Genomic DNA, 72089 nt, shown 5'->3' on the forward strand with positions numbered 1-72089 from the left:
CTCTTCACATGAGGTGGCCAAAGTACTGGAGTTTCAGCTTTAGCATCATTCCTTCCAAAGAACACCCAGGACTGATCTCCTTTAGAATGGACTGGTTGGATCTCCTTGCAGTCCAAGGGACTCTCAAGAGTCTTCTCCAACACCACAGTTCAAAAGCATCAATTCTTCAGTGCTCAGCTTTCTTCACAGTCCAACTCTCACATTCATACATGACCACTGGAAAAACCATAGCCTGGACTAGACGGACCTTTGTTGGTAAACTATTGTCTCTGCTTTTGAATATGCTATCTAGGTTAGTCATAACTTTCCTTCCAAGGAGTAAGCGTCTTTTAATTTCATGGCTGCGATCACCATCTGCAGTGATTTTGGAGCCCAAAAATATAAAGTCTGATACTGTTTCCTCATCTATTTCGCATGAAGTGATGGGACCAGATGCCATGATCTTCGTTTTCTGAATGTTGAGCTTTAAGCCAACTTTTTCACTCTCCTTTTCACTTTCATCAAGAGGCTTTTCAGTTCCTCTTCACTTTCTGCCATAAGGGTGGTGTCATCTGCATATCTGAGCTTATTGATATTTCTCCCGGCAATCTTGATTCCAGCTTGTGTTTCTTCCAGCCCAGCGTTTCTCATGAGGTACTCTGCATATAAGTTAAGTAAGCAGGGTGACAATATACAGCCTTGACGTACTGAAGAGTAAAGGATATTAAAATAATACTCACTAAACTATTAATGGTTAATTTGTGGACTGTAGAGGTAAGGAATAAACTTTGATTTTTTTTTTTACTTCCTACTTTTGACTGATTATTTCCCAGTGAAGATGTACTTCTTTTGTAACAGAAAAAATTTTAAACACTCCTTCCACACTAAAATTCTTTCAGTTGCTCAAACGTTCCATTCTCTTTCACATTTTCAAGATTTTATCCATGATTTCCTTCTGCCTAAAACACTATTTCTCTCAATAGCTTTGCCTGCCTATTCATCTTGCAAGTTTTGATTTCTCCATCATTTTCTCCTGGAAGCCTGCGCTAAGTACCCTTCCCCTGAACTGAACTAAACCTCCCTGTAACCTTGCAGAGCAGGCTTTCCTCTGCATTCCAAAGCACCCCATACTGCCTGAAGATAGCACTTAGCACACACTGGGCTGTGATAGTTGCATTCCCTGTCTTCACCATTATACTGTTTTATGTACTACAGCATTCTCAATAGATATTCAATATTTATTGAATTGATTTATTGATTTTTGGACTGGACATTACTGAAAATCCCATTCTTTTTTATTCCAAAAAATAAAGAAATATAGAAGACATTGACCATCTGGTCAAAGCTATGGTTTTTCCAGGAGTCATGTATAGATGTGAGAGTTGGACCATAAAAAAGACTGAGCACCAAAGAATTGATGATTTTGAACTGTGGTGTTGGAGAAGACTCTTGAGTGTCCCTTGGACCACAAGGAGATCAAAGCAGTTAATCCTAAAGGAAATCAATCCCGAATAATCATAATGGGGACTGATGCTGAAGCTGAAGCTCCAATATTTTGGCCACCTGATGCGAAGAGCTAACTCATTGAAAAAGACCCTAATGCTGGGAAAGTGGAAAAGACTGAAGGCAGGAAGAGAAGGGAATGATAGCAGATGAGACAGTTGAATGGCATCACCGATTCAATGGACATGAGTTTGAGCAAGCTCCAGGAGATGGTGAAGGACAGGGATGCCTAGTGTGCTGCAGTCCATGGGGTTGCAATGAGTCGGACAAGACTGAGCAATGGAAAAACAACAAATGGAAAACAACAATGGAAAAACAACAAAAAAAGACACTAAAGAAGGGAGCAAGAGAAAGCTAACTCAGATATCTTTCTTTAATCCAGATGAAGAGCTAGGTGGACAGGCAGAAGGAAAAAAAAACAAAGTGGCCTGATAGAAAAAGAGATCTGGGCAACATGGTCTGTCATAACTTCATCTTTCCCCTGAAATCAATTTTCCACCCACAATGGACTACTCAGTACTCCCACAATCCAAACACATACTTATACACCTATAAAATTTTCATTTATTATTGCAGCCCAAAATGCTCTTCCACATTCTCTGTATCCACCCAATCCTATTTTTAACAGGCTTTTGACCTTGTAGAGGCTTCTGACAGAATTCACTACTGCCATCTTTGTCAAGCCTAACCTTCTCTTGGCTTTTGTGACACCTCAGTGTTTTCCTCCCTTTTTCTTGGCTACACTATTTCAATCTCATTTGACAGCTCCTCCTCCTCCATCATTTGACTCCTAATGCTGGAATTTCTGCAATGAAATCCATCCAGCCAATGGACGAATGGAAGAGGCCATGATGAAAAGACCAGTGTAGCCCACAGTGCCATAGACAGGGGAGTGATAATCAACAAACTCCCGAGGGAACCAAAGTGTGACCCAAGAATTTTCTATCCTATCAGTTTGCACTTCAACACACAGATATTCTCAAGCCTGCCAAAGTTCAAGAAATGCAACACTCATGAGGGCTGGTTTAAAAAAAAATAACTAGCATCTTATAAAACCTAGAAAACCAAGAGATACATGAAAACAAAGAACTCAGGAATAAAGAAGCTGTAATAAAAGGAGTAGTGTTAAGCACTGAATTCATTTAAACACAGAAGCAGGACCAAACAACTTAGAGAATTTTAGGTGGAGAACAGAATATAAACGTTATAAACTATGAGAAGGTAAAAATAATAATATAGCTAACAAAAACCATGAGATGGAAGGAAAAGTGTATTTCATCACATTATATAATGATAACTCATTTCCTCATATTTATAATAATAGTTCATTATGTACCAGGCACTGTGTCAAGTATTATGTATGTATTAACTCTTTTATTCTTTACAATCCAGTGAAGTAGGAAATTTTTTAACATTTTATTTTATATTGAAATATAGCCAAAATGTTGTGATAGTTTCAGATGGACAGCAAAGGGACTCAGCCATACATACACATGTATCCATTCTCCCCCTTATGAAGTAGGCACTTTTTAGTCTTCGTTCTAAAAACGAGAGAACTGAGGCAAATAGAGATTAAATAATTTGCCTACCTTATAGCTAGTAAGTTGCAGAACTGAGCTTAACCCAAGCAGGCTGTCTTCAGAACCCATATCCTTAATCAACTACCCAGGGAATCAGTCTAACACTATCAAGAACTGAAACATGGAGATAAAAATATAGTAACTATAACTTCTTTGTATTTTCCAAATCTTTAATCTTAACTCTAAAAGTCTTTCAGAGACTACTATTTCTTGAGAGGGAAGAAATATTTATCTGAAATTTGTCAGTTTCTTTACTTTCACTTTAATCTATTAGTCTTTTGTTCAACTTCAGACTTTTTGAAAGAGCATGTATATGATTTCTATTAAAATTTTATATCTATCCATTCCTTAATCCTTTATAATAAAAGTAATGTCCAGAATAATGTTCATTAATCTTAGTAATTAATGTTTATGAACTATTTACTATTTGCCAGATAGCAAAGTAAGCACTTTAAATGGATTATCTTATTATCACAGCAATCTTATAGTTACTATTTTTATCCTCTTTTATTCAGATAAGCAAATTAAGGCACAATACTGATTAGTTTTAGTTCCTGCAGTTTTCTGGAGGTATTTTTTCCCTCCTTTTTGTACTTCTTTATATTGCTGGCTTATTTTATAATGAATACTGCATGCATTTTTTAATAAAACGCAAAAACCATTCTAAAAGTATATTTTTAAATAAATAACTCTTGAAGATTCCCAGTGGTCAGCCTTGAGCCTTTCTCTCCTTCTGTTCTGTACTCATTTTCTAAACCATGTCATCAACTCCCATAGTTTTGAATACCATTCACAGGTAAATGGCTCCCAAATCTCTATTTCTACTCCAGGGCCCGTCTTTTGAATTCCAGACACATATGTTCAACTGCCAACAAGACATCTCCTTTTGTATGCTTCATAAGCACCTCAAATTCAACATGTCCAAAATCATACTCATCACCCCAATATGGTCCTCCATGTTTCATAATCCTAATAGATGATAGCACTCTCCATCCAAATGCATAATCCACAAACACATGAATCATTTTTTTATTCCTCTCCTTCTCTCACCCTGTGGATCCAATTTCTCACCAAAAGCATGGTACCTCTACTTCTCTCTACTGTCTACTTCTCTCCATCTCTACTACCACTTCCTTTATCCAAGACATCATAAGCTCTTGAAATTACCTTCTAACTGGTCAACCTTTAAACCACTCTTGCCCCCCTTACAATTCATCCTTCTCACAACAGCCAAACAGATGCTAATCAACATAAAAGGAACTATGTATCTCCCCTGCTTAAAACCCTTCAATGAATTCCCACTGTTTTTAGAATAAACTAAGAAATCCCACACACTTTGTGGTAGCAACTGCAAATTGCCTACCTAATGTGTTTTCCCCTTTTCTAATAAAACCAGTAGATTTTTTTAGGAGTAGTAATAGACTAAATTGAAAATGAAACCTCCTCATACTCTATTGTAGCTAAGGGTGGCCATCCAACCCAGTTCTATCTAATAGATAAATGGGGCTTCCAGGAAAACTGTTACTTTCCTGATGGAATGAGACAGACTTAGCTGTCACATGTTTGTTTGTTTGTTTGTTTGTCCTTTGCATTCTTTCCTTTTGCTGCCTGGAAGTAGAACAGCAGGAAGCCTGAAGATAGAAGCCATGCTCACTGGATCATAGAACAAAAAGATAGATGCTTGAGTCCTGAAACTTATGAGTCCTGAACTGTTGACATTGAAGCTCCTTTATGTTAGAAAAATAAACTTTTTATTTTGTTAAACCACCATAACTTGGTTTCTATTACATGCAGCCTAAGAGTCCTAATAGATACAATCTTGTATGATATAGTCTCTTCCTACCTCTTCAGACTTATCTCAAGCAACTCTCCTCCACATTCACTATATTACCACCACACTGACTTTCCTTTTATTCTTCAAACACAACCTCTTTTCTGCTTCAAGATATTCGCATTTGCTGACCCCTCTGCCTGGAATAATCTCTTTCCCACTCTTCACAGGCTAATTTCCACTTATTATTTAGATCTGAGCTTAAGGGACTTCTCTTTAGTGTGGGCTTCCCTGACCACCCCCTCCCAATCTAAATTAGGTGTTTTCATAATATACCTTGAACTTTTCCTTCTTAGCCTGTTTTGTTATTTATATATATATATATTTTTTTATTTGCAGGATTTTCTCCCTTTAGTTTAACTTCTGTCTCCCTAAATAGCTTCTGAGCTCTATAATGTCAGGGACTGTGTTTGTCTTGTCCACTACTGAGTATATATCTAGCCCCTACAACAGTGCTTGCCACATAGAGTGCTAGTAAATGAACAACCTACTGAAATTTCAGGTGCTTTGTGTCATTTTCCCTGCTGTCCTGAATCAGAATTAATCATTCCTCTTTCTGTGCTTCCATGGCATATCAATTTGACCTTTATTTTATTTCATGTTTTAAAGGATCTCAAAGTCTACTGAGAAGAAAAACACAGAAACTACTTATAATACAGTGTAACAAGTGCAACATTTGAAGTATGAGCAAGATACAAAAATAGAACAAGGGAAAAGGATATGAACTCAATGAAGTTGTAGAGATGAGATCAGTGAAGTCAGTCAGGAACTGGTAACATCTAGGCAGTATTTTGAAGACTAAATGAGAATTTTCAGGTAGACAAGGGGAAGAAGGGAAACCCAAGCAAAGACTGTAGCCCAGCGATCACACTGCTGGGCATACACACAGAGGAAACCAGAATTGAAAGAGACACATGTACCCCAATGTTCATCGCAGCACTGTTTCTAATAGCCAGGATGTGGAAGCAACCTAGATGTCCATCAGCAGATGAATGGATAAGAAAGCTGTGGTACATATACACAATGGAGTATTACTCAGCCATTAAAAAGAATACATTTGAATCAGTAATAATGAGGTCGATGAAACTGAGCCTATTATACAGAGTGAAGTAAGCCAGAAAGAAAAACACCAATACAGTATACTAACGCATATATATGGACTTTAGAAAGATGGTAACGATAACCCTTTATGCGAGACAGCAAAAGAGACACTGATGTATAGAAGAGTCTTTTGGACTCTGTGGGAGAGGGAGAGGGTGGGATGATTTGGGAGAATGGCATTGAAACATGTATAATATCACATGTGAAACGAATCACCAGTCCAGGTTCGATGCATGATACAGGATGCTCGGGGCTGGTGCACAGGGATGACCCAGAGGGATGGTATGGGGAGGGAGGTGGGAGGGGGGTTCAGATGGGGAACATGTGTATACCCATGGTGGATTCATGTTGATGTATGGCAAAACCAATACAATATTGTAAAGTAAAAAAAAATAAAAAATAAATAAATGAAAAAAAAAAAGAAAATGCATTGCAGAGTAAAAAAGCAAAGAGTGCTCAGAATCAATAAAGCACAAAGTGTAAGGAAGGTATTAGAAGCATAGTGTGAGTAACATTGTTGAGGGGGAAAAAATCTAACACAATAAACATGGATTTCTTCATAAGACTGCTCTCATAGATTCATTTGTTTTAAGTTTGGCCAAAGAATTGTAGAACAAATAGAACCATGATTGATATTTCATAACTTCCATAATCAATTCATGCGTTCTCATCTCTGCAACAATTAGAAAAATATTTTCCTTTGAGACATTAGGATGTGGGTGAAGTCACACATATATGTTCCATAGCTCTGCCCAGCTGAGACACCCAGTTGTCTCCATCTCTACAGAAGAAATTGTCCAAAAGCAAGGCTGGGGGTATTAGGCACAGTCAAGACCTTGAAGTGCCTATGATGTCACCATAATGAGTTTTGATGTTTATAGACAATGAATAAACACAGAAAGGTTTTAATCATGGCAGAGATTATCCTCAAATCTGAGTCCTAGAAAAGACCATTGAAGGTAAGGGGACCAGTAAAGACTCTATTGCAACAATAAAAGTAACTATGAGAACCTCAACTAAGACAGTGGAACTTGAGGATGGAAAGAATAAAATTGAAAAGATAATTCAGAGGCAAAAATGACTGGATTTAATAATTCACTAGTCATGGAGGCCTAATTAGGCAAGAGAGGAAGAAATAAAGGATCATTTGGAGGTTTCCATTCTAGAAACTGATCATCATGCCATTTAGTGAGAGAGGGAATATACAAAGAAAGGTATATTTGGAAGGAGAGATAATTAATTCAGTTTGAGACATGTGGGTCAGGAAGATCCCCTGGAGGAGGAAATGGCAACCCATTCCAGTATTCTTGACTGGGAAAAATCCCATGGATAGAGGAGCCTGGCGGGCTGCAGTCCATAGGGTTGCAACGAGTTGAAGATGACTGAGTGACTGAGCATGACACAGCAGAGGACATGTGGTATTTGAGGCACCTCTGAGATATCCAAGTGGGAATGTCTAGCAGGTTAGAAGGACCCATGAGTCTGGAGCCCTAAACAGACTGGATAAAAGATGTGGATTTGAGATTCATCAGAGAAGAGGACAACCTAAACTAAGGCTTTAGAAGTCAATATAGGGAGAAAAGAATGGCCTTGATAGATTTACAAATTTAGAATAAGAAATACCTAGTCACTGATTGGATAAGGGAATGTGAAGGAGAGGGAAGTCTAAGACAAACCATAGATTTTTGGTTTTAGAGCCTGAGTGAGTAATGGTTCCAGTGTTACAAACTAAATTGTGCCCCCGCCACCATCCAAATTCATATGTTAAAGCCCTAATATCCATTATTTTTTAATGTGATTGTATTTGAAGACAGGGCCTTTAAAGAAGTAATTAAGGAAAAATGAAGTTGGATGGCCTAATCCAATATGACTGGTGTCTTTATAAGAAGAGAAGATTAGGACATATATATGCATAGAAGGGGAGTACCATGTGAACATGAAGGCCATCTACAAGTCAAGGAGGAGGCTTCAGAAGAAGCCAACTTTGCTGAGGCCCTGATCTTGGACTTCTAGCCTTCAGAGCTGTAGAAATATAAGTTTCTGTTGTCTAAGCCACACAGTCTGTGGTACTTTATTATGGCAGCTCTAGCAAACTAACGCAGCCACCAACTGAGATTAACATTATGGGAAAAAATGTAGGTTGGAAGAAAGTGGTGTTGAAAGGTTTTTTTAATTTAAATTTATTTATTTTAATTGGAGGCTAATTACTTTACAATATTGTATTGGTTTTGCCATACATCAACATGAATCCGCCACGGGTATACACGTGTTCCCCATCTGAACCCCCCTCCCACCTCCCTCCCCATACCATCCCTCTGGGTCATCCCAGTGCACCAGCCCCAAGCTTCCTGTATCCTGCATCAAAACTGGACTGGCGATTCGTTTCTTATATGATATTATACATGTTTCAATGCCATTCTCCCAAATCATCCCACCCTCTCCCTCTCCCACAGAGTCCAAAAGACTCTTCTATACATCAGTGTCTCTTTTGCTGTCTCGCATAAAGGGTTATCGTTACCATCTTTCTAAAGTCCATATATATGTGTTAGTATACTGTATTGGTGTTTTCCTTTCTGGCTTACTTCACTCTGTATAATAGGCTCAGTTTCATCCACCTCATTATTACTGATTCAAATGTATTCTTTTTAATGGCTGAGTAATACTCTATTGTGTATATGTACCACAGCTTTCTTATCCATTCGTCTGCTGATGGACATCTAGGTTGCTTCCATGTCCTGGCTATTAGAAACAGTGCTGCGATGAACATTGGGGTACACGCATCTCTTTCAATTCTGGTTTCCTCTGTGTATATGCCCAGCAGTGGGATTGCTGGGTCATAAGGCAATTCTATTTCCAGTTTTTTAAGGAATCTCCACACTGTTCTCCATAGTGGCTGTACTAGTTTGCATTCCCTTTTCTCCACACCCTCTCCAGCATTTATTGCTTGTAGACTTTTGGATTGCAACCATTCTGACTGGCTTGAAGACCAGAAACGATAAAACTCCTAGAGGAGAACATAGGCAAAACACTCTCCGACATAAATCACAGCAGGATCCTCTATAACCCACCTCCCAGAATATTGGAAATAAAAGCAAAATAAACAAATGGGACCTAATTAAAATTAAAAGCTTCTGCACAACAAAAGAAACCATAAGCAAGGTGAAAAGACAGCTTTCAGAATGGGAGAAAATAATAGCAAATGAAGCAACTGACAAATAACTAATCTCAAAAATATGCAAGCAACTCCTGCAGCTCAATTCCAGAAAAATAAACGACCCAATCAAAAAATGGGCCAAAGAACTAAATAGACATTCCTCCAAAGAAGACATACAGATGGCCAACAAACACATGAAAAGATGCTCAACATCACTCATTATCAGAGAAATGAAAGAAGATTTTGATGTGGGACATGTTGCATTTTGAGATTCTTGAGATCCATTGAGGTAGAGATAGTCAAATGACTTTGAAATTCAAAAGACAGATTGAAGTTGTAAGTATAGATTTAGAAATCATTGGTATGTAAGTTATATTTTAAACTGTAGAAGTGGATGAGATCATCTAAGAAGGGTATATATAGAGTGAGAGGATCATCAGTGATAGAATCATAAGGAATATCAACATTAAGGAACAGACTAAGGAAGACAATGTAGGAAAAGAAAATAATCAGAGAGACAGAATGAAAAGAGAGACAGAGAAAACTTGTAATTAACCATTTAAATCTTGTTTTTAATTATAATTTGTTGACTACATATTGATCTTAGTCCTCAAAGAGCTTTAATATAGAGAAGAAGGCACTATCTTATTCATTTCTGAATCTCCTATACTAAGCACAGTGCTTGACATTTAATATCCTTGCAGTAAATATTTGGTAGATCAAATGGAATTGAAATTAGGTCTCCATTCCTTTCTTTGTTTTGTTTGCTTATTTCTGGAGTATGCAGCATGCATTGCCACTGATATTTTAAGTTCATAGTGAAAAATCATTTCGAAGTGTCCTAGGCTTGGTCCCCTTCCAAACCAACCCCCAGGACAATAGTTCTCATTATAACCTTCTGTCTTTGCCATTCTGGATGGAATTCTGTGCACAGAAGTTATATACATATATGGGTATATCGATGCAACAAATCGCAGCACAGGAGCCCCCTGGGCTCCCTCAGGCTCTGGTATGACATATTTGAGTCATATAAATTCAGCTTCTCCTCTGGCATCTGTTAGTCGACTCACTTGCAACTCCACCTCAGCAGTGGTCTCTCAGTCCTCTCAAAGCAGGGAAAGAGTGCTGTGTGCTGAGAGACCATGGCAAAGAATCCTCCAGAGAACTGTGAGGACTGTGACATTCTAAATGTAAGTTGATTCATATTTTTTCCCCTTTTGAGCAAAAGCATGGCTTTACAGAGATATCATTGCTATGTGAACATTAAAAAGTGAAATTAAAAGTGACTGAATTACGGCTTGCATTTTTAAGGGCTATTGTTTATTTTTCTTTGTTCTCTTTGTATTTTGCTTAGGCAGAAGCTTTTAAATCCAAGAAGATATGTAAATTACTTAAGATTTGTGGATTGGTATTTGGTATCCTCGCCTTAACTCTAATTGTCCTGTTTTGGGGGAGTAAGCACTTCTGGCCTGAGACACCCAAAAAAGTAAGTAAATGAACACTATTATCCAAAGATTCTGTTTTGAGTTTATTGAATTTAATTAGTGGTTGACATGTATATTACTCTGAAAATGAAAATCACTGTTTGTTTTGCATTAATTTTTTGGTGACGTGGAAAACTGAACCAAGATTTCGGTTCTCTCTTTTTCTGCCTAATTATTTTGGCAATGGAAAACAAAGTTTTTTCTGTATTTCAGTTAGTAATGATAAGATGTAGAATTATCCATTCTTTTTTAATGCTTGGTTTTAAGGAGTTAAAGTTCCTCCTAGAAGAAAAATTCTTACTGTAAGAAAAAATAGTTTTCATCTTTCTTTCAATTATCTGGGCAGAAACTGATGGAAAAGTAATTATGCTACCACATAAGAAGAAACCACCAGAAATGGCAGCAAAAGATTTTCAGGGATTACGTTTCTGACTTAATGCATCTCCTGTGAGGACAGGCAGCAAACTCCTTTTCAGAAGGAGTAATTCTCGTACCTGAATTCACATTTATTTGTGACTCAAAAAAAAAAAAAAAAAAAAAAACTAGAGCTTTTCAGCTTCTCACCACAGGTTAGTGTTATGTTAGGGTTTAGCCACAGTTGTTGCTGTCCCAGTGAGATAGTAATGCCACAAGGTAGAAAAGTGACACCAAGTCATTAATCACAGATGTCTCAGAATGCTTCTGATATTAGGGTTATTTAGTGAAGCTCAGCAGGCCACTGTAGTTGGTATTAGTGTACCTTAGTGTTATTGTCACCCCTGGGCTCATACACAATGAGCAAGTTTAGCTGTGACTCAAAGAAAATCATAGCCCCTTCATGCCAACAATTTCCATTTGAAAGAGAATTAATAAATTTACAAGCTGTAAAGTGTGAAGATGATTTTCTGGTTTTATCACATTTTTTTTCAGGGTGTAGGATGTTGCTGTTGTTACCACTGTTATTAATTATTTGCTAGCAGACATAGGAAGGAAAGGCACACATCTAGGAGGCAGGATGAAATAATGGGGAAGGGAAGAAGAAAATAATGGGTTGTTATGAACCATTAGGGGGCTTCCCCAATGACTCAGTGATAAAGAATCCACCTGCAATGCAGGAGAAACAGAAGGTGCAGGTTTGATCTCTGGGTCAGGAAGATCCCCTGGAGGAGGGCACAGCAATCCACTCCAGTATTCTTGTCTGAAAAATCCCATGGACAGAGGAGCCTGGCAGACTACAGTCCATGGGGTCACAGAGAGTTGGACACAACTGAAGTGACTGAGCATGAACCATTAGGAGCCAAAGGAGTGATAGGAGCAAAGAGAAAATAATATGGATTAATAAGGAAGGACACTGGGGGTATAGAAAATAGAAAGTCAACTGGAAAGTGAAAAGTGAAAGTGAAAGTCGTTCAGTCGTGTCCGACTCTTTGCGATCCCACTGACTACACATTCCATGGTATTCTCCAGGCCAGAATGCTGGAATGTGTAGCCTTTCCCTTCTCCAAGGGATCCTCCCAACCCAGGGATTGAACCCAGGTCTCCCATATTACAGGCAGATTCTTTACCAGCTGAGCCAGAAGTCAACTGGACAAAAGTCTTAAAAAAAAAAAAAAAAAAAACAGAGAAGTAAGACATAACACCTTTTGGATTCTTCACCTCTGCTGCCATACTGACTTTCATTTAGTCCCAGGGGCTACCTTATCAAGTTTAAACAGGAGAAAGAATAGTGAACTTTCTTTGCTTGTTTTTTTTTATACCTTGCTCCAGAAAGGATTTTTTGCATCATCCATTGCATATAGTTAGCCCTTTCTCTTATCATTCTCACTGTTCTCTGCTTCTCAACTACTTTCTGTTCACGTGTTTTTCTAGAGAAGCCATCTAACATTGAGGCTAGCAAAGTTGGCAAAGTAATTAAGATCAGGAAAGAAATAGTAAATAAATAAGAGTGCCAAGATACATTCTGATCCAATTTTGCTATTACATAACTCATTCCCAAGGTGACACGCTGCCCCACAAATTGAATCTTGGGTCCTCTTGACAATTACAGATGGGCTAGAGAAGAATTGGTCTTCCCCAGTGGCTCAGAGGTAAAGAATCTGGCTGCAATTGCAGAGATGCAGGAGATACAGTTTCAGTCCCTGGGTAGAGAAGATCCCCTGGAGGAGGGCATGGCAACCCACTCCAGAATTCTTGCCTAAAGAATCCCATGGGCAGAGGAGCCTTGTGGGCTACAGTTCCTAGGGTCTCAAAGAGTTGGATACGACTAAAGTGACTGAGCACGAGCACAAGAGGAGAATAAACTGTCCTTCACGACCATAATGTACTTAACTGGGTGTAGTCAGTCACTAGCCCTTTTGGCCACCAATATGTATGTGCCTAAATATGGGGCTATATGACTTTTCTGGTTTTATTGTAGCCATTGTAATTGCAAATCTTATTCTGAAAAAGTTTGTATTTTCCTAAAATTGCAGTGCTATTTGTCTCAGTGTAATTATAAATGACTATTTGGGGACCTTGCTTTTATCTAACAAGGTGTCAAGCTCACTAATAGAGCCCATGGTCACCTCTGCTTTTTTATTATATCATCTTTGCTTCTCACTCCAGTTTGCTTTTTAATGCAATCCTGTGATTTCCTCAAACCAAATGTCAAATCTTGTCACTGTGGGCAAAGAAGAGGTGGGGTATGTTACTAAATAAAGTTTATCAAGAACCAAATCTCTCAAGAAGTAATCCATTTGAGTATGTAACTTTTTAGCAAAGGAATTCTCAGAAATGAACACAAAGCAATCTGGTAAAAGATAATAAATAGGTGTCTCCTGAGGTAACTTTTTCTACCGTGAACAAAGGTTGTTTGTTCTCCATTCCAATAGGGAGTTGTGATTTATTGCCTTTGATATTGAAGTCCAGGCCTTGCCCCAGAAGACCAGGTTAGGTCCACTGCAAACCGAGGAACCAGTTGGAGATGTGGATGCTCCACTAAGTCCACTACCTTCAATTCCCAGACAAAGAGCCCCAGGGAACATCTAGGTTTCCAATGGCTAGGGCTGCTAATAAGGCTGCCTCAGAGAGGACTTAATAAATGCTGGGAAGTGAAGAGAAGTCAGACTAGTCTTGGAAGAAGATTTGCAGAGGAAAATGATCCAGGCATCTTGCACAAATTAAAGAGGCTCCCCTTAAGAGTATGGTCTGGCAAGAATCATCAGTTAGCAGATGAAAACCCAGGATCTTCTGGACTTTCCTTTACAAGACTGTGGGACCTATGGAGACTGTGGGGACCTTGGTGGAGAGAACTGGTGATGCTGATATGCTCATGGATGACAATGATGTGTTTGGCATCCCAGGACTCCCTCCAAGTTTTTAATGTTTGCTCCTCTAGCCTCCAACCACACCTCATTTTTATTTTGCTTTTTGACATTTGCTTATAATAAAGTGTTTATTTAACATTCCACATCTGGTGTTGACATTTCCATGCCAGTAAGTTCTCCCCTCCTCCTCTCATTACCTCCCACCTTGATGTGGACAAAAGATCCAGATTTTTGATCTGAAATGGGAAGTAAGCTATGATGGACTCCTTCTCTCCACACACCTCGGGCATGAGCATATGCACACATAAAAGAGAGAGGAAGGGATGAAAATAAAGTAAAACAAGGAAGACTAACTTTGACAGAACTGCTGCACTCCCTTACAAGCTACAGATCCCCAACCCACAGCCACATATAGAAGCCACTTGAGCTGAATGAAAGCCAGTCCATTGAGTTCTATATGCAGCTTTCTTAAACCGAGCAGAGGGCACCTATTCAATCCCAGAGGTTTCAAGAGGGCATCACAAGGCTCCACTTCCATGCAGTGACTGCCCAGTCATCTTTGAAGCAGATTCCCTAGAGATACATTCTTGCTTAAGGCTCCCTGTATCACACATTGAACTTGAAACAAGGAGAAATCAACTCTCCAGCTAATTCATTCAATATGGAGAAAACAAGGCAGAAAAATCCCAGCTTTTAAACCAACAGTTGATAGATATAGCACAGACCTTGTAGCCTATCCTCCCTCCAATCCTTTGTAGAATGAGGCAGAAGAATAATTAATCAAATAAATGAAAGGCTGCCCTTCCTGCCATATATAGGAACTGCCTGGTGATTTTAGGGCTATTTGGAAAGCCTAAGTCCTAAGACCCACATGGCAACCCGCAGATTCCTGGAGATGTCCCCTCAGCTCCTGCATGTAAACAGGATGAAATGAGAATGGTTAGGATACGTGGGCATCTGTCTGCCCTCCCCCTCACCTCAACTGCAGATGACAATTCAAAGAGTTTCACTCAGGACTGCAAACACAACAGCATTCTAGCCTGAAAATCCTTTGCTCAGAAAAAGCACTTTCCTGATAAGTCAGGATCTGGCTTTTTTGTGCCTATTTCTCTAATACTAATATTGGCCAGGGGCCAACTTTATTCATTCCCCTTGTAGGCACATGGGGGATGCAACTTTCTTCCCTGAGTTCCCCAGGTTTTCCAGTTTGGTGGGTGAAATGTGGGTCTGGAGAAGCATTTCATCCTCTCAAGTGAAAGATGGAGCTGGAATCCATTTAGCAGGGGAACTGAACTTTACCAGATGGTGCCATGTCAGCATTTTAAAATTTTATTTTCCTCCCAAACCATGCAAAAGCGAAGTCCACCGTTGTCTAGAAACTCTCTTGAGTCAGCTCTTGCTCTGTGTTGTTGAGGGTCCGCATCAGTCACATAGGTTAGGACTCTGGCTACTAGGAACGCATTTGTATTCAGTCTCCTTATTCTCCTAAGGCAGCATTGCTGGCAAATCACATGGTACCAGCCAGAAAAACCCTAGGTCTTCAAAGGGAGCTGTCCTTTAGTGGCTAAGAGAGGGGCTGTGGCTACTGTAAGGAAGTAGCTCAGGAATCAACAGGTAGTAGTAGTTCAACAGTTCAACTTGACCTCTGTCTATCAAATCTGAAAAGAATTCATTTTGCCAAACTACTGTATATAAAATAGATTAACAACACGAACCTACTGTATGCATAGGGATATATTCTATATATTCTATATCTTGTATATATATATTCTATATCTTGTAATAATCTATGATGGAAAAGAATCTGAAAAGCTGCATCACTTTCCTGCACACCTGAAACTAACACAACATTGTTAGTCGTAGCTACCAGTCTGTCAGTCGGTGGTTCAGTCGTTGTGTTCGACTCTTTGCGACCCCATGGACTGTAGCCCACCAGACTCCTCTGTCCATGGAATTTTTCAGGCAAAAATAATGGAGCAGGTTGCCATTTCCTACTCTAGAGGATAAAATCAACTATACTTCAATTTAGAAAGACAATTAATTTTGTCAACTATTCAACATTGCATATGGCAAGGGGTGAGAGATAAAGATGGGACCCAAGCCTCCAGAGACATCTGGTGACTTGTCCAAAGTCACACAGCTTATAAGTGGCAGAGTTGGGGCTAGGACTAGAAACTGGTCTAGAGATTTTTCCACTATTCTTCATCTGCATTTAAGAATAAGGAGTGGTAAGGGTAGTGGGTAGGAAAAACTTCCAAGTCAGCTTGAATCTCTAGATGAAAGAAATGTGGGGTTTTTTTTTTTTCTTTTTGAAAAAGAGGAATGTCTGTGCTGCCTAGCCAATTTTTTTTTCCAGGGGTGAGAACTGGTGATTGAAGATACAGAAGTCCAACTTTGCATAAGAAACAATGTGTCTGCTATGTGTTAGTTAAGGAAATACCCAGAGGCCCTTTAATTCCCACAAGCTAGTTCGGTAATAATATGGCACAATACATTCCCTTCCCTTCCTTCCAGCCTAACATCTGCTAGCCAGCTATTCTGAGCATGTATTTCACCTTTGGAGGGTGTACCTCATAAACAGACAGTAAAGAAGGACGGTGGAGAGAAGAACAGCTAGATTAATCACAGGCTTCAAAAAACAAACCTAAGCCAAATGTGCTCAAATACTTTTTCAGGACAAGCTAAAGCTACTTGCCCCCAAACAGATCTATCACACTGAGGTCTCAGGCAGCTTCACTCTTTATAAAAAGCTTTTTTTTTCTTATCTCAGAGATTGTCACAAATGGAGGCCAGAAAACACAGCAAACTGTGAAAGAGGGATGTTAGGGCTCATTTGCTGCCTGAGTGGAGGATTTAACCACACTGGGGAAAGAATTCCTGGGCAAGGAAGAGAAATGAGTCTGTGTTTTCTCCATGTTTTATTAGTGCACTCCTCCTATATCCCTCACTCCTTGGACTTCACCACATATCTATCTCACTTTACTTCTGAGTCATATCCCATCCCATTGGTTTACCTGTCCCACTCCAGTGTTCTGGTCCTTGATATTTGAGATCAGCCTTACCTGTGGATGGAGCTGGAGCCCATTTGAGTGGTGCAGGAAAGATGCCCTTAAAATATCTCTTATTCTTGTTGCCATTGTGTTTAAAATCCACCAGTAATAATTCTTTCCTTTGAGTTAAGTATCAAACTCAATTTTTTAAACAAATGCCCATCACTAATATCTTAGTGTGAGATCATTTGCCAGATAGATTTCTTTGATATAAGGTATCAGAAAAATCACGAAATTCCTAGATGTCTAGACAGGAGACAGAGGAATAGAGGGAGATGGAAAGAGGAGGAAGGCATAGAAAGGCGCAAAAGGAACAGGATATAAAAAGTACAGAAAAGGGAAACTAGAAGCACCAAAGATTAACTTGCCCTAATTTGCCAGTTTGGCAGAAGTGTTCTTATCATACTCTGACCCTGCTCTGTCTTTCCTGGAATAAAGCTGACTTAGAGGCAGTCTGAAATGAGCTATGAGGAGCCCACTCACACTTCTCTCAGACAAGTCATCCTGTCTCTGCTTTAGTTTACACCCAGAGTGGACAAAATCATTTATTCCTTCATCTCCGGAAAGACCCTTAGCCCCTTAGCCAGTGAGCTTAGTAGAAAGAAAAGTACTTCTAAAGCCAAAGGCATGAGCTCAGTCTTCATATGGGCCAGTTAAGCAATGTGCTCCATGGGGACTCGGACAAGACAGTATGTCTGGATTTGCTCAAACTCATCCCTAAGCAGTCCAAAGTGGGCCACCAGCATCATCTTCCTAGACAAAGTTTGTTCCAAAAGGACACCTTTGATAATGGAATTCCATCTGAGTGAATATATAGCCCCCACCTCCCACCCAGAATTCACATATAAATGAAGTCATTCTGATCCCACTATCCTTATTAAGAAAAAGGCAACATGCTGGTTAATAATTACAATCGGAATGGATGCCTCCTCCCCCGACAACAACAACAACAAAACTCTTTGAAAGAATGCTGAAAATAATCAGGATCTGCTGAGCGTGGCAGTTTCCAATAGTTTTCATCTAGCAAGGTGTCCAAGTGAAGTGCATTGCCAACAGTGCAGGAAAATTCATTCCACAGAAGTACACTGAAATCCTAAATGTCACCAGTATGGTTCCATAGTCTTCTCCCAATGATTGAAAATACAGCCTGTATTTTCTCTTTTGCCCAGGTAGGCAGCGTTCCAACATCCCCTAGTCTCTAACCTCATTTTTCCGTGCAATAATCCATCAGTTGTGCTACTGATGAAACAAACACCCCACCCCACCCCCAGTGACTGGTGGTGTCGACATTTGTCTCAGCAATGGATAGTATTTCTAAAGAAATTCCACCCTGTTGAGAGATCTGACAAGGCTGAATCTGTATTAGATGCCTCTCTCCTCTACTTAGGTCAGGCCCACTGAGAGCTCAATTTGTTGCCATAGGTAGAAGTTTCTCAGGCTGGCCGCAGAGCTGCAACTCAGAACAAATTTATAACTAGAAGCAAATAACAAGTCTAAGGGAATTTGCTACCTGTCACAAACCAAGTCAGACTCACTGTGTTAACTCTGCAGTTGCTGGAAAGTTCTAAATAGTGTTTTCCTTCCCCTTTTAAAATGTTGTCTCTTAAAAGACCTTGCCAATGCTCAAATCTCTTTAGGAAGACAAGAATTTGCCATTGGTGAGAAAAATGTATTCAACAATTATTTCAGCTCTGACCATGTCTAAGTTACTGTAGGGCAGCAAAGAGGTCAATATCATTGTCTCTTGCTTTCCTTTTCAGTAACTAAATCAACTTTTCACACTTGAGGTAACAGTGCTTCTACAAGCCCTTCCAACATGTTTTTCTACTTGAGGTGGGGAAAATTTGACCAGGTTAATCTAACATTCAGTCACAGACACTGGCAGACATTAAAAAACAACCCAACCCAGTGCAAGCTCTAAAAGACTGCCACTGGGAACAGAATCATTAGAAAGCAACGTTGGCTCTGTGGATGACTTGCTTTTTTAGGCTTTCAGTTTACCAAATGCTTTTCATAAAGAAAAATGAATATGAAGAAACGTGATAGCAAAAGGCCTCCTAACAACAGGGATAAGATAGACTTCCACATGGCACCATCAGGGCTGGCCTGGTTTGTGATAGCAAATTCCTTCAGGTTTTTCTTATGCTTCTAGCTGTAAACACATCTGGCTTCCCTGGTGGCTCAGCAGTAAAGAATCGGCCTGCAGTGCAGGAGACCCAGGTTTGATCCCAGGGTTGGAAAGATCCCCTGGAAAAGGAAACGACAACCTACTCCAGGATTCATGCTTAGAGGATTCCATGGACAGAGGAGCCTGGCGGGCTACAGTCCACAGGTTCTCACAGAGTCAGACATGACATAGAAACTAAACAACAACAACGTAAACACATCCTCAATTATAAGCAATGGGCTTGTTAATAGACTGGGATATTCTATGGGCCTTAGAAAGAGGACGGTCTCTTTTAGAGGTTAGCAGAGAGTCTGGGGTTTTGTTTCAACCATTCAGGAGTAACCTGATATTTAGCTTTGCCAAGGCGCTCTTCTTGGAAGATACCATATTACATAGTGCATATTACAATTCATGGTTTTTAAATTCTATATGCAGGAGAACCTGAAGACTTAAAGTCAGCTGAATCGAGTTTGGAAAAGAGAATTCAGTAATAAACTGAATAGATTTTGTTAGCCCATAACAGAGAAGGTTAGGGGAAGGCAGTAAATGTTTCCTGGAGTTTAAAGGGCAAAAGGAAGCAGTTGAGGTCAGGGTAAGACTTTTACTTAATATTCGCCAAAGACAATGGTCTTCAGTGCTTAAAGAGGACATATCCAAGACTAGTAAGGCAATATTAAATCTCTTGGTAGATAAGGAGATAAAGAGCAATACCTAAGCATTCTAAATCTGTTCAAATCTCTTTCTCAGCCCTACTGAATTTCACAGGAAGAAAGTGGGTGACCTTTGAGTACTTAGAAAGGGAAGTGGCAGTTTAAAGAAGCAGTAGAGGTCTTTGGCGATACCTTTTCTTACCATAAGGGAAAAACACCTTATAGACTGCTTTGCAAAATATCATTTGCTATTTAGTCAAGGGTGCCAAGAAAAACTGTTGGAATTCTTAGTAATTAGTTCAACAACTTGGCTTGAATACAAAATACTAACTCTGAAGGGATCCCCGTATCAGCTCTAGTGCCAAAAAACACCTCACTTTAATCTCAAGTCTCAGAGAATTCCCAACAGCACGCTGCTGAGACAGCACCTCTCTACAAAGGCTCTGGAAAAAGAATGTGCCCCAGATATTACCCAATTAAAGTGTCTTATGAACGAACATGCTTCCCTAGTGGCTCAGTGGTAAGGAATCTGACTGCAATGCAGGAGACGATCCCTGGATGGGGAAGATACCCTGGAGGAGGAAATGGCCACCCACTCCAGTATTCTTGCCTGGAGAATCCCATTGACAGAGGAGACTGGCAGGCTAGAGTCCATGGGATCGCAAGAGTCAGACACAACTTAGCTACTAAACCACCATCACCATGAACAGACATCTGTGTGTGTGTGCTAAGCTGCTTCAGTTGTGTCTGATTCCTTGTGACCCTGTGGACTGCAGCCTGCCAGGTTCCTCTGTCCATGGGATTCTCCAGGCAAGAATTCTGGAGTGAGTAGCCATTCACTCCTCCAGGGGATCTTCCTGACCCAGGGATCAAACCCAAGTCTCTTTTATCTACCTGCATTGGTGGTCATACTGAGTATCTTACAGCTTGTTTTCCTTTGTTCTCCCAGACATATGACATGGAGCACACTTTCTACAGCAATGGAGAGAAGAAGAAGATTTACATGGAAATTGATCCCATTACCAAAACTGAAATATTCAGAAGTGGAAATGGCACTGATGAAACATTGGAAGTACATGACTTTAAAAATGTAAGTTGTATACCTGTGGCGGATTCATTTTGATATTTGGCAAAACTAATACAGTTATGTAAAGTTTAAAAATAAAATAAAATTAAAAAAAAAATGTAAGTTGGATGTTTTCCCCCTAAGGCTTCCCACTTAAAATATTAGAACACTTGAGTCAAGTTAAAAATAACCTGTAGCCTCCATTTAATTTATAAGAGAAAGCTTTCCTTTTGAATTCAAATTTTGCCAGCCTGGGGCCCTGACAAATCATGACACTCATTAATTGTGGCTACTTCAGAAAGTTTTCTTATTTTTTTGTCTATTTTATAGGGATACACTGGCATTTACTTTGTAGGTCTTCAAAAATGCTTCATCAAAACTCAGATTAAAGTGATTCCTGAATTTTCTGAACCAGAGGAAGAAATAGATGAGGTATGTAAGAATAATAGTAGTAGTAAAAGCAATAATTTGTTGGAGACTAATTATCTGTCAGACTTTGTACTAAATGCTTTACTCTTATTTGATTCTCACAATGATCCTATAGACAGGTACTATTATTGTCCCCATTTTCAGATGTGAACCAAAAAGTAACTTGCCCAGTGTTACACAGTTAGAGAAGAGCAGATTGGGATCTTGAACTCAGACCTTTCAAAAACTAAAGTTTATGCTTTTAGGTCCAACATTGTACTTTTCTTTTTTTTTTAGTTTTAGTTTTTTTTTAACTTTTTATTTTATATTGTAGTACAGTTGATTAACAGTGTTGTGTAGTTTCAGGTGTACAACAAAGTGATTCAGTTATATATATACATATAACTATTCTTTTTCAAATTATTTTCACAATTAGGTTGTTACAGAATATTGAGCAGAGTTCCTTGTGCTATAGAGTAAGTCCTTGTTGGTTTTCCGTTTTAAATATAGCAGTGTGTACATGGCAATCCCAAAGTCCCTAACTGTTCCTTGTCCCCTGGTAAACATAAATTCATTCTCTAAGTCTGAATCTGTTTCTATTTTGAAAATAAGTTTATTTGTATCATTTTTTTAGATTCCTCATATAAGTGATGCCATGATATTTCTCTTTCTCTGTCTGATTTACTTTACTAAGTAAATGCTCTAGGTCCATCCATGTTGCTGCAAATGGCATTATTTCATTTTTAATGACTGAATAATATTCCACTGTATATATGTACCACATCTTCTCCATCCATTCATCTGTTGATGGACATTTAGGTCGCTTCCATGTCTTGGCTATTGTAAATAGTGCTGCTAAGAACATAAGGGTGTATACTCTTATATATCTTATAACAACTTATATATATGTGTGTATATATATATATATATATATATATATCTGAATCACTTTGCTGTACACCTGAAACTAACACAACATTGTAAATCAACTATACTTCAATAAAAATTAAAAATTAACTTAAGGATAGCAGCCATTAACATGGCTTATGTGCATTTGCTTCCAAACCAAAGATTTCTGGTAAGAGTGGTGAGCTAGAAGAACAAAATCAATCCTGCCAAATCAAAAGCCCCAAGGCCACTCGGGATCCTTGCTGCTTTTGTCACACTTTGACATTCACCTATTCTAAAGATTTTAATTCAACACTACTATATACAAAATAGATACCAACAAGGACATACTGTATAGCACATAGAACTCTTCTGAGTATTATATGGCAGCCTGAATGGGAAGGAAGTTTTGGGGAGAATGGATGCATGTATATATGTGGCTGAGTCCCGGTGCTGTTCACCTAAAACTATTATAACATTGTCAATCAACTATACCCCAATGCAAAATATAAAAGTTTAAAATAAGAAATAAAGATTTCAGTTCAACACTACCATATATAAAATAGATAACCAACTGCATAGCACAGAGAACTATACTCAATATCTTGTAATAACTTAAATATATAGCTGAATCACTTTACTGTACACCTGAAAGTAACACAACATTGTAAATCATCTATATTGCTATTGCTTGTGCACTCAGTCATGTCCAACTCTCTGTGACCACATGGACTGTAGCCCTGCCAGGCTCTTCTGTCCATGGGATTTCCCAGGCAAAAATACTGGAGAGGGTTGCCATTGCCTTCTCCAGAGGATCTTCCTGACCCAGGGATTGAACCCACATCTCTTTTGTCTCCTGCATTGGCAGGTGGGTTCTTTATGATTAAGCCACAAGGGAAGCCCAAAATCAACTATACTTCAATTAAAAAAATTAAAATTAAGGGACTTCCCTGGTGGCTTGGATGGTAAAGAATCTGCCTGCAATGTGGGAATCCCAGGTTGAGTCCCTGGGTTGGGAAGATCCCCTGGAGTAGGAAATGGCAACCCACTCCAGTATCCTTGCCTGGAGAATTCCATGGACTGAGGAGCCTGGCGGGCTACAGTCCATGGAGTTGCAAAGAGAGGGACACGACTGAGCAACTAACACTGGTGGTCTAGTGGCTAAGACTCCACACTTCCAATTCAAGGGGCCTGAGTTCCATCCTTGGTCAGGCAGCTAGATCCCACATGCCACTACTAAGACCCAGCACAGCCAGGTAAATAAATATTTTAAAAATTTTAAAAAATATTTCAGTTCATTCATCTTACCATTTTATGCTGGGCTGCTAATGGAATAATCTATCCTTAATATCACTAAGAAAAGAAAAAGCAAAAAAGGTTAAAAGTACAGTGTAATACAAATTCTCTGAAAGCACACCCCTAGGTCAGGGTAAAATAACCTAGTGCATCAGTGCAACAGCTTAGTGGCCCTTGTAGGCCTAGTGGGAGATGGAGGATTATTGCTTAAAATACAGCCATCAATAAAGCCCAGGAGACTCTTCATTTTTCCATGATATTATGACAATAATTATGGTATGTTGCTGTCAGTGGAGGAAGGAGGGGAACCTTAGCTAAGGATGTATTGTGACTATAGCCAGAAGAAACAAATGGGTTGGGTTGGTTTTCTTAGTGCTTAACTGGCAAATCTAAAATGAAATTATCCCAATAGCACAGAGACCACTCTATATACTATAAATACCTCTTTCTTTTTCTTCTCTCTCTCCTAGGTTCTTTTACATTTTTCTCTTGCCCAACTCTCTCCATCTTAATTCTCATCTACCCATTTACCTTTCTCTTTTACTTTTATTTATTATTTGGGGGGATGAGGTGGTGTGGGGATCATTTTTACTTTCCATTATCCAAGTCTCATGGCTGTCACTGGTTCCCACAGAACCAGTAACTTCCAGAGAAGTTACAGACTCTGGTTCCTAGAATTTCCAAGAAAAGGATTTCCCCCAAAGACGATGCTCTGCTCCCAAGGTCTATGGCAAGTGAAAAGTTTGGGAGTCTTTTTTTTTTTATTTTAAATAAGCCTAATTTGGATGCTTCCCTAGTGGCTTAGATGGTAAAGAATCTGCCTGCAATGCAAGACACCCAGGTTCAATCCCTGGATCGGGAGGATCCCCAGGAGAAGGGGATGGCAACCCACTCCAGTATTCTTGCCTGGAAAATCCCATGGACAGAGGATCCTGGTGTGCCCCAATTCATGAGGTTACAAACAGTCAGACATGACTGAGTTAATAACACACACTCAATTTGGGTGCATCTGAGGAACAGAGCAACTTCTAGGATATTAGAGACTACTATAGGAGGCAAGAATAAGATGAAAGGAGAATGAATAAGATAAAAAGCTATTATATCCAGTATCACATACTGCTTTTTACAGAAAATAATGCAAGCCTTTGAGTTGGGCCAGCCAACAATGACATTCCACACTGACATAACAAGATTTCTTTTCTGAAAAAGTTAAAGGCAGGGACTTCCCTGGTAGTCCAGTGGTTAAGACTCTGCACTTCCACTCAAAGGGGCATGGGTTCAATCCCTAGTCAGGGAACCAAGTTTCCACATGTGGTGCTGCCCCCCAGAAAGATCAGGTCAGATCAGTCATTCACTCGTGTCCAACTCTTTGCGACCCCATGAATCGCAGCAAGCCAGGCCTCCCGTCCATCACAAACTCCTAGAGTTCACTCAGACTCACGTCCATCGAGTCAGTGATGCCATCCAGCCATCTCATCCTCTGTCGTCCCCTTCTCCTCTTGACCCCAATCCCTCCCAACATCAGAGTCTTTTCCAATGAGTCAACTCTTCGCATGAGGTGGCCAAAGTACTGGAGCTTCAGCTTTAGCATCATTCCTTCCCAAGAAATCCCAGGGCTGATCTCCTTCAGAATGGACTGGTTGGATCTCCCTGCAGTCCAAGGGACTCTCAAGAGTCTTCTCCAACACCACAGTTCAAAAGCATCAATTCTTCGGTGCTCAGCCTTCTTCACAGTCCAACTCTCACATCCATACATGACCACAGGAAAAACCATAGCCTTGACTAGACGAACCTTTGTTGGCAAAGTAATGTCTCTGCTTTTCAATATGCTATCTAGGTTGTTCATAATTTTCCTTCCAAGAAGTTAAGCGTCTTTTAATTTCATGGTTGCAGTCACCATCTGCAGTGATTTTGGAGCCCAAAAAAATAAAGTCTGACACTGTTTCCACTGTTTCCCCATCTATTTCCCATGAAGTGATGGGACCAGATGCCATGATCTTCGTTTTCTGAATGTTGAGCTTGAAGTCAACTTTTTCACTCTCCACTTTCACTTTCATCAAGAGGCGTTTTAGTTCCTCTTGACTTTCTGCCATAAGGGTGGTGTCATCTGCATATCTGAGGTTATTGATATTTCTCCCAGCAATCTTGATTCCAGCTTGTGTTTCTTCCAGTCCAGCATTTCTCATGATGTACTCTGCATATAAGTTAAATAAGCAGGGTGACAATATGCAGCCTTGACATACTCATTTTCCTATTTGGAACCAGTCTGTTGTTCCATGTCCAGTTCTAACTGTTGCTTCCTGACCTGCATACATGTTTCTCAAGAGGCAGATCAGGTGGTCTGGTATTCCCATCTCTTTCAGAATTTTTCACAGTTTATTGTTTTCCACACAGTCAAAGGCTTTGGCATAGTCAATAAAGCAGAAATAGATGTTTTTCTGGAACTCTCTTGCTTTTTCTATGATCCAGCGGATGTTGGCAATTTGATCTCTGGTTCCTCTGCCTTTTCTAAAACCAGCTTGAACATCAGGAAGTTCACGGTTCACATATTGCTGAAGCCCAGCTTGGAGAATTTTGAGCATTACTTTACTAGTGTGTGAGATGAGTGCAATTGTGCGGTAGTTTGAGCATTCTTTGGCATTGCCTTTCTTTGGGATTGGAATGAAAACTGACCTTTTCCAGTCCTGTGGCCACTGCTGAGTTTTCCAAATTTGTTGGCATATTGAGTGCAGCACTTTCACAGCATCATCTTTAAGGATTTGAAATAGCTCAACTGGAATTTCATCACCTCCACTAGCTTTGTTCATAGTGATGCTTTCCAAGGCCCACTTGACTTCACATTCCAGGATGTCTGGCTATAGGTCAGTGATCACACCATCGTGATTATCTGGGTCATGAAGATCTTTTTTGTACAGTTCTTCTGTGTATTCTTGCCATCTCTTCTTAATATCTTCTGCTTCTGTTAGGTCCATACCATTTCTGTCCTTTATCGAGCTCATCTTGGCATGAAATGTTCCTTTGGTATCTCTGATTTTCTTGAAGACACCTTTAGTCTTTCCCATTCTGTTGTTTTCCTCTATTTCTTTGCACTGATCACTGAAGAAGGCTTTCTTATCTCTTCTTGCTCTTCTTTGGAACTCTGCATTCAGATGTTTATATCTTTCCTTTTCTCCTTTGCTTTTCACTTCTCTTCTTTTCACAGCTATTTGTAAGGCCTCCCCAGACAGCCATTTTGCTTTTTTGCATTTCTTTTTCTTGGGGATGGTCTTGATCCCTGTCTCCTGTACAATGTCATGAACCTCATTCCATAGTTCATCAGGCACTCTATCTATCAGATCTAGTCCCTTATATCTATTTCTCACTTCCACTGTATAATCATAAGGGATTTGATTTAGGTCATACCTGAATGGTCTAGTGGTTTTCCCTACTTTCTTCCATTTCAGTCTGAATTTGGCAATAAGGAGTTCATGATCTGAGCCACAGTCAGCTCCTGGTCTTGTTTTTGCTGACTGTGTAGAGCTTCTCCATCTTTGGCTGCAAAGAATATAATCAATCTGATTTCAGTGTTGACCATCTGGTGATGTCCATGTATAGAGTCTTCTCTTGTGTTGTTGGAAGAGGGTGTTTGTGATGACCAGTGCATTTTCTTGGCAAAATTCTATTAGTCTTTGCCCTGCTTCATTCCGTATTCCAAGGCCAAATTTGCCTGTTACTCCAGGTGTTTCTTGACTTCCTACTTTTGCATTCCAGTCCCCTATAATGAAAATGACATCTTTTTTGGCTGTTAGTTCTAAAAGGTCTTGTAGGTCTTCATAGAACCGTTCGACTTCAGCTTCTTCAGCAATACTGGTTGGGGCATAGACTTGGATTACGGTGATATTGAATGGTTTGCCTTGGAAACGAACAGAGATCATTCTGTCGTTTTTGAGATTGCAAGGCCCACAATGTCTCATTTTGGCTGTAATTTATTTTTCAGTTAATTCTGCCAGATTGTCTAAATAACATTAAGTATTCATCTCATGATAGTGAAATTGCTTTATCTTCAAGAAAATCCTATTTTTTTATACTTAGGCTACAGATTTTTTTATGAGACAAAGTTGTGATCCTGAATGACAAAAACCCTTTATTCTGTACTTCCCTCACCATTGCATCCATAGTTCGCACATGTTAAACATGCAGAACAGTTATATAAATAGCCCTGATTTTTCTAACAAAGCTAGTCAGTGTACCAACCTCATTCTATACAGTCCTTTTCAGTGCATACCAAGGTCTTTACAGACTCCTGAACAAAGGAGCTAAGATGAAGAGTTTTAAATGACTAGGAGAAAAATTACACTTAGCCATATTTCAAAGAATAAAAACAGTGAAACCATAAAACTAGAGAGAAACAAAAGAGAAAAGGAAAAACCTAATTAAGAGTACTGGGTAAATTCTCAAAGCCCAAGAGATTAAGAGATAAGTATACCGGACTTCCCTGGTGGTACAGTGGCTAAGACTGCACACTCCCAATGCAAGGGCATGAGTTCGATCCCTGGTCAGGGAACTAGATCCCACATGTTGCAACTAACAGTTTGCATGCCTCAAAGAAGATCAAAGATCTTGTGTGACATAACTAAGACCTGATGCAGCCAAACAAGTAAATTTAAAAATATATATATATGTTTAAAAAGAGCTAGGTATACACGACAACTACTTCCAACATTATAAACAGAAAAGTAGGTAGTGTTCTTGACAATAAAAAAAAAAGATTGCCTAAATAAAAACCATTCTGTCAGACAAACTCCAAGCATCTAGAATGAAAGGAATAAAACAGTAATAAGGGCATTGTAGTCACAAGTTAGAGACTTGACTTCAAAACAAACAAACAAAAAATAAAGACATCTTTGGTACTACAACTATACCATTAACAGGCAATCTTGAAAGCCAAAATATTAGGTCCTGGTGCTACTTAACTGATTTCACCAATTTGGATTATAGGAGTGTTTTTCAGCTTGTGATCAAATTAAACTTGCAATCCTAGTCATAAGCCTAAAATAAGGCAGGCACTCACAACACCAAGGGGTTCCCCCATGGGTCAACAGGTAAAGAATCTGCCTGTAACACAAGCAACACAGGACATGCAGGTTCAGTCCCTGGATCAGGAAGATTCCCTGGAGGAAGGCATGACAACCCGCTCCAGAATTCCTGCCTGAAGAATTCCATGACAGAGGAGCCTGGTGGGGTACAGTCCATGTGGTCACAAAGAGTTAGACATGACCCAAGTGACTGAGCATGCACACACAACATCCATTTAAAAGAAAACAAACATAAGTCACCCAGGGTTCCGGAAGGCCAAATTAAAACGTACTTGGCCCAGTGAGAGACCCAGAAAATGATAGAGAGCCTTCCTGACTTTAAGAGAAATTGAGCAGAGAATGCTGCTGTTTCAGTGAGCAGACTTACAGTTAGAGGGGAGAAGGAGGAACCAGTTGCTAACTCTCCCAAAGGCACCTACTGTATGCATGGCACAGAGCTACGTCACAGGAAGCTCTGGGACTGTAATTATTATTCAGACTTGAAATATGGTGTTTTCCAGTATCCCATAATTTCTCACTCACTTTATTAATTTCTCTGCCTATCCCTACCCTGAACAACTTTTTTCTCTCAGAATGAAGAAATTACCACAACTTTCTTTGAACAGTCAGTGATTTGGGTCCCAGCAGAAAAACCTATTGAAAACCGAGACTTTCTTAAAAATTCCAAAATTCTGGAGATTTGTGATAATGTGACCATGTATTGGATCAATCCCACTCTAATAGCAGGTATGGCTACCCCCTCCTCCTCTTTCTCCTCCTCCTCTTTCTCCTCCTCCTCTTCATCCTCTGCTTTCCAAAATCAGTAATGGGTTAATGTTACCAGCATTCAGAGACTACATTTCTAGGAAAACAAATGATAAGCTTGTATCTTCTTAGATGAAACTGTATATGCTGACGGCCAGTGAGGAGGAGATTTTTCACAGCCAAGTTATAAATCAGATAAATTAATGCTGACAGGCTATTAAATATCCCATCAAAGGTAACGCCACCCCAATGTGAGCAGTGATAGCAAAAAGCTAATCTGTCTCTCTTTGTACATCTATATTCATTGCAGTCGGGCTACCAAACTATGGCTCAAACCACTATGTGCCCAACCCAAGAACAGAGGAGAGAAGAGCCAAAATAATGCCCTATTGTATCAAGAAGGATTTTCTATGTCAAATGGTGGCATTCTCCTCAGAAGAAAGAACAGTCACTGCAATACCAATTTCTTTGTGACTATTTTAGGAATCAGTATAAAAGCAATTGGATGCTAAAGGTAGAGTTAAAGACTCCAGATCTCAACTTCCAGTCAGCCCACAGAGAGGGCAAATGTCCTTGGACATCTTTTTCTGCCTAACTAGCATAAAATTTGGCCTCCCTCATTCTGGACAGCATAGATCACTATATTGCCCAAGAGAGAAAGATCTAATCAATGCGGGCATCTATTGGTACTCTTTGGCCTTAAAAAAAAAAAAAAAAAAGCAATTGTGGTTTCCTGGATTGGACACTACAACTTCTGCTTCAACATCCTTCTCTTAAATGATATTAATGGAGATAATGATGAGATTTGAGTAAAGTTTGTAGTTTAGTTAATTTTATTGTACCTATAAAGGGCTTCCCTGGTGGCTCAGTGGTAAAGAATCTACCTGCCAATGCCTGCAATACAAGAGACATGGGTTCAATCCCTGGGTCAAGAAGATCCCCTGGAGAAGGGCATGGCAACCCACCCCAGTATTCTTGCTTGGGAAATCCCATGGACAGAGGAGCCTGGTGGGCTAAAGTCCATGGGATCACAAAGAGTTAAACATGCCTTAGTGACTAAACAACAACAACCTATTGTACCAATGCTAATTTCTTAGTTTTGCTCATTGTACTGTGGTTATATAAAATGTTAACCTTAGGGGAAATTGGGTGAAAAGATATACAGATACTCTGTACCACCTTAGCAACTCTTCTATAAATCTAAGATAATTTCTAAATACAAAGTTTAATAAAAAAGCATTTAACACAGAAAAGAGAAGGGATGAGGAAGGAGGACAGAGGACACTATATCAAATCAGGCAACCAAAAATATTTACTGAGCACTGACTATGAGTAAAATCATTGTGGGAGACACCAAAGTCTCCTGCCCTCAATTTTTAATTTAACATGCTAATAAGGCAAAACAGTAAGTGTTTGATGCCAAATGAGCAAAGGTGTCTGTGTACATAGGAATGGTCAGATCTCTTTTGGAAGACCTTAAAATGTCAGCTACAGAACCCTGGAAAAGTGGTTCATGCATACCTAAATGAGGACAGTGAGAAGACACAATGAAAATCTCTATCCCCCAGTGCTAGTCCCCCAAGCAAAGTGGTTGCATCACAACTTTGTGCGTATTACCTTAGTTTCAGAGTTACAAGACTTTGAGGAGGATGGTGAAGACCTTCACTTTCCTACCAGTGAAAAAAAAGGCATTGAACAAAACGAGCAGTGGGTGGTCCCTCAAGTGAAGGTGGAGAAGACCCGTCACGCCAGACAAGCAGCAAGTGAGGAAGAACTCCCAATCAATGACTACGTGAGTTCTGTGCACATTATTCTTGTTTAGAGGAGAAAAACAAAGAGCCTTCACAAATCTCACTATTTTTCAGATCAAAGTCACTGAAAGGAGAATGGTCATTGTTTTAACAACAACAAAAAAAAGTATTTAAGAAACTTGGAATACCTAAAAGGCTCATTCAAAATCAATCTTGTCAATATTTCACAATAAATGATAATGGAAAGGAATATGAAAAAGAATATATATAAATATATGTATAATTGAATCACTTTGCTGTACAGAAAAAAATTAACACAACATTGTAAATCAACTCTATTTCAATAAAACTAAGTTTTTTAAAAAAATTTTAAATTAAGAAAACTAAAATCAATCTTGATCTAGTCCATTGATATATCTCCAAGATCAGGCTCAGGAACTTAATTACTCACCAGGCCCCAACTTCTATAGTTTCATATTCCTCCCCTGCTTGGCAGACCTCTTCCCCTTCAACACTGATTTCTTCTTCTTTCAGACTGAAAATGGAATAGAATTCGACTCCATGTTGGATGAGAGAGGTTACTGTTGTATTTACTGCCGTCGAGGCAACCGCTACTGTCGCCGCGTCTGTGAACCTTTACTAGGTTACTACCCGTATCCATATTGCTACCAAGGAGGGCGGGTTATCTGTCGTGTCATCATGCCTTGCAACTGGTGGGTGGCCCGCATGCTAGGGAGGGTTTAATAGCAAGTCTGAGCTCGAGTGCTTAAACTTCTGGCACCCAACATATAACAAATGCATGCTATTCAATGAATTTCTGCCTATGAGGCATTTGGCTCCTGGTAGCCAATACTCCGGAATTGCTTGTAGGTAATTCTTCTCTTCATGTTCTAATAAATTTCTACATCATCATCAATGGCCTGATTGCTGCTGAACACACTGGGTAAGTGTTTGCTAAGACTATTTCCTGCAATGAATGGAGCAGATCTGCCTCACGTGGAAGATGATGAAAACTTGCACTTCATCAGATTTGGGGTGTAAGAAAGGGCAAAGCATAAAGATTCTCAAATATTGTATTTTACTGGGCTGCATTGAGAAAGTGGAAATAGGGGCTGATGATAAAATGGCCCCATTACTGATGCCTAAAACCATGTCCTTTTGTGCATATCCCAGTGTTTCATTATCTGAGATACCTATTGTGGACTTAGTTAAGCATCTCTTAAGCCACTGGACAGGCAGTGAGTCACAGCAGGCCAACACTAAAATAGTGCTCAGACTCAGCAAAGGAGAAAGCTAACCTAGCAAAAATGGTCCCAGGCTCTCCTCCTGTGAATAAGAGCTCAATTTTGGACAAATTCAATACTTTATAACTTTCAGCATCTGATTACGTAACTTCCAAGGCAATAAGCCTGGAAAATGGGGACCCATAAATATCATTCACAGAAACAGGCATTATAGGACATTACTGAGGTGAGGAGTTCAGTAGAATGCTGTTTTTCCTCCAAAACCACAAGAAACTAGCAGTATGGCACTTTCTTAAAGGAGGGGTAAGGCCTAATTTCTAATCATTTGATATTCTGCTTGGGAATGGGAAAAGGGCCAAAATGGAGAGAAGAAGTGGTTAGAGGGTCATGTTAAACTTGGAGTCCCAGCCATTTCTAGTTTCAAAATTCCTGTTCTACTCATCTGCCACCCCTTCTAGTTTCACTGGCAGGTAGTCCTTTCACTGTGTGTGCTCAGTTGTGTCCGACTCTGCAACCCTATGGACTGTAGCCCTCCAGGCTCCTCTGTCCATGGGATTTTCCAGGCCATAATACTGCAGTTTGTTGCCATACCCTCCTCCAGGGGATTTTCTCAACTCGGGGATAGAACCCCCATCTCCTGCATCACTTGCATTGGCAGGTGGGTTCTTTACCACTAGCACCACCGGGGAAGCCCATAGTCCCATCATTGCTAAACTTCAAAGTTATTGTGTCATGAAATACCTGTCTGGCACTTTCTATTTTAAAAGAGTAAAATCTTCATCTGGATGCCTGTGAGCCAGCAGTCATTTTCCCCCATTTAACAGCTGAGGAAGCACATAGAAGCAGATTTGCCCAAGGTTGAGTTAAGATTAATCAGTCATTAATTCATAATTAGCATACATGCCATACTTAGATTACCAATTTTCACAGGATGAGAGCATAGTAAAACATATCTGACAATGCAACATCACTAAAAGTATTTTACTGTTTTATTAATGATTTAGAAGTCATCTGAGAATTTTGGAATACTTCAATTATCATAACAGGCATTAATTTGTAGTTGCAATAGAAAAATATAAAAGCTATAAAATTAATCTGAGGTTGTATGGACTTTACAACATTCTCTATCATTTTTTAATAAAATTTTTGTTTTTAAGATTGACCAATAATTTTAAATTCCTAAGATGCTCTATTTGATGCAATCTACATTATTTTATATATATACACACACACACTATGTTCTGTGGGGGATACAAATGAAGTAGAAGGCATACTCCTTATTGTCCAAGAAAAATAAGACATGCCAAATATACAAGCCCATATACTGAAACTTATGCACAACTAACTACAGTTGTATATGACATGCTAAATGTGTGTGCAGACACACACACACACACACAAGAAGTGCTGGAGAGGGTGTAGAGAAAAGGGAACCCTCTTACACTGTTGGTGGGAATGCAAACTAGTACAGCCACTATGGAGAACAGTGTGGACATTCTTTAAAAAACTGGAAATAGAACTGCCATATGACCCAGCAATCCCACTGCTGGGCATACACATCGAGGAAACCAGAATTGAAAGTGACATGTGTGCCCAGTGTTCATCACAGCACTGTTTACAATGGCCAGGACATGGAAGCAACCTAGATGTCCATCGGCAGATGAATGGATAAGAAAGCTGTGGTACATATACACAATGGAATATTATTCAGCCATTAAAAAGAATACATTTGAATCAGTTCTAATGAAGTGGACGAAACTGGAGCCTATTATACAGTGTGAAGTAAGTCAGAAAGAAAAACACCAATACTGTTTACTAACACATATATATGGAATTTAGAAAGATGGTAACAATGACCCTATATGCAAGACAGCAAAAGAGACACAGATGTAAAGATCAGTCTTTTGGACTCCGGGAGAAGGCAAGGGTGCGATGATTTGAGAAGGTAGCATTGAAACGTGTATATTATCATATGTGGAGCGGATTGCCAGTCCAGGTTCTATGCATGAGACAGGGTGCTCAGTGCTGGTGCACTGGGATGACCCTGGGGATGGGATGGGGAGGGAGGTGGGAGGGGGGTTCTGGATCGGGGACACATGTGCTTCTGTGGCTGATTCATGTCGATGTATGGCAAAAACCACTACAATATTGTAAAGTAACTAGCCTCATATTAAAATAAATTAATTAATTTTTTAAAAGAAGTTTTCATATCATATGTGAGAGCTAAGAGTTCCTACTCACATTATTTTAATTCAGGAGGCATTTCTTGTTCAAATGCGATACCTAGACTTCACATGTTTCACACTGAGATAACTTCATACTGAGAAAATGTGGATCCCCTTAATGAAGCAGATCACAAATTTTAAAGGAAAATACAAGGACATGCTGGAAAAAAGCACCCAAATCATCTCATGCTTAGGAAAACACAAACCAAAATAGCAAACAGACCCAAATACATAAGTCTACCACTCACATAGGCCTAAGTCATATTAAACAGGAAGAAAGTATGGTACCACTCTCCCATCATAGATTTTTACCCCTTGTTCAAGACATGAATACAGGGGGGGTGACAAATAAATTCAAGAGATTGGATCTGGTAGACAGAGTGCCTGAAGAACTATGAACAGAGGTTTGTAACATTGTACAGGAAGTGGTGACCAAAACTATCCCCAAAAAAAAGAAATGCAAGAAAGCAAAATGGTTGTCTGAGTAGACCTTACAAATAGCTTAAAAAAGAAGAGAAGTGAAAGGCAAAGGAGAAAGGGAAAGATATACCCATCTGAATACAGAGTTCCAGAGAATAGCAAGGAGAGATAAGATAACCTTAAGTGAACACAAAGAATGGGAAAGACTAGAAATCTCTTTAAAAAAATTAGAGATATCAAGGGAACATTTCATGCAAAGATGGGCACAATAAAGGATAGAAACAGCAAGGACCTAACAGAAGCAGAAGATATTAAGAAGAGATAGCAGGAATACACAGAACTATACCAAAAAAGACTTAATGACCCAGATAACCATGATGGTGTGGTCACTCACCTAGAGCTGGACATCCTGGAATGTGAAGTCAAGTTAGCCTGAGGAAGCATTACTATGAACAAATCTAGTGGAAGTGATGGAACTCCAGTTGACCGACTTAAAATCTTAAAAGATGATGCTGTTAAAGTGCTGCACTCAATATGCCAGCAAATTTGGAAAACTCAGCAATGGCCACAGGACTGGAAAAGGTCAATTTTCATTCCAATCTCAAAGAAAGGAAAAGCCAAAGAATGTTCAAACTACTGTCCAATTGTACTCATTTCACATGCTAGCAAGGTAATCCTCAAAATTCTTTAAGCTGGGCTTCAACAGTACATGAACCAACAACTTACAAACATACAAACTGTATTTAAAAAAGGCAGAGGAACCAGAGATCGAATTGTCAACATCTGTTGGATCACAGAGAAAACAAGTGAATTTAAAAAAAAACTACTTCTACTGACTATGCCAAAGCCATTGACTGTGTGGATCACAACAAACTGAAAAGTTTTTAAAGAGGTGGGATTACCAGAACACCTTCCCTGCTTCCTGAGAAACCCATATGCAGTTCAAGCAGCAACAGCTAGAACTAGACATGGAACAATGGACTAGTTCAGTCTTGGGAAAGGAGTATGTCAAGGCTGTATGTGGTCACTCTGCTTCTTTAACTTCTGTGCAGAGAGCATCATGTGAAATGCTGTGCGGGTTTGATCACAATTTGTAATCAAGATTATCAGGAGAAATATCAACAACCTCAGATATGCAGATGATACCGTTCTAAAGCAGAAAGCAAGGAGGAACTAAAGAACCTCTTGATGAGGGTGAAAGAGGAGAGTGAAAAGGCTGGCTTAAAAATCAACATTCAAGAAACTAAAATCATGGCATTGTTCCCATAACTTCATGGCAAATACATGGGGAAAAAGTGGAAACAGTGGAAAATTTTATTTTCTTAGGCTGCAAAACTGAAGTCAGTTCAGTTCAGTTCAGTCACTCAGTCGTGTTCGACTCTTTGCTACCCTATGAATTGCAGCACGCCAGGCCTCCCTGTCCATCACCAACTCCTGGAGTTCACTCAGACTCATGTCCATCGAGTTGGTGATGCCATCCAGCCATCTCATCCTATGTCGTCCCCTTCTCCTCCTGCCCCCAATCCCTCCCAGCATCAGAGTCTTTTCCAATGAGTCAACTCTTTGCATAAGGTGGACAAAGTATTGGAGTTTCAGCTTTAGCATCAGTTATTCCAGTGAACAACCAGGACTGACCTCCTTTAGGATGGACTGGTTGGACCTCGATGCAGTCCAAGGGACTCTCAAGAGTCTTCTCCAACACCACAGGTCAAAAGCATCAATTCTTCGGCGCTCAGCTTTCTTCACAGTCCAACTCTCACATCCATACATGACCACAGGAAAAACCATAGCCTTGACTAGACGGACCTTTGTTGGCAAAGTAATGTCTCTGCCTTTCAATATGCTATCTAGGTTGGTCATAACTTTCCTTCCAAGGAGTAAGCATCTTTTAATTTCAAGGCTGCAGTCACCATCTGCAGTGGTTTGGGAGCCCCCTCAAATAAAGTCTGACACTGTTTTCACTGTTTCGCCATCTATTTCCCATGAAGTGATGGAACCAGATGCCGTTATCTTCATTTTCTGAATGTTGAGCTTTAAGCCAACTTTTTCAGTCTCCTCTTTTACTTTCATCAAGAGGCTTTTTAGTTCCTCTTCACTTTCTGCCATAAGGGTGGTGTCATCTGCATATCTGAGGTTATTGATATTTCTCCTGGCAATCTTGATTCCAGCTTTTGCTTCATCCAGCCCAGCGTTTCTCATGATGTACTGTGCATATAAGTTAAATAAGCAGGGTGACGATATATAGCCTTGATGTACTGCTTTTCCTGTTTGGAACCAGTCCATTGTTCCATGTCCAGTTCTAACTGTTGCTTCCTGACCTGAATATAGGTATCTCGAGAGGCAGGTCCGGTGGTCTGGTATTCCCATCTCTTTCAGAATTTTCCACAGTTTATTGTGACCCACACAGTCAAAGGCTTTGGCATAGTCAATAAAGCAGAAAGAGATGTTTTTCTGGAACTCTTGCTTTTTCAATGATCCAGCAGATGTTGGCAATTTGATCTCTGGTTCCCCTCCCTTTGCTAAAACCAGCTTGAACATCTGGAAGTTCACGGTTCACGTATTGCTGAAGCCTGGCTTGGAGAATTTTGAGCATTACTTTACTAGCATGTGAGATGAGTGCAACTGTGTGGTAGTTTGAACATTCTTTGGCATTGCCTTTCTTTGGGATTGGAATGAACACTGACCTTTTCCAGTCCTGTGGCCACTGCTGAGTTTTCCAAATTTCCTGGCATATTGAGTGCAGCATTTTCACAGCATCATCTTTCAGGATTTGAAATAGCTCAACTGGAATTCCATCACCTCCACTAGCTTTGTTTGTAATGATGCTTTCTAAGGCCCACTTGACTTCACATTCCAGGATGTCTGGCTCTAGGTCAGTGATCACACCATCATGATTATCTGGATCATGAAGATCTTTTTTGTACAGTTCTTCTGTGTATTCTTGCCACCTCTTCTTAATATCTTCTGCTTCTGTTAGGTCCATACCATTTCTGTCCTTTATCAAGCTCATCTTTGCATGAAATGTTCCCTTGGTATCTCTAATTTTCCTGAAGAGATCTCTAGTCTTTCCCATTCTGTTGTTTTCCTCTATTTCTTTGCATTGATTGCTGAGGAAGGCTTTCTTATCTCTCCTTGCTATTCTTTGGAACTCTGCGTTCAAATGGGAATATCTTTCCTTATCTCCTTTGCTTTTTGCTTCTCTTCTTTCCACAACTATTTGTAAGGCCTCCTCAGACAGCCATTTTGCTTGTTTGCATTTCTTTTCCATGGGGATGGTCTTGATCCCTGTCTCCTGTACAATGTCATGAACTTCCATCCATTGCTCATCAGGCACTCTATCTATCAGATCTAGTCCTTTATATCTATTTCTCACTTCTACTGTATAATTATAAGGGATTTGATTTAGGTCATACCTGAATGGTCTAGTGGTTTTCCCTACTTTCTTCAATTTCAGTCTGAATTCGGCAATAAGGAGTTCATGATCTGAGCCACAGTCAGCTCCCCGTCTAGTTTTTGCTTACTGTATAGAGCTTCTCCATCTTTGGCTGCAAAGAATATAATCAATCTGATTTCAGTGTTGACCATCTGGTTTGTCCGTGTGTAGAGTCTTTTCTTGTGTTGTTGGAAGAGGGTGTTTGCTATGACCAATGCGTTCTCTTGGCAAAACTCTATTAGCCTTTGCCCTGCTTCATTCTGTACTCCAAGGCCAAATTTGCCTGTTACTCCAGGTGTTTCTTGACTCCCTACTTTTGCATTCCAGTCCCCTATAATAAAAATAACATCTTTTTTGTGTGTTATTTCTAAAAGGTCTTGTAGGTCTTCATAGAACCGTTCATCTTCAGCTTCTTCAGCATTACTGGTTGGGGCATAGACTTGGGTTACTGTGATATTGAATGGTTTGCCTTGGAAACAAACAGAGATCATTCTGTCATTTTTGAGATTGCATCCAAATAATGTATTTTGGACTCTTTTGTTGACCATGATGGCTACTCCATTTCTTCTAAGGGATTCTTGCCTGCAGTAGTAGATGTAATGGTCATCTGAGTTAAATTCACCCATTCCAGTCCATTTTAGTTCGCTGATTCCTAGAATGTTGACGTTCACTCTTGGCATCTCCTGTTTGACCACTTCCAATTTGCCTTGATTCATGAACCTAACATCCCAAGTTCCTATACAATATTGCTTTTTACAGCATCGGACCTTGCTTCTATCACCAGTCACATCCACAACTGGGTATTGTTTTTGCTTTGGCGCCATCCCTTCATTCTTTCTGGAGTTATTTCTCCACTGATCTCCAGTAGCGTATTGGGCACCTACCAACCTGGGGAGGTCCACTTTCAGTATCCTATCATTTTGCCTTTTCATACTGTTCATGGGGTTCTCAGGGCAAGAATACTGAAGTGGTTTGCCATTCCCTTCTCCAGTGGACCACATTCTGTCAGACCTCTCCACCATGACCTGCCCATCTTGGGTGGCCCCACAGGGCATGGCTTAGTTTCATTGTGTTAGACAAGGCTGTTGTCTGTGTGATCAGAATGGCTAGTTTTTCTGTGATTATGGTTTCAGTGTGTCTGCCCTCTGATGCCCTCTTGCAACACCTACCATCTTACTTAGGTTTCTCTTACCTTGAGCGTGGGGTATCTCTTCACGGCTGCTCCAGAAAAGTGCAAAACTGAAGTCAGAAAGAGTTAAAAGATGCTTGCTCCTTGGCAAAAAAGCTGTGACAAACCTAGACAGTGTATTTAAAAGCAGATACATCACTTCATCGACAAAGGTTCATATAGTCAAAGCTATGATTTTTCCAGTAGTCATATATGGATGTGAGAGCTAGACCATAAAGAAGGCTGATGCTTTTGAATTGTGGTGCTGGAGAAGACTCTTGAGAGTTCCTTGGACAGCAAGGAGATCAAACTAGTCGATCCTAAGGAAAATCAACCCTGAATATTCATTGGAAGGACTGATGCTGAAGCAAGGCTCCAATACTTTGGCTACCTGATGTGAAGAGCTGACTCATTGAAAAACACCCTGGTGCTGGGAAAGATTAAGGGAAGGAGGAGAAGGGGGTGACAGAGGATTAATGGTTGGATGGCATCACTGATTCAAGAGGCATGAGTTTGAGCAAACTTCAGGAGATGGTGAAGGACAGAGAAGCCTGATGTGCTGCAGTTCAAGGGGTTATGAAGAGTCATATACGACTGAGCCCCTGAACAACAACAAGGCATGAACAGATAGACTTCTTATATCATGCCTTGTACTTCACTCAGACCAACCTCACTGAAGCTAGAGTTGCCTCTGTTTCTTCCACCACCCTTCCTTCCCATCACAAGAAGTGACCTTATATTTGTTTTAATGTATCCCTATCCTCTACTCCAGTAGCTCACCAAATACTTTCAGCTTATCCTCCTAAACCACTCCTCAATTACGCTCTAGTCCAGGCCATAGGTTATTTCTTCACATAGCTGTTACAACCTCCTCCTTGCTCAAGCTCCCAGGCTACAGACTGAAACGAGAATAAATGCTTTTACACAAAGTGGATTTTTCACTTATAGATTTTATAAATGCCATTTCCTTTCCTGAAAATTCATAATAGTACTTACTATATTAAAGATCGGGCCTAACTTGTATTCAAATAATCCTCCTCAAACCATCTTTAACCACCATCTCACATCACTTTTATCTTCCCATTATCCTCCCTTTCCCTTTTGCTTATCTCAGGTACATTGGCTTCGTGCTATATTTGTGCAGTCATCCCACTTCCTTTATAGAGCTTCCTCTTACTAATTGGAAGATATTTTATCCAAAAGTCTACAAGTAATAAATGCTGGAGAGGGTGTGGAGAAAAGGGAACCCTCTTCCACTGTTGGTGGGAATGCAAACTAGTACAGCCACTATGGAGAACAGTGTGGAGATTCCTTAAAAAACTGGAAATAGACCTGCCTTATGATCCAGCAATCCCACTGCTGGGCATACACACTGAGAAAACCAGAAGGGAAAGAGACACGAGTACCCCAGTGTTCATCGCAGCACTGTTTATAATAGCCAGGACATGGAAGCAACCTAGATGTCCATCAGCAGATGAATGGATAAGAAAGCTGTGGTACATATACACAATGGAGTATTACTCAGCCATTAAAAAGAATACATTTGAATCAGTTCTAATGAGGTGGATGAAACTGGAGCCTATTATCCAGAGTGAAGTAAGCCAGAAAGAAAAACACCAATACAGTATACTAACGCATATATATGGAATTTAGAAAGATGGTAACAATAACCCTGTGTACGAGACAGCAAAAGAGACACTGATGTATAGAACAGTCTTATGGACTCTGTGGGAGAGGGAGAGGGTGGGAAGATTTGGGAGAATGGCATTGAAACATGTAAAATATCATGTATTAAACGAGTTGCCAGTACAGGTTCGATGCACGATACTGCATGCTTGGGGCTGGTGCACTGGGACGACCCAGAGGGATGGAATGGGGAGGGAGGAGGGAGGAGGGTTCAGGATGGTGAACACATGTATACCTGTGGCGGATTCATTTTGATATTTGGCAAATCTAATACAGTTATGTAAAGTTTAAAAATAAAATTAAATTAAAAAATAAATAAATAAATAAAATAAAATCCCATTTTCCTTTTACCCAAACATGAAACTTCAGTCTTCTCTATTTTATTCTATGCCTGTTTTAGTTAATATATCATTCAGGGCACATACTGTTTACACATGAGTTTACCCTGAAAATTCTTTTTTTAAAAAACAGCCCATACCCTCTCCCATTTTTCTCTGTTCAAAACCCAGTACAGTATCAAAAGCATGTAAGTGGCCTTTGATTTTTAATTGAAAGCAAGAAAGAAGAGAGAGAAGGTAGAAGAAAAAGAGGAATTTCCAAAAGACCACAGCTACAAAGCTCTTTAGAATGTCAATACAAAAACTTGGCTTTGAGTTCTGTTGAAATTTAGGATGAAATTTCTTATCTTACTTAAATCCATATTTGCACTTCTTATCTTTTGACACAGTCTGTTTCTACAAGTATGAAGAATTCCTCTAATCCCAGAATGATCAAAAGCATTGTTGATGGCCCACAGCTCAATTATCTCTTTCCTTCATACAAATGCAGGCTATTTGCATTTTCTTCTCAATTTTCAATGATTCCATGTATAAAAAGGAAAAAAGGCAAAAAGCACATCTGCTGTGAAATCATGAAGACTGTATCACCTTTCAGATTCTTTCGGAATCTAAATTCCAATCAAAAGGAGTCAGGTGAAGCAGAGCTATGCCCCTACTCAGCAGAGGGCACTATGTATTAGTGCGCTCAGCGCCTTCCTGCACACCTAAAATGGCTCTTTGGCAGGACTAGGGGCAAAGGAAATCTATTTTGAGTCTTTATATATAAGGCTTACTGTCTGCTGAGTCCAAAACTGTCACTTTGGCTCCTAAAGTCTAACGCTGAAAGCTTACTGAGATAAATATGGACCTTCTCATTCACACTGTCAGGAAATGTGTGTAACTATTTTATTTATACCCTTAAAAATGATTTCATTTTGGCTTTCTTTTTTTGAAGAAGTTTCATTCCAGGACTTAATTTTGCTGACAACATGCTGTTCCCTAACAAGAAAGAAAAGTGGCTCCATATTTAAAACCAGGTATGAAAGTATATGCAAATAATATTGTTTGTGGCTCATTCCAAAGTCCTGCTTCTAAGTCTCCTCTGGTATCTTTAATTAACTTGTATGAAAACTACTTACCCAAGGACTGCAATTCAGGTTAATGGTAAATTCTGACATTTGTAGCTTAATGAGTGAATAGTCACTTGAATACTTACTGCTTTGATATTTGGCTCCCATTTGCCTGGCTTCTCTGGTGGCTCAGAGAGTAAAGAAACTGCCTGCAGTGCAGGAGACTTGGGTTCGATCCCCTGGAGATCCCCCTTGGGTTAGGAAGATCCCCTGGAGAAGAGAATGGCTACCACTCCAGTATTCTTGCCTGGAGAATTCCATTTACAGAGGAGACTGGTGGGCCACAGTCCATGGGGTAATAAAAAGTTGGACACAACTGAGCGACTAACACACACACACACACCCATGTGCCTATTTTTTCTTTTAATCACTTACTTGACACTGGGACCTATTGTCCTTGCTAAAAAGGCTGAGAGGGAGAAAAGCACATTGAACCAAGGGAAAACAGCCAAACCAAAATAAATCCCTCAACCCAAACAAGTAAACAAATAAAAATCAGCAAGTCTATAGTGCTGAGATGAGCTCTGTCTAATAGTGATATGAATATATTATTTATATTTATCCTTCCCCGCTGTTGCTATCATTTGCCAGTCTGAATTTTCCACTGACAGCAGTATTTTCGCTGGTCTTACAGAGATGTTGGCTACTGAAATACAATTCAGGCTCACACCCACATCAGTCGTCAGTGGGCCAAGAATAAGACACTTGCCAAAGGTAAGGGATTTAGGGTCCAGTCCCTAGCTATGTTTGAGTTGCTGAAGTAGACAGTAAAAAGCAGCAATGTGGCTAGCTACAAATAAAACACAGGGATTTGAGCTTGTTTATTTTGCAAAGGGGCCCATGTGGCATGCTGGCCAAAAATTCACTGTGTCCACTGAAATCTATCCCTTGGGGCAGGGTTGCCTCTTCACAGAAATGTTGCTCTAGCCCTGTGTGTCTGTCTGATGTACCACTGTGATTTAAACCCCCATGTTCCCACTAATAGCTTTTGATGTTTTGGTTATGCTAAATCAAGGGCTTCTTTGATAGCTCAGTTGGTAAAGAATCTGCCTGCAATGCAAGAGACCCCGGTTTGATTCCTGGGTTGGGAAGATCCCCTGGAGAAGGGATAGGCTATCCACTCCAGTATTCTTGGGCTTCTCTTGTGGCTTAACGGGTAAAAGAATCCACCCGCAATGCAGGAGATTTGTGTTTGATCCCTGGGTTGGGAAGATCCCCTGGAGAAGGGAAAGGCTACCCACTCCAGTATTCTGGCCTGAAGAATTACGTGGACTGTATAGTCCATGGGGTCGCAAAGAGTCAGACACAACTAAGTAACTTTCACTCACTTTATGCTAAATCACATTCTCTTCAAATCAGAATAGTTTGAGGTTGATCTTTTACATTTCCTGTTCCTCCAGACTACTTCCCTCTTTGAGAGTGTCTCTGTATCAGGGCATGTCAGTTTAGGGTAACTGTTAAACCAATATGATTAAAAAAATATGAAGAACCCAGTATTTCACTCTGCTAGATAGTGTAGCATGGCAGATAGGTTATCCTCTTTGCTCTCTAGTCATTCATAATATATTTGGCATGATAAGATCTATGCTTTCTGAACAGTTAGGAAAGTATAAGACAGATTTTTTTCAGAAGGATTCAGGAGAGCAACAGTTCTCCACATGCTCTTTCAAAAGCCAGCAGTGACAGTTTTCTCAGAATTAACCTACCAATTTTGCTGAGATACCACAAAATCTTGATTTCCAAAAGATATTTGTCATTTGTCTCTTTCAAATCAAGTTCAGTTGCACATAACAGAAAATTCCAAAATGACATAACTTAAAAAAGGTAGAGGGCTTCCAAGGTGGTGCTAGTGGTAAAGAACCCACCTGCCAATGCAGGAAATGAGATGGTGGGTCAGTCCCTGGTTTGGGAAGATCCCCTGGAGGAGGGCATGGCAACCCACTCTAGTATTCTTGCCTGGAGAATCCCATGGACAGAGGATCCTGGCAGGCTACAGTCCACAGGGTGACAAAGACATGATTGAAGTGACTTAGCACAGCACACAGCACAAACAAGGCAGAAGTAGGTCATCCATGTAGTCTAGTCAACTGTACCTACCTTTCTGCTCCACCATCCTCAGTATATGGTTTCTATCCTCAAGGATAGCTGATGATTACCACTAACTCCAGTTCTAGTCATCATGTTTACATTCTAGATTGGCATCACAAAGAAGCTGGTCAGGACAAAAGTGAAAGTCTCTCAGTCATGTCCAACTCTTTGCGACCTCATGGACTATACAGTCAGCAAAAACAAGACAGGGAGCTGACTATGGCTCAGATCATGAACTCCTTATTGCTAAATTCAGACTTAAATTGAAGACTAAAATTGAAAAAATTAGGGGACATCACTAGACCATTCTGGTAAGACCTAAATCAAATCCTTTATGATTATTCAGTAGAAGTCAGAAATAGATTTAAGGGACTAGATCTGATAGACACAGTGCCTGATGAACTATGGACAGAGGTTCATGACATTATACAGGAGACAGGGATCAAGACCACCACCAAGAAAAAGAAATGCAAAAAAGCAAAAATGGCTGTCTGAGGAGGCCTTACAAAGAGCTGAGAAAATAAGAAAAGTGAAAATCAAAGGAAAAAAGGAAAGATATACCCATTTGAATGCAGAGTTCCAAAGAATAGCAAGGAGAGATAATAAAGCCTTCCTCAGTGATCAATGCAAAGAAATAGAGGAAAAGAACAGAATGGGAAAGACTAGAGGTCTCTTCAGGAAAATTAGAGATCGAAGGGGAACATTTCATGCAAAGATGGGCTTGATAAAGGACAGAAATGGTATGGACCTAACAGGAGCAGAAGATATTAAGAAGAGGTGGCAAGAATACACAGAACTGTACAAAAAAGATCTTCATGATCCAGATAATCATGATGCTGTGATCACTCACCTAGAGCCAGACATCCTGGAATGTGAAGTCAAGTGGGCCTTAGAAAGCATCATTACAAACAAAGCTAGTGGAGGTGATGGAATTCCAGTTGAGCTATTTCAAGTCCTAAAAGATGATGCTGTCAAAGTGCTGCACACAACATGCCAGGAAATTTGGAAAACTCAGCAGTGGCCACAGGACTGGAAAAGGTCAGTGTTCATTCCAATCCCAAAGAAAGGCAATGCCAAAGAATGCTCAAACTACCACACAGTTGCACTCATCTCACATGCTAGTAAAGTAATGCTCAAAATTCTCCAAGCCAGGCTTCAGCAATACGTGAACCGTGAACTTCCAGATGTTCAAGCTGGTTTTAGCAAAGGGAGGGGAACCAGAGATCAAATTGCCAACATCCGCTGGATCATTGAAAAAGCAAGAGTTCCAGAAAAACATCTCTTTCTGCTTTATTGACTATGCCAAAGCCTTTGACTGTGTGGGTCACAATAAACTGTGGAAAATTCTGAAAGAGAGGGGAATACCAGACCACCTGACCTGCCTCTTGAGAAATCTGTATGCAAGCCAGGAAGCAACAGTTAGAACTTGACATGAAACAACAGACTGGATCCAAATAGGAAAAGGAGTACATCAAGGCTTATGTTGTCATCCTGCTTATTTAACTTATATGCAGAGTACATCATGAGAAAAGCTGGGCTGGATGAAGCGAAAGCTGGAATCATGATTGCCAGGAGAAATATCAATAACCTCAGATATGCAAATGACACCACCCTTATGGTAGAAAGTGAAGAATAACTAAAGAGCCTCTTGATGAAAGTGAAAGAGGGGAATGAAAAGGTTGGCTTAAAACTCAACATTCAAAAAACTAAGATCATGGCATCCAGTCCCATCACTTCATGGGAAATAGATGGGGAAACAGTGACAGAATTTATTTTCTTGGGCTCCAAAATAACTGCAGATGGTGACTGCAGCCGTGAAATTGACACACTTACTCCTTGGAAGGAAAGTTATGACCAACTGAGACAACATATTTAAAAGCAGAGACATTACTTTGCCAACAAAAGTCCATCTAGTCAAGGCTATGGTTTTTCCTGTGGTCATGTATGGATGTGAGAGTTGGACTATAATGATACCTGAGTGCTGAAGAATTGATGCTTTTGAACTGTGGTGTTGGAGAAGACTCTTGAGAGTCCCTTGAACTGCAAGGAGATCCAATCAGTTCATCCTCAAGGAAATCAGTCCTGGGTGTTCATTGGAAGGACTGATGTTGAAGCTGAAACTCCAATACTTTGGCCACTTGATGTGAAGAGCTGACTTAATTGAAAAGACCCTGATGCTGGGAAAGATTGAAGGTGGGAAGAGAAGGGGATGACAAAGGATGAGATGGTTGGATGGCATCACCGATTCACTGGACATGAGTTTGTGTAAACTCCGGGAGTTGGTGATGGACATGGAGGCCTGGCATGCTGTGGTCCATGGTGTCGCAAAGAGTCAGACACGACTGAGAGACTGAACTGACTGGACCTGCAGTCCATGGAATTCTCCAGGCCAGAATACTGGATTGGGTAGCCATTCCTTTCTCAATCCAGGGATTGAACCCAGGTCTCCTGCATTGCAGGCGGATTCTCTAACAGCTGAGCCACCAAGGAAGCCCAAGAATACTGGAGTGGGTAGCTTATCCCTTCTCCAGCAGATCTTCCCAACCCAGGAATTGAACCAGGGTCTCCTGCATTGCAGGTGAATTCTTCACCAGTTGAGCTACCAGGGAAGCCAGGTCAGGACAAAAGGCCACCCTCTATCTCTTAGGGAGACTTTGGTGGTTTACATGTTGTCAGCCTGAACTTAGCCACATGGCCAAATATAGCTTCAAAGGAGACTGGTAATAGTCTTTGTTCTGGGTGCACAATCACACCAAATGAAATCATGATTCTGTTACTGAGAAAGAAATGAGAAACTGGGGAAGGCAGTTATCAATATTGGCCACACATCATAATATGTTGCAAGGTCTAGAATCCCTGTTATTAAAGTCATCCCTTTTGTATTAAGTTGCTCCCCCTCAAAATCTCTGTTAAATGCAAATATTACTTGGAAGTGGTAAAACATTAACAAATGGAGACGCCTTTCCATATGATCACAAGTCTGCGAGATTATTTCTCTGACGAACGTGGCCATAAGTAAAAAGAACCAAAAACATTAATGGAGAAACAAATGAATATGTTAAAGGAAAGCATCCACAGGACACTGTGGGGTCAAGGCACTATAGGCTGAAAGGCTGAGGGTAAGGAGAGAGCCAAAACCAATTTTGCTTACTTCATAATTTGGCTGAGGACTAATCCCACGTATCTAAATTGTTACAATGGAATACAGTTGCTGTAGCCTGTAGATTATATACGAAGACAGCATGTCACAAAGCAAATAATTTTATTTACTATTATCACTTGCAAGATTTTTATTTGTTTTTCATTTTTACCAGAGAAGGGGTAGGGGAGTGGTACTAGGAGATTTAGAACTGGTTGGGAAAAAGAGAGAAGAAAACTGCTTTCAAACAACTATAGTTTTTATTTTGGAATAAAAATAGAGCACTATTTTGAAGAAAAGCAATGGGGACGGGATTTTTCTTTTCAAAAATCTTCATCAGTTTTTAGAATAAGACCTTTATAAAAAATGAATATTTTTCATCAAAGAAGTTTTGTTTTGACAGACAAATTGACTAGAGAAAGTTCATGTTCTACATTATGAAGAATCAAAATGTGTCTGTAGAGCAGAGTAAATTTCATGACACATCATACACAGAGCAGATGTGAGAGTCTAAATCCAGAAAAAAAACAAATTCTATTTTACTGTCACCCAGGGAAGTTTCCCTTTTCCTTAAAGTAGCTGATAATCCACACTTATTTTTCTGGATCTTCAGTTTTTTGCCCCATCAATGGATCCCATCCATCAACCCAATGAATACGGCTTTGGAGATATAAAAGGCTATAACCAATTTATAGACCAATCCCAGAAGCATAAGCCTTTATATTCAGAGAAACTACGATGACTATTTAGGCCACCAGAGAAAAAATAAAGGAAAAAGTTTATTAATTTGAAACTTATTCACAATCTTCAAGCCAACCAACACAAACTGATTCCCTACAGCACATTCATTGTGGGCATGCAATAAAAATTAACCAACATTCCCTGGTGTTTTGACCCAGTGTTGTATTTAGCAACCTCAAGAATGAAGCCCACTTCAAGTCTTAAGAGATTTTCGGTCCAATTTTTTTTCTAAAGCTTGTTTTCCTAGTATCTACATTTTATTAATGAATGAATCCTTCCCTTTGAATTTATGAGAAGTTGTACAGAATGTAGCCCAAAAAAAAAAAAAAAGGTGTTCATTTGAGGGTTTTGCTATCATGATCTCAGATATTTTGACTTGGGGGGATTAGGAGGAGGGGAGGGAAAGCTGATCTGTGTTTTAGTTTTTTCCCAAAGCCCCCAAACTCTTGTCATTCCAGTTTCTTTTTAGGTGATAATTAAACGGTCTGTAGGAGCTGAGAAAAAACACCTCGAACCAAAGAAAATTAAAATTTATCTTTCATCAAACTTTCAAGTATTCTCCAACCCCCAGGTATCTAATTCCACATGCCAAAGCATGTTATTTTCAAAAATAGAAGAATTCAACATCTCATAATTTTTCTTACACATTTCTCTGCATTTCATATCCTATTTCAAGGTGCTCAGTTGGAACACATGTTACTCATGAAAAGAAGGGATCTGTTTCACTTTATAGAATGGCATGTTGAGGAGAGCACATTTTTCAGATATGAAAGTTTTCATTTTAAAAGTTTCATTCTGTGTCATCTTTGAAAACTAAACAATTCCACCAGGAGGGTCACATTCCTACCCTACACAGAAATGGCCCTCGTCTCTTATTATCCAACCCCCAGGAAAAGATTTCCATACAAAAATAGAGAAGAAGCCATCTCAGACTTCTTTTGAATAACAAGCCTAAGATCAATAGACTGACTGTGCTCCCTACTGGTAAAATGGAGAGCTACAGCCAGCAGTCAAAATTTTATTTGACAAAAGCCTTATAGAACTAGGAATTAAAATTTTATTTATCATGCCTGGAAACAGGAAATCTTGCTACATGAGTTCCAAAATTACATAGAAGATTATTCACTGGCCTGGAAGCAGAAACAAGTGAAGGCAGAGAAGTTACTGGGTCAAGCTCAATGTGGATTTGAACATTAGTACCATTTGATTTTATTGTCAGCGCTACTAGCTGCTTTCTGTGTTCTGACCAAACCATATCTGAACATAGGCTGATCCAAGGGTTCTCAAACTTTAGCCTGCATCAGAGTCTTCTGGACTACCTGTTGAAAATGGATAGTCTTGGTTCCAAGAACCAGAAATTCTGATTCTTCAGGTTTGGAATGAAGCTCTAGAATCTGCCTTTTATCAATTCTTCCCTACCTCGGTGATTATGATGAAAGTAGTTTAAGGAATACATTTTTAATAACATTGACATAGTCTTTACAAAGCGCCCTGGTAGTATGAATAATTACTGTCTTGTTTGTCAGCAACACCATCTCCCTAACGATGATCTCCCTACTAGGATTGGAGCAAAGTTTCTGGTTTCCTTGCTCCCATACATACCAGCTCTCTGCCTCTACTTGCTTTCTTGACTCCTGCTAAATGCCAGTGCAGAGGAGAGAATTTTATTATAATAACAATAATAGCTAATATTTATTCAGTGTGTTCTATCTGCCCAGTTCTAAGTACTTTTCTTATAGTAAGTAATTCAGTCCTCATATTAAGCCTGTGTATGAAGGAGGAACTCTTATTTTTATTTTACAAATGAAGAAACTGAGACATTGCCCAAGGTCACAGACTGAGTGACTGAGCCAGGATATGAAGGCAGGCAGTCTGGCTCCAAAGCCCATGCACTTAACCACTATGTTATACTAACTGTCTACATATGAAAGGGAAAGGACTAGATTTTTTTTTCTTTGTGATTCTATGATTTTTATCTTACTCATTAAGGCATAAAAGTAGAAAATTATTGTGAGAAGAAAAAAAAAGATTTAAAGTATAGCCCTTTATCAGAGGCTTAATTGACCAAGTTCAATTTCCCTGAATAGTATATGATCATAGTAAAACCCACCATAATGCTTTTATAATGCTTCCATATTCCCTGCTAATTCATCACCTCACTTGAGATCAAATTTTCCAAGGTCACCACAGGGTTAATGGTAGCAGCATAGTGAAGCCTGCTCATCTACCCCTCTACCCCTAATTCCTGCATGCTCCCAACTCAGCTTCTCTACATACTGGCCTGATTTGAGTAGTACAATATCCATAGTCTGGGAATGGCCATGTATGAAAGATGCAAAAGAATAAGTTGTGTATTAACAAAACTTGGCATGGCTTTTGGAAACCATGCTAATGCTTAAAAAACAACAAATGTAATTGAAGACATCAGCCTAAACAAGGGAGATGTTTTCCTTACAGTTGTCATAATAAATCTCTCTGAACTTTACCTGACATTTAGGTATATCAGGCTTTCAATTGTAGACCTTTGATTTTTTTTCCCCTGTCTTTTAACCTCACTTTAAAACATCACTATTTCCTTCTCTAGACTTCTCTCACACGATACTTTTAAAGCAGCTAGGACATAATAGTATTCTTTTCATATCCTCTACAAAAAAATTGTGAGCCCAAAACACGTGCAATTCTTTCTAGTTGCAACTGTGAAGGAAAAAGATCACCAGTTGCTAGTTTAAATGTACGCAAGCAGCTATAAGTTCTAGTCAGAGCTTACCAGTGCCTCATAGCAATTAACAAGAGGGAGCTGCATTCATCATCCTGAGTCTTTATGCCAAATACCAAGGTGTAGAACTTCAGTCTCTCCAACAATCACAATGAATCTTAATAGTGTGGAGTTACCCAAATCCATGAAACAATTGCAAAAGCAGGTTTTGATTGATAGCTTTATCCCCAGACAGCTTTTGCAAAGCACTGGAAAAACCACCTTAGTAATAAGGCATATTCTGTGATGCTCCCAAATCTATAATTTCTTTTTCCTCTCTTCTTGCTTTCAAACCCTGTGTGTGAGGTAAGCAGATAGTCAGCTCCTTAATCATATTTATAGCATTAAAACCAATTAGAAATAAATAAGTGAATTAATTAAATGAGTCACCATTTTCTGAACTACTGAGTTAGCAAAAATTAAGAATCTCAGTGTTGGGAAGTATATATGAAAAAGGCACTTTGGTAGAGTAGTAGAGATAGTATAATTAGTATAGCTATTTTGAGGGCAATTTGGTAATATCAATGAAAATTAGAACCTCACCTACTCTTTGACTACCTACTCCTTAATTGGGAATTTAAACCAAAGATAGAGAATTGCGATATAATTGCAATATATCATTCAACAAGGTATTTGTTGCATTAATAGTACTGGGGAGGGAGGAGGGAAGAGGGTTCAGGATGGGGAACACATGTATACCTGTGGCGGATTCATTTTGATATTTGGCAAATCTAATACAGTTATGTAAAGTTTAAAAATAAAATAAAATTTAAAAAAAAAATAGTACTGGGGAAAAAACTAAATGGTCCAATGATAGGTCCTGATTAAATAAATATGTCCCATCCTTACTCTGGAACAATACAAAAGATCTGTATGATCTGATACAGAAAAATCAAGAGGTATTGTTAAGTGGGGAAAAATAAATAAGGAGAAGCTTGAATAATAAAGTAATAGCTAACCATGTGGGACTTCTAGCATGTCAGAGTGAAGGCTTCTATAAATCCATTCTTACATAAAAGCAATAAAAATACTGCCAAAATTATAAAATCAACTTTTTCAGAAATCTGAAAATTACTCAAAGGCCTGAAGCAATCTGAGAGGCATTTAATCAAGGAAAAGTGCTCAACTTCTATAAAAAACACTGTATGTCATTTTATTTATTTTTAAATTTTAATTTATTTATTTTAATTGGAAGCTAATTACTTTATAATATTGTAGTGGTTTTTGCCATACATTGATATGAATCAGCCATGGGTGTACATGTGTTCCCCATCCTAAACACCCCTCCCACCTCCCTCCCCATCCCATCCTTCAAGGTCATCCCAGTGCACCAGCCCTGAGCATCCTGTCTCATGCATCAAACCTGGACTGGCAATCTATTTCACATATGATAATATGCATGATTCAATGCTATTCTCTCACATCATCCCACCCTTGCCTTTTCCCACAGAGTCCAAAAGTCTGTTCTTTATATCTGTGTCTCTTTTGCTGTCTCGCATATAGGGTCATTGTTACCATCTTTCTAAATTCCATATATATGTGTTAATATACTGTATTGGTGTTTTTGTTTCCGACTTATTTCACTCTGTATAATAGGCTCCAGTTTCATCCACCATAGGCTCCAGTTTCATCCACCTCATTAGAACTGATTAAAATGCATTTTTAATAGCTGAGTGATATTCCATTGTGTATATGTACCACAGCTTTCTTATCCATTCATCTGCTGATGGACATTTAGGTTGCTTCCATGTCCTGACTATAGTAAACAGTGCTGCGATGAACATTGGGGTACACGTTTCTCTTTCAATTCTTGTTTCCTCGGTGTGTATGCCCAGCAGTGGGATTGCTGAGTCATATGGCAGTTCTGGCATTTTAAACTTGACCTACTCCCATGTGCCTCTCCCCAGTTCCACAGCAGCCTTGAAAAACCACAAATTCACAACCATTGTAGCAGTACAGAAAACAGCAACAGCATTACCGCCACAAGAGGGAACAAACTGGGTCTAAAGTGAAGTGAAGTGAAGTGATGTGAAGTCACTCAGTCCTGTCTGACTCTTTGTGACCCCATGGACTGTAGCCTACCAGGCTCCTCCGTCCATGGGATTTTCCAGGCAAGGGTACTTGCCTGGAAAGAGTACTGGAGTGGGTTGCCATTTTCTTCTCCAGGGGATCTTCCTGACCCAGGGATCGAACCCGGGTCTCCCACATTGCAGGCAGACGCTTTACAAAACATCCCATTCCCAGGACATTGTCATTATTTAACCTGTTTCACAGCTCCCTGAAAAGCCCCATTCATAGAGTTTTCATTATTTGACCCGACTCAGAGCTTGATCCACAAGACAAGCCCTATTTGCAGAGCATTTGTGGAATGCAATCAGCAGCAATTGGTTAATATCATAACTGCCTGAGATAAAAGTTTGGATAACCAAGAGCCTAGCCAAAAACTTAAAATTAAAAAAAAAAGATATAGATTAAAGAAGTCAGCCCTCCACAACAAGGGTTTGTAAAAAAAAAAAATTTTTTTAATTAAGAAAAATCTAGGGAAGTCTATGTCCATAGTGGCCTTTAAAGAGTTTGGGCATAATCCTGAGAGTCTACAAGGCTCTGTGTGTGCAGCACTGTGTACAAGCCTAGGAAAGACCTGTGAGGACACTGGAATCTCATCTCTGGCTGATCTTAAGGCTCTGTGCAAGCCAGAAGTGCAGGCTAAGGCAAACTGAGTTTTTGTAAACTGCCTGCCTGAGTGTTGAACGCATGCCCCAGCCAGTACTGATCCCCACACCCACCCTGCCCTGACAGGAAAAGGGTGGACAAATTATTGATTCAAGACACTTAAGGAAATATCTGATGAATATTTAGTAGAGACTTGCATGGATACACACTAGAGACAATACAATAGAAGTAGTTCAGAAAAGTCACTAAACAAAAGAGCAGCAAAAACAAACTGACCAAGCCTTCCCTGGCCATCCAGTGGTTAAGACTTCACCTTCCAATGCAGGGGATGCAGGTTTGATCCTGGTCGGGAAACTAAGATCTCACATGCCTTCTGGCCAAAAGACCAAAACATAAAACAGAAGCAATATTGTAACAAATCCAATTTGTTGTTCAGTCTCTCAGTCGTGTCTGACTGCGACCCTATGGACTGCAGCATGACAGGCTTCTCTGTCCATCACCATCTCCTGGAGTTTGCTCAAACTCATGTTCATTGAGTCGGTGATGCCATCCAACCATCTCATCCTCTGCCATCCCCTTCTCCTCCTGCCTTCAATCTTTACCAGCATCAGGGTCTTTTCTAATGAATCGGATCTTCACATCAGGTGGCCAAAGTATTGGAGCTTCAGCTTCAGCATCAGTCCTTTCAATGAATCTTCAGGATTTATTTCCTTTAGGATTGACCAGTTTGATCTCCTTGCAGTCTCCTTGCAAATTCAATAAAGACTTTAAAAATGGTCCACATCAAAAAAATCTTTAAAATTAAAAAAAAAAAAACTGACTAATGAAACAGCAACAACCAAAAAATCCTGAGGAGGCAGAGGATGTGATCTAGAGTAGCCAAATTATATTAGCTAAAATGTCCAGTTTTTAACAAAAATTATAAGATTCATAAAGAAACCAGAAAATATGACCCATATATGGGGGCAGCAGTCAATAGAAACTCTCCCTAAGGAAGCTCAGACATTGGACTTCAAATAAGCTTTTATATATATATTCAAAGAACTAAGAGAAAATATGCATGAATAGATAATTAAAGAAAAGCAAAACACTGATGCTACATCAAATATAAAATATCAATGAAACAAGAAATTTCTTTAAAAAAATACAAATAGAAATTCTGGAGTTGAAAAGTACAATAACAGAATGAAAAATTCACTAGAAGTGTTCATCAGCAGATTTAAGCTGACAGGAAAAAGAATCAGAGCACCCAAAGATAGGTCAGTTAAGATTATCCAGTCTGGGGCTTCCCTGGTGGTGCAATGATTAAGACTTCACCTTCCAATGCAGAGGGTTTGGGTACGATCCCTGGTTGGGGAGCTAAAATCCCACATGCCTCACAGTCAAAATATCAAAACATAAAACAGAAACAGTATTGTAACAAATTCAGTAAAGACTTTAAAAATGGTCAACATCAAAAAAAAGAAAAAAAAGATTATCCAGTCTAAGTAACAAAATAAAAAGAATGAAGAAAAATGAACAGAGCCTCACAGACCTGTGAGAAACCATCAAGCATACCAACATACACATAATGGGAGTTCCAGGAGAAGAGGGGTCAGAGAAGGAGGCAGAAAAAATTTTTAAAGAAATAATGGCCAGAAACTCCCCAAATTCAATGAAAATCTTTAATGTACACATCCAGTAATCTCAACAAAATTTAAGATAAACCTAAAATGATATATACCCAGACATATCATAGTCAATCTTTTGAAAGACAAAAAGAAAGAGAGATTTTTGAAAACAGCAAGAGGGAAGCAACTCATCATGTACAAGAGATCCTCGATAAGATTAACAATGGATTTCTTATTAGAAACTATGGAAGCCAGAATGCAGAGGGATGACATAGTCAAAGAGTTGAAAGGAAAATACTGTCAACCAAAATCTCTATATTTGACAAAGCTATTCATTAGAAATGAAGGAAAAAATAAGACATTTTCATATAAACAAAAGCTGAATTTTTTACCAGCTCAGACTACATACAGGAAATAATAAAGGGAATCCTTCAGTCTAAAATGAAAGTATTAGGCAGTGATTCAAACCCACACAAATAAATGCAGATCATTTAAAAAGGTAACTATGTAGGTAAATATAAAAGATAGTATAAATGTATTTTTTTGGTAATTTTTGTCCTCTCCTACCTTATTTAAAATACAATTGCATAAGGAAGTAATTATAAAACAGTGTTGAGGGAAATTCCCTGATGGACCATTGGTTGGAACTCCAAGCTTCCCTTGCAGGGAGCACAGGTTCAATCCTTGATGGGGGAACAAAGACCTCGCATGTTGTGTGGGACAGCCAAATAAATAAATGGTAAGAAACATAATTCTCAACTTTAAAAGAACAGTGTTGGTGGACTAAACATGTGTAAAGAAGCAATTTCTATGATGATAATAGCTCAAAGGAATGGAGAAGGAATGGAAATACATTGGACAAAGTTTCTGTATAGCTTTGAAATTTTAGGTTAGGGTTAGGGTTAGGGTTAGTTTTAATCTGAACTAGATTGCTTTATTATATTAATTGTAATCCTTAGATCTACCACTAAGAAAATAACTTGAAAGATGTATAGCAAAAGAAACAATGAAGTAATTTAAATGGTACACTAGAAAATATTCATTTATTACAAAAGAAGGAAGCAATGGTACAAAAGCAAAGGTACAAAAAGATATGACATACAGTAAACAAATAGCAAAATGACAGAAGTTAGCCCCTTCTTATCAGTAATTAAACATAAATGAAATAAACTTTCTAATTAAAATAGATTGATAGGACAGATAAAAACAAGCATAATTCAACTATATACTGTCTACAAGAGACACGTCTTATATTTAAAGACCCAAGTAGTTTAAAAGTGAAAGGATGGGAAAATATACACAAATAGTATGTGCAAAAAGATACACAGACAGTAATCAAAAGAAGCCTGGAATAGATATATTAATAGCAGACAAAATGGGCTTTAAGGCAAAAATTGAAATTAGAATCAAAGAGAAACATTTTATAATGATAAAAGTGTTGATTCAGCAAGAAGAGATAACATGCACTTAATAAAACATATTCAAAACACATGACTGTAAAACTGGTATAATTTAAGGGAGAAATAGACAATGAAACAATAATAGTTGGATACTTTAATATCCCACATTTGACAATGGGTAGAAAAACATCCTGATCTAGTCAGAAGATCAACAAAGATATAGAAGACATGACTAACACTAACACTAAATCAGTCTAACAAAAATGTACAGAACAGTATACTTAACAGCAGTGGAATACATACTTTTTAAAGTGCATGTGGAATACTGCCCATGATAGACTTATGCTAGGTCACAAAATAAGTATTAACAAACTTAAAAGGAGTTAAATCATACAAAAGCTGATCCATAACCAAAATGGAGCTAAATTAGAAATCAACAAAAGAAGAAAATTAGGGAAATTGACACTACTTGGTAATTAAAGAAAACACTAAAAACCTCATGGGTCAAAGAAGAAATTCCAAGGGAATTAGAAAGTACTCTGATGTAAATTAAAATAAAAATACAAGTATCAAAATTTAGGGGATGCAGCTAAAGTAGTGGTTAAGGGAAATTTATACCTTTAAATGTCTATAATTTAAAAAGAAGAAAAATCCCAAATCAATAACATAAACTTTCACCTTAAAAAGCTAGAAAATGAAGAGCAAACTAAACCCAAAGCAAGCCAAAGAAGGATATAAGAAAGATTAAAATGACTGCACTACCCAAAGCAATCTAGAGATTCAGTACAATCCCTATCAAATTACCAATGACATTTTTCACAGAATTAGAACAAAAAATGTTTTTAATTTGTATGGAAACATAAGACTCCAAATAGCCAAAGCAATCTTGAGAAAGAAAAACAGAGCTAGAAGAATTAGGCTACCTGACCTCAGACTATACTACAAAGCTACAGTCATAAAAATAGTGTCAGTTCAGTTCAGTCTCTCAGACGTGTCTGACTCTTTGCGACCCCATGAATCGAAGCATGCCAGACCTCCCTGTCCATCACCAACTCCCGGAGTTCACCCAGACTCACGTCCATCGAGTCAGTGATGCCATCCAGCCATCTCATCCTCTGTCGTCCTCTTTTCCTCCTGCCCCCAATCCTTCCCAGCATCAGAGTCTTTTCCAATCAGTCAACTCTTTGCATGAGGTGGCCAAAGTACTGGAGTTTCAGCTTTAGCATCATTCCTTCCAAAGAAATCCCAGGGCTGATCTCCTTCAGAATGGCCTGGTTGGATCTCCTTGCAGTCCAAGGGACTCTCAAGAGTCTTCTCCAACACCACAGTGCAAAAGCATCAATTCTTCAGTGCTCAGCCTTCTTCACAGTCCAACTCTCACATCCATACATGACCACAGGAAAAACCGTAGCCTTGACTAGATGGACCTTTGTTGGCAAAGTAATGTCTCTGCTTTTGAACATGCTATCTAGGTTGGTCATAACTTTCCTTCCAAGGAGTAAGCGTGACTTAATTTCATGGGTGCAGTCACCATCTGCAGTGATTTTGGAGCCCCCTCAAATAAAGCCTGACACTGTTTCCACTGTTTCCCCATCTATTTCCCATGAAGTGATGGGACTGGATGCCATGATCTTTGTTTTCCAAATGTTGAGCTTTAAGCCAACTTTTTCACTCTTCACTTTCACTTTCATCAAGAGGCTTTTTAGTTCCTCTTCACTTTCTGCCATAAGGGTGGTGTCATCTGCATATCTGAGCTTATTGATATTTCTCCCAGCAATCTTGATTCCAGCTTGTGTTTCTTCCAGTCCAGCGTTTCTCATGATGTACTCTGCATATAAGTTAAATAAGCAGGGTGACAATATACAGCCTTGACGTACTCCTTGTACAGCACAAAAACAGAACTATAGATCAATGGGACAGGGACAGAAAGCACAGAAACAAATCCATGCACCTATGCACCTATTCATTTCTAACAAAGGAGGCAAACTACACAATGGAGAAAAGACAGTTTCTTTAATAAATAGTCCTGGTAAAACTGGAAGCTAAATGTAAAAGAATGAAATTAGAATATTCCATAACATCATAGACAAAAATAAACTCAAAATGGATTAAAAACCTAAATGTAAGTCTGAATACTATACAACTTTAGAGGAAAACATAGGCAGAACACTCTTTGACATAAATCACAGCAGTATCTTTTTTGATCTGCCACCTAGAGTAATAGACATAAAAACAAAAATAAACAAATGGGACCTAATTAAACTCAAAAGCTTTTGCACAGCAAAGGAAACCATAAACAAAAAGATAACCTGCAGAATGGGAGAAAATATTTGCAAATCAAGCAACCAACAAGGGATTAATCTCAAAAATAAAAAAAAGAGCTCATACAGCTCAATAATAAAAAATAATAATAACCCAAACAAAAAATGGGCAGAAGATCAAAATAGGCATTTCTCCAAAGAAGACATACAGATGGCCAAAAAGCACTTGAAAAAATGTTCAACATCACTAATTATTAGAGAAATACAAATCAAAACTACAATGAGGTTTCACCTCACACCACTCAAAATGGCCATCATGAAAAAGTCTACAAATGATAAATGCTAAGAAACGGTGTGGAGAGTTGCCGGCTATATTGCACATGTCTTTCTATAATTCAGTCTGTTACAATCTGATGTAAGTATGTAAAGAATATGTATGAACTTTAATGGGCTCTTCGTTTCAGAAAACGACTAGACCATTCCGGTATGACCTAAATCAAATCCCTTACGATTATACAGTGGAAGTGAGAAATAGATTTAAGGGACTAGATCTGATAGACACAGTGCCTGATGAACTATGGATGGAGGTTCATGACATTGTACAGGAGACAGGGATCAAGACCATCCCCAAGAAAAAGAAATGCAAAAAAGCAAAATGGCTGTCTGAGGAGGCCTTACAAAGAGCTGAGAAAAGAAGAGAAGCGAAAAGCAAAAGAAAAAAGGAAAGATATACCCATTTGAATGCAGAGTTCCAAAGAATAGCAAGGAGTGATAAGAAAGCCTTCCTCAGTGATCAGTGCAAAGAAATAGAGGAAAACAATAGAATGGGAAAGACTAGAGATCTTTTCAATAAAATTAGAGATACCAAGGGAACATTTCATGCAAAGACGGGCTCAATGAAGGACAGAAATGGTATGGACCTAACAGAAGCAGAAGATATTAAGAAGAGGTGGCAAGAATACACAGAAGAACTGTACAAAAAAGATCCTCACAACCCAGATAATCATGATGGTGTGATCACTCACCTAGAGCCAGACATCATGGAATGTGAAGTCAAGTGGGCCGTAGGAAGCAACACTACAAACAAAGCTAGTGGAAGTGGCGAATTCCAGTTGAGCTATTTCAAATCCTGAACGATTATGCTGTGAAAGCGCTGCACTCACTATGCCAGCAAATTTGGAAAACTCAGTAGTGGCCACAGGACTGGAAAAGGTCAGTTTTCATTCCAATCCCTAAGTAAGGCAATGCCAAAGAATGCTCAAACTACTGCACAATTGCACTCATCTCACATGCTAGTAAAGTAATGCTCAAAATTCTCCAAGCCAAGCTTCAGCAATACATTAACAGTGAATTTCCAGATGTTAAAGCTGCTCTTAGAAAAGGGAGGGGAACCAGAGATCAAATTGCCAAAATCCGCTGGATCATGGAAAAAGCAACAGAGTTCCATAAAAGCATCTGTTTCTGCTGTATTGACTATGCCAAAGCCTTTGACTGTGTGGATCACAATAAACTGTGGAAAATTCTGAAAGAGATGGGAATACCAGATCATCTGACCTGCCTCTTGAGAAATCTGTATGCAAGCCAGGAAGCAACAGTTAGAACTGGACATGGAACAACGGACTGGTTCCAAATAGGAAAATGAGTACGTCAAGGCTGTATATTGTCACCCTGTTTATTTAACTTTTATGCAGAGTACATCATAAGAAACACTGGGCTGGAAGAAGCACAAGCTGGAATCAAGACTGCAGGGAGAAATATCAATAACCTCAGATATGCAGATGACACCACCCTTATGGCAGAAAGTGAAGAACTAAAGAGCCTCTTGATGAAAGTAAAAGAGGAGAGTGAAAAAGTTGGCTTAAAACTCAACATTCAAAAAACTAAGGTCATGGCATCCAGTCCCATTGCTTCATGGCAAATAGATGGGGAAACAGTGACAGAATTTATTTCCTTGGGCTCCAAAATAACTGCAGATGGTGACTGCAGCCATGAAATTAAGACACGGCTACTCCTTGGAAAAAAAGTTATGACCAACTGAGACAGCATATTAAAAAGCAGAGAAATTACTTTGCCAACAAAGGTCTGTCTAGTCAAGGCTATGGTTTTTCCAGTGGTCATGTATGGATGTGAGAGTTGGACTATAAAGAAAGCTGAGTGCTGAAGAATTGATGCTTTTGAACTGTGGTGTTGGAGAAGACTCTTGAGAGTCCCTTGGGCTGCAAGGAGATCCAACCAGTCCATCCTAAAGGAAATCAGTCCTGGGTGTTCATTGGAAGGACTGATGTTGAAGCTGAAGCTCCAATATTTTGGCCAGAGCTGACTCATTTGAAAAGACCCTGATGCTGGGAAAGATTGAAGGTGGGAAGAGAAGGGAATGACAGAGGATGAGATGGTTGGATGGCATCACCAACTCAATAGACATGAGTTTTTGTAAACTCCAGGAGTTGGTGATGGACAGGGAGGCCTGGCGTGCTGTAGTCCATGGGGTCGCAAAGAATTGGACATGACTGAGTGACTGAACTGAACTGAGCTGCCTAAGGTTACTTGACAACACAGCCATGCATCAAAAGCTCATGTGCTGGAGCTGGAGAAGCCCCTGCAGTTAGTTTGCATCCACTGTGTGCCTAGGGTGCATACGCCGAAGTTGGATAAGTCTCTGTAGTTATTTTTGTAGCAGTGTGTGAGTTCTCCTGGGTGTGCCTGGGGTGGAGATTAGAGATCAGCTTGCATCCTTTTCTGCTAGGACACCCTCCTTATTGTTGCTGTTCAGTCACTAAGTCGTGCCTGGACTCCCTGTGACTCTAGGGACGGCAGCACACCAGGCTTCCCTGTCCTTCACTATCTCCTAGAATTTGCTCAAACTCATGTCCATTGAGTCAGTGATGCCATCCAATCATCTCATCCTCTGTTGCCCTCTTCTTCTCCTGCCCTCAGTCTTTCCCATCATCAGGGTCTTTTCCAGTAAGTCAGCTCTTCACATCAGGTGGCCAAAGTACTGGAGCTTCAGCTTCAGCATCAGTCCTTCCAATGAGTATTCAGGGTTGATTTCCTTTAGGATTGACTGGTTTGACCTCCTTGCAGTCCAAGTGACTCTCATGAGTCTTCTCTAGCACCACAATTTGAAAGCATCAGTTCTTCGCACTCAGCCTTCTTTATGGTCCAGCTATCACATCCATACATGACTTCCGGAAAAACCATAGCTTTGACTATACGGACTTTTGTCAGCAAAGTGTTACCCCTCCTTTTTAGTATGATGTCTAGGCTTGCCATAGTTTTTCTTCAAAGCCATCTTTTAATTTCATGGCTACAGTCACTTTCTGCAGTGATGATTCTGGAGCCCATGAAAATAAAATCTGACACTGTTTCCACTTTTTCTCCATCTGTTTGCCATGAAATAATGGGACCAGATGCCATGATCTTAGTTTTTTCACTGTCAAGCTTTAAGCCAGCCTTTTCACTCTCCTCTTTCATCCTCATCAAGAGGCTTTTTAGTTCCTCCTTGCTTTCCGCTTTGGCGTGGTATCATCTGTATATCTGAGGTTGTTGATACTTCTGATAATCTTGATTCCAACTTGCGATTCATCCAGCCCAGCATTTTGCATGATGTACTCTGCATAGAAGTTAAAGAAGCAGGGTGACAATATATAGCCTTGACATTCTCCTTTCCCAATTTGGAACTAGTCTGTTGTTCCATGTCCAGTTCTAAATGTTGCTTCTTGACCTGCATACAGGTTTTTCAGTAGGCAGGTAAGGTGGTCTGGTAATCCCATCTCTTTAAGAATTTTCCACAGTTTGTTGCAATCCACACAGTCAAAGGCTTTAGCATAGTGAATGAAGTAGAAGTAGATTTTTTTAGAATTTCCTTACTTTTTCTATGATCCTACAGATGTTGGCAATTTGATCTCTGGTTCCTCTCCTTTTTCTAAATCCAACTTGTACATCTGCAAGTCCTCAGTTCAGTCTTCAAGCCTAGCTTGAAGGATTTTGAGCATTACCTTGCTAGCATGCTAAATGAGCACAATTGTACAAGGTAGTTTGAACATCCTTTGGCATTGTCTTTCTTTAGGATTGGAATGAAAACTGACCCCTCATTGTTCATGGCTAACTTGCTACCTAGCAAATTTAAGGAATCTAAATTTTAAAAAAAAGACAATTCAGAACAGGCATTTGACAAAATAAAACACCCTTTCATGTTGAAAACATTCAACAAGCTAAGAACAGAAGAGAATTTTCTTAACTTGGTAAAGGATACTACATCATACTTAATTGTAAAAGCTTGAAAGCTTTCCCCTAAGATTGGGAAAGAGACAAGAATACTTGTTCTCATCACTTTTGTTCAACATTGTACTGGATGTTCTAGGAAATCAGGCAAGAAGAAAAAACAAAAGATATCCAGACTGGAAATTAGGAGTACAACTGTATCTATTTGCATATAACATAATCTTGTGTATAGAATATCCTAAGGAATACACAAAAGAAAGCAAAAGGCAAGGCCACAACATCAATACAGAAAATTAACTGCATTTCTGTGCACAAGCCACAAACAATCCAAAAATCAAATAAGAATGTAATTTTATTTATAATAGCATCAAAATAATAAAATTCCTAGAAATAACTTTACCAAAGCACAAGACTTGTATACTAATAGTTACAAAACATTATGGAGGGAAGTTAAAAGAAGATTTAAATAAATGGACAGGCATCCCATGTTCTTGGACTGGGAGACTCAATATTGTTAATACAGTAACTCTCCCCATATTGATGTATATACTCATGTAGTCCCTGACAATATTACAGCACAGTTTTGCAGAAATTGACGAGAGCTCAAAGTTCATATGGAAATGTAAGGAATCTAGAATATCTAAAACAATCTTGAAAAAAATTTTTAGAAGTTGGAGAACCCTCACTTTCCAATTTCAAAAGTTACCATAAAGCTATAGTTATCAAGAAAGTTAGTGTGGAACTGGCATAAGGATAGACACAATGCTCAATGAAATAGAATTAACAGTCCAGAAACAAATACTAATATTTAAAGTAAACTGATTTTTGACAAAGGTATCAAGGCAATTCACTGAGGGAAAGAATGTTCAGCAATTGGTTCTGGGATGATTGGACATGTGCATGTAAAAAGATTATCTTAGTCCCTTATCTCAGGCCGTACACAAAAATTTGCTCTAAATTTATCAGACTTAAATGTACGAGCTAAAAACATATGATGCTTTTAGAAGAAAATATAAGAGGATCTATGGGACCTTAAGTTAAAGCCAAGATTTCTTAGACATGACACCAAAACTATGTTCCATAAAAGAAAAAATATAATGAATTGGGACTCCTCTATTCAAGTTTTTTGTACTTCAAAAGGCACCATTAAGAAAATGAAAAAGCAAACAAATCTGGGAGAAAATATTTATGAAACATATATCTGATAAAGGACTTGTATCCAGAATACACAAAGAAGTCTTACAAGTTAATAAGAAGACAAATAATCCAGTTTTTTAAATGGACAAAAGAAATGAGCAGACTTTTCACCAAGGAAGATTTATAAATGGCTGATAAGCACAGAAAAAGATACTTAATACCATCAGTCAGATGCTTAATCTGACTGATACTTAAGTAGAAGTATTAAGTATACTGATACTTAAGTATCATCATCAGATACTTAATATCATCATTGCTGCTGCTGCTGCTGCTGCTAAGTCGCTTCAGTCGTGTCTGACTCCGTGCGACCCCATAAACGGCAGCCCACCAGGCTCCCCCGCCCCTGGGATTCTCCAGGCAAGAACACTGGAGTGGGTTGCCATTTCCTTCTCTAATGCATGAAAGTGAAAAGTGAAAGTGAAGTCGCTCAGTCGTGTCTGACTCTTAGTGATTCCATAGACTGCAGCCTACCAGGCTCCTCTGTCCATGGGATTTTCCAGGCAAGAGTACTGGAGTGGGTTGCCATTGCCTTTTCCGATCATCAGTCATTAGGAAAATACAAATTAAAACCACAGTGAAATGCCACTTTGTGCTCACTAGAATGAGTGTAAGACAGACAATGCCACATGTTGGTGAAAATATGGAGAAGCAGGAACAGTCATTGGATGTTGATGGGGATATAAAATGGAACAGCTACTTTGGAAACAGTTTGCAGTTCATCAAAATGTTAGACATAAAATCAACATACAACCCAGCAATTCCACTTCCAGGTAGAATTCAAGAGAAATAGAAACATATGTCCACACAGAGACTTCCATGGAAATGTTCCCAGCAGCATTAGTCATAATTGTCAAAAAGTAGAAGCAATCTAAATGTCCACCAACTGGCAAATGGATAGACAAATATGGTATATCCATACAATGGAATGTGCATGCATGCTCAGTTGCTTCAGTGGTGTCTGAATATTTGTGACCTTATGGACTGTAGCCCACCAGGCTCCTCAGTCTATGGGATTCTCCAGGCAAGAGTACTGAAGCGGGTTGTCATGTCCTCCCCCAGGGGATCTTCCTGACCCAGGGATCGAACCCATGTCTCTTGAGTATCCTGAATTGGCTGGCAGATTCTTTACCTCTGCACCACCTGGGAAGTGTTTAGTGCTTCAGTGCAGTAGCTCAGTCGTGTCTGACTCTTTGCGACCCCGTGAATCGCAGCACACCAGGCCTCCCTGTCCATCACCAACTCCCAGAGTTCACTCAGACTCAAGTCCATCGAGTCAGTGATGCCATCCAGCCATCTCATCCTCTGTCGTCCCTTCTCCTTCTGCCCCCAATCCCTCCCAGCATCAGAGTCTTTTCCAATGAGTCAACTCTTCGCATGAGGTGGCCAAAGTACTGGAGTTTCAGCTTTAGCATCATTCCTTCCAAAGAAATCCCAGGGCTGATCTCCTTCTGAATGGACTGGTTGGATCTCCTTGCAGTCCAAGGGACTCTCAAGAGTCTTCTCCAACACCACAGTGCAAAAGCATCAATTCTTCAGCACTCAGCCTTCTTCACAGTCCAACTCTCACATCCATACATGACCACAGGAAAAACCATAGCCTTGACTAGACAGACTTTTGTTGGCAAAGTAATGTCTCTGCTTTTGAATATGCTATCTAGGTTGGACATAACTTTCCTTCCAAGGAGTAAGCATCTTTTAATTTCATGGGTGCAGTCACCATCTGAAGTGATTTTGGAGTCCCAAAAAATAAAGTCAGCCACTGTTTCCACTGTTTCCCCATCTATTTTCCATGAAGTGATGGGACCAGATGCCATGATATTCGTTTTCTGAATGTTGAGCTTTAAGCCAACTTTTTCACTCTCCTCTTTGACTTTCATCAAGAGGCTTTTTAGTTCCTCTTCACTTTCTGCCATAAGGGTGGTGTCATCTGCATATCTGAGCTTATTGATATTTCTCCCAGCAATCTTGATTCCAGCTTGTGTTTCTTCCAGCCCAGCATTTCTCATGATGTACTCTGCATATAAGTTAAATAAGCAGGGTGACAATATACAGCCTTGACGTACTCCTTTTCCTATTTGGAAACCGTCTGTGGTTCCATGTCCAGTTCTAACTGTTGCTTCCTGACCTGCATACAGATTTCTCAAGAGGCAGGTCAGGTGCTTAGCATGTAGCAATTCATTTAATTCTCATAACAGCCCTATGCAGTAAGTAATATTATTTATCCCTTTTTTATAAATTAGGAAACTGAGGCACAGAGAGATTAAGTGACTTGCCGAAGAGCACACAGCCAGTAATTAGCATAGTTGGGGATCCAAGCCATCAGTCTGGCTCCACAATCTGTGGTCTTAACCATGGCTTCCATTTGTTGGAGAGAAATGAAATAATATAAGATATACTTGTACACAGCAGGCAATATATGGAAGGAATCAGAAGGAACTTTTATCAGTAATTGCCTCTGGGAAGTGGAAATGAGGGTGGGCAGAAAAGGGAGACAAATTTATTACTTTATACCACTTTAAACTCTGACTTTTTATACATTTTATAATTCATGTACAGTATTCAGTTTGTGGATAAGAAACATCTATTTTTAAATCAAAACATTGGTTATCTTTGTCAGATTTTTACATTTTTCTTTTTCCCTAAACTTTTTGATATTTTCTGAATTCTTCCAGGTACGTCTCCAAGCCAAGTTCTTGAATAATTACCATGACATGCTTTTTGATAGGTTTCCTTCTGCCAGTATCAGAGACCAGGATGGGGTGAAGGCCAAGAAGGGTCGGGGTGGGGGCTGAGAAAGACCATGAAGAAGGGCCTGTGTTGCTCCCCTGCTTGGGTCAGACTGTGATTGGGCTACATTCAAGGCTGCAGAGAGCTGTGGTGTGCAGCTCTGAACTCCCTAGATGCCCTGAGGCACACCATGGGGGCTGTGACTCTTGGAAGTTGTTGTAGTCCGGCAGGGGGATAGATTATCTGTGTGCATGTGCAAACCAGCCCATCAGTCCATTTAGAGAAAGCACAGTTTGGATTTCTGCCTACAGAATGAGACTGATTCTGGCTCCAGCATGTATGTGACTGTGTATCAGAGGTTTGGGTTTTGCAGGGGGGCGGGGGGTTCAGGGGGGTTCCATTTAATGTTTAAAGATAGTCAAAAAAGAATATGTTATGAAAGCAGCTGAATGTTGTGAAGTATCTTTACTAACATAGGAAATATTAGCTTATGAACTTTAGGAAGCCTTTGCCTGAGTAACGAGAGGCTTAAAAGAAAATGGGATGGGTTAATGTTTAGACTGCGGTTAACTCTTCATAGTCATTTCTTTGGTTCAATAACGTGGAGGCAGGGAGTAAAAATAGATGTATTTGTTTTTAATATGTACTTATTGCATGGTAACACTCTACAAGAGCATATTGTGAGAAAATAGGATACTCATTTTCATGAAATCTTTTTAAAGATTATGTATTCAGTAAAAGCTGATTAAAAGATATTTGAGTGAGTGAAGTGAGTGAGTGAAGTCGCTCAGTCGTGTCCGACTCTTTGAGACCCCATGGACTGTAGCCCACCAGGCTCCTCCGTCCATGGGATTCTCCAGGCAAGAACACTGGAGTAGGGTGCCATTTCCTTCTCCAGGGGATCTTCCCAACCCAGGGGTCGAACCCTGGTCTCCCGCATTGCATGCAGACGCTTTAACCTCTGAGCCACCAGGGAAGCCTTTTTAGAGGAGAATTGTGCTTTTTTTTACTCCTGTTCTCTGGCCATGGACCAGCACCACATAAGCCCCAGAGCCTTTTTGTTATTACCATGCAGTAAAAATCACTGAAAGAAACATGGGCTTCGGGGTCTGATAGATTTAAGTTCAAATCCTAGACCTGCCACTCACAAGCTGTGTGACCTTGCACGAGTTATTTAACCTAATTTTCAGCTTTTTTGTGTTTTTTTTTTTTTTTTTTTATGGAAAAATGGGGATAGTTCTGACTCCCTGCACAGGGTAGTTGATTGAAGCACCTTACACATGTTGGGCAATTAGTAAGTACGCAGTAAACATTAATTCTCTTACCTTTGCCAAGAAGGGAGAAAGAAGAAACTGAGTAGGAAAAAAAATTCTTTGCAAAGGGTCTAACCTTTGTTTAGTCAAACTGAATTGTGTCTGACTCTTCTGTGATCCCATGGATTGTAGCCCCCCAGGCTCCTCTGTCCATGGGATTTCCCAGGCAAGAATACTGGAGTGGGTTGCCATTTCCTTCTCCAGGGGAATCTTCCTAACCCAAGGATAGAACCCATGTCTCCTGAATTGGCAGGTGGATTCCTTACCACTGAGCCACCAAGACCCTGATGCTGGGAAAGATTGAAGGCAAAAAAAGAAGGCGGCAGAGAATGAGATGGTTAGAGAGCATCACCTGCTCCAAGGACATGAGTTTGAGCAAACTCCAAGAGATAGTGGAGGACAGAGGAGCCTGGTGTGCTGCAGTCCATGGGGTTGCAAAGAGTCCAACTGAACAACAGTTAGGGACTGAACAACAACATCTTCTCTTTGAGGCCATTTTCCTGCTAAGGAAGGTCATGACATGCATTTGAAGTGAAAATGTATGAATGCCATCCCTCATCTCTCAAAATCTACTGTACCCCAGGTGTGTTACCCTGTGTCCAAACCTTTCCAGTGATGATTCTGAGTAGTTGTATTACCTACTTAGACACTGTGTACACTTATTCGTGGATTGTCTATATTCAGGGATGTACCATGCCAGTTTGATTTGCTTTGAGGATATTGCTATTGGGATTGTCCTTCCCCAGCAATGGTGGTGAAAAACTTGTTGGAAGAGAGAAATCTTTACAAATCACTACTTTAATTTTTTAATAAAAACTTTGAGGTCATGGTAATGAGAGCACCACCAGATCAAGTATGACAGTCTTACCCAAAGAACTCATGTTCATCTGATGAATGCATGTAGCAGAGCCAATGATGCACTTTCAGAGCAATTGGACTGTCTTCCCTGCTTCCCATAAACTGTTATTCCTGGTGAAGGAACCAGTTCAGTCAACATCAAATGTGCCTACTACCCATGGACTACATGTTACAGGAGGGGTTTTTGAATCTTTAAGTGTTCAGAGTGCTACAGTTTGGGGTGCTGGGGACAGAGAGGGAAACAAGCAAGTCACAATTACCAACACACAACTGAAGCGTAATCTACATTCAGTTCCTCCAAGGTTGGCATAACCTAAGAGCAGAAAGCCAAATGCAAGCCTCAGGGGGAAAGCCACACTTGAAAAGTAGGAGGAAATTAAAACAGTAAAGTAAACTAGAAAGAGCAGTAAAAGGGAAGAAAAGCAGGATATTACAAGGTCAAAACAAAAATCAAGAATCTTCAGTGGCATCGCATGTAAAAAGGACTTCAAAAGAGAAGCAGCAAAAAGTGATTTGACAGGCAGGAAGTTAGCAGAGAGGTTTCTGAGGTTAAGTGGTTTCTGACTGGGCAGGGGGTTTCTATTAGATAAACAGTGGCTTATATGGAATGAGATATTTAGATCAATGACTTATTTAACAGAACATTAAGAAACCATTATAATTAGATTGGCTCCTTCATTTATTTCATTAGCATTTGCAGTGCTCTTACAAATGCCCAAGTCTACTAAGCTCCATAGGATAGGGATACATAATAGAAAAGTCATAATTAAACCATAATGGTTTTCTTTCACAAGAAATCTGAAGTTTTAGACCCATGACTTAAAAAGTCTCTTTTCCCCAAAACTGTTTCAGTTTATGTATTCTTTTCTGATATATTAGACTTCTGTTTTCCTTTTTGAATTAAAAAAGTTTGGTTGCCCACATCACAGGCAAAGGTGTCAACCTTGAAGGGCAACAAATTTTAAAAATAACAAATCTCAATGTATCTTACGTATGCTGTGAGGAATAGTAGTTACAGCTTGTGTTAGACTTTTTCCTACAAATATAAACAAAAGCCCATACAGAACAGTCCAAAGAAATCAAAGCTTTCTCAACTTCACACACACAAAAATGTGTACATTGCTTAGCTCCTAATAATTTAATCAGTTTGGCTGGCCAGCATCACTGTTCAAGTACCAACTTGGATTCTGACAGGAGATTAAAAGCATAGTCTCAAAGAATCCTGTGTGAGCTGAGGAGAAACAGAAATGGCATTTATACCTTGTATTAGGGACTTATTTTCTATAAAAGTTTGATGCCTACAACATAAACCCAACCCCTCATAGGAATAGGCCAAAGCTGCCAAGCTTTCCACACTTTCAGAAAAGTGTGCTTCTCCAAATGGAGTTCAGAGCTGCCTTGCAGTGGGCAACCTGGTGCCTGGAAGTGAGACAACCCACAGGATACCTCTGGCACATTACAAAGGTGGAGGTGGATTTTATAGTCCATGTACAGATGCACACCTCAGCTAGAAGGGACTTTTAACTGGCCATCCAAAATAAATCCATCTTGAAAACAAACACACCAACCCACCTTAAGGGCAAGGCAGCGTGTTTTTTCTACTTTTCACATGTGCTGGTTTTTTTTTTTTTTTAATAATGAGGAAAAATGTCTATAAAATACTAAAGAAAACTTCAAAAGGTTATCCTAGGCCACCCTAGTGAAAAATGGCTATTTGAAAATTGCTCCAATTATCCTTTAAAGAAGTTTGATTATCCCTTAAATCCTTATTTAGCATCACTGATTTCAATAACTGATTCACTACATTTGGAAAGCCACTATTTTTTTTTCAATTGTTTATCCCTATACCTTATGTCAAGTCACCCATCGAATGTTTTAATGGAGAATACCCTTTCTCTGCAGTAACTTCAAGTACTTTCAAATAGGTACTGCCAAACTCATCATTAACTTTAGTAGTTTTTATCCACTCTCTGTACTGTGGTTGACCCCCTTACCATTAAATTTGGGCTTCCCTTGTAGCTCAGTCAGTAAAGATCTGCCTGCAGTGTAGGAGACCAGAGTTCGATCCCTGGGTTGGGAAGATCCCCTGGAGAAGGAAATGGCAACCCAACTCCAGTATCCTTGCCTGGAAAATCTCATGGACAGAGGAGCCTGGTGGGCTGCAGTCCCTGGGGTTGCAAAGAGTTGGGCACCACTGAGCGACTAACAATTACTTACTTACCATTAAATTCAAGGACTGTGAATATGTGGCAGTCAGAGATGAGCTTGGTTCTTCTAATGGATAAAGAGGATTTTCCTGGTAGCTCAGATGGTAAAGAATCTGCTTGCAATAAAAGAGACCTGAGTTCGATCCCTGGGTCAGGAAGATCCACTGGAGAAAGCAATGGCAACCCACTCCAGTATTCTTGCCTGGAGAATGCCATGGACAGAGGAGCCTCGAGGGCTAGTCAGGAGAATCAGACTCAAACACGA

General features: G+C 39.6%; 1 protein-coding gene across 2 annotated transcripts; it reads left to right on the plus strand.

Moving 5' to 3' along the window:
* The first annotated feature begins 10219 nt into the window (after positions 1-10219).
* Positions 10220-32186, plus strand: TNMD (tenomodulin). 2 transcript variants are annotated; one of them, XM_055563907.1, is made up of 7 exons: positions 10220-10338; positions 10503-10634; positions 20733-20873; positions 21180-21281; positions 29089-29242; positions 30883-31052; positions 31546-32186. In XM_055563907.1, exons 1-7 carry the CDS (start codon positions 10291-10293, stop codon positions 31753-31755), a joined length of 957 nt encoding a protein of 318 aa, XP_055419882.1. In that variant the 5' UTR covers positions 10220-10290; the 3' UTR covers positions 31756-32186. The 2 variants fall into 2 exon arrangements, with proteins under 2 accessions (XP_055419882.1, XP_055419883.1); XM_055563908.1 differs by lacking the exons at positions 10220-10338; positions 10503-10634 and adding an exon at positions 19621-19725 and having other exon boundaries at positions 31546-32185.
* The last annotated feature ends 39903 nt before the right edge of the window (positions 32187-72089 follow it).

Source organism: Bubalus kerabau, chromosome X (genome assembly GCF_029407905.1).
Source record: "Bubalus kerabau isolate K-KA32 ecotype Philippines breed swamp buffalo chromosome X, PCC_UOA_SB_1v2, whole genome shotgun sequence".
In the NCBI taxonomy this organism is placed as follows: Eukaryota; Metazoa; Chordata; class Mammalia; order Artiodactyla; family Bovidae; genus Bubalus; species Bubalus kerabau.

Coding starts and splice junctions, on each gene's coding strand:
- TNMD (XM_055563907.1), top strand. CDS start 10,291: ATGGCAAAGAATCCTCCAGAGAACTGTGAGGACTGTGACATTCTAAAT. Junction 29,243..30,882: donor CAATCCCACTCTAATAGCAG/GTATGGCTACCC, acceptor GTATTACCTTAG/TTTCAGAGTTACAAGACTTT. Junction 31,053..31,545: donor AACTCCCAATCAATGACTAC/GTGAGTTCTGTG, acceptor TTCTTCTTTCAG/ACTGAAAATGGAATAGAATT.